The sequence below is a fragment of the Schistocerca americana genome, unplaced genomic scaffold, assembly GCF_021461395.2.
Source record: "Schistocerca americana isolate TAMUIC-IGC-003095 unplaced genomic scaffold, iqSchAmer2.1 HiC_scaffold_487, whole genome shotgun sequence".
NCBI classification, from domain to species: Eukaryota; Metazoa; Arthropoda; class Insecta; order Orthoptera; family Acrididae; genus Schistocerca; species Schistocerca americana.
In genome coordinates this window covers 642-70,190 of record NW_025726222.1, presented here as the reverse complement: position 1 = coordinate 70,190, position 69,549 = coordinate 642, and the positions used below count along the sequence as shown (strand labels likewise).

Below are 69,549 nucleotides of genomic sequence, written 5' to 3'. Positions count from 1 at the left end.
GAGAGGACAGCTCAACTTGAGAAGACAGCTCAACTTGAGAGGACAGCACTACTTGAGAGGAAAGCACTACTTGAGAGGAAAGCACAACTTGCGAGGACAGCACAGGTTGCGAGGACAGCACAGCTTGCGAGGACAACACAGCTTGTGAGGATGGCACGGCTTGAAAGGACAGGACAGCTTGCGAGGACAGTTCAGCTTGCGAGGACAGCACAGCTTGTGAGGACAGGAAAGCTTGCGAGGATGGCACAGCTTGCGAGGACATCACAGCTTGCGAGGACAATTCAACTTGAGAGGACAGCTCAACTTGAGACGACAGCTCAACTTGAGAGGACAGCTCAGCTTGAGAAGACAGCTCAACTTGAGGGGACAGCTCAAATTGAGAGGACAGCTTAACTTGAGAAGACAGCTCAACTTGAGAGGACAGCACTACTTGAGAGCAAAGCACTACTTGAGAGGAAAGCACAACTTGCGAGGACAGCACAGCTTGTGAGGACAGCACGGTTTGCGAGGACAGCACGGCTTGCGAGGACAGCACGGCCGGCGAGGACAGCATGGCTTGCGAAGACAGCATGGCTTGCAAGGAAAGCAGGGCTTGCGAGGACAGCACAGCTTGCGAGGACAGCACAGCTTGTGAGGACAGCACAGCTTGCGAGGACAGCTCAACTTGAGAGGACAGCTCAACTTGAGAGGACAGCTCAACTTGAGAGGACAGCTCAATTAGAGAGGACAGCTCAGCTTGATAGGACAGCTCAACTTGAGCGGACAGCTCAACTTGAGAGGACAGCTCAACTTGAGAAGACAGCTCAACTTGAGAGGACAGCACTACTTGAGAGGAAAGCACTACTTGAGAGGAAAGCACAACTTGCGAGGACAGCACAGCTTGTGAGGACAACACGGCTTGCGAGGGCAGCACGGCTTGCTATGACAGCATAGCTTGCGAGGACAGCACAGGTTGCGAGGACAGCACAACATTCAAGGACAGCACAGCCTGCGAGGACTGCACAGCTTGCGAGGACAGCATAGCTTACGAGGACAGCACAGCTTGCGAGGACAGCACAGGTTGCAAGGACAGAACAGCTTGCGAGGACAGCACAGCTTGCAAGGACAGCACAGGTTGCGAGGACAGCACAGCTTGCCAGGACAGCACAGCTTGCGAGGACGGCACAGCTTGCGAGGACAGCACAACTTGCGAGGACATCACAGCTTGCGAGGACAGTTCAACTTCAGAGGACAGTTCAACGTGAGAGGACAGCTCAAATTGAGAGGACAGCTCAGCTTGAGAGGACAGCTCAACTTTAGAGGACAGCTCAGCTTGAGAGGACAACTCAACTTGAGGGGACAGCTCAACTTGAGAGGACAGTTCAACTTGAGAAGACAGCTCAAATTGAGAGGACAGCACTACTTGAGAGGAAAGCACTACTTGAGAGGAAAGCACAACTTGCGAGGACAGCAAAGCTTGCGAGGACAGCACAGCTTGCGAGGACAGCATGGGTTGCGAGAACAGCACAGCTTGTGAGGACAGCACAGCTTGCGAGGACAGCACAGCTTGCAAGGACAGCTCAACTTGAGAGGACAGCTCAACTTCAGAGGACAGCTCAACTTGAAACGACAGCTCATCTTGAGAGGACAGCTCAACTTGAGAGGACAGCTCAACTTGAGAGGACAGCTCAACTTAAGAGGACAGCTCAACTTGAGCGGACAGCTCAACTTGAGAGGACAGCTCAACTTGAGAAGACAGCTCAACTTGAGAGGACAGCACTACTTGAGAGGAAAGCACTACTTGAGAGGAAAGCACAACTTGCGAGGACAGCACAGCTTGTGAGGACAACACGGCTTGCGAGGGCAGCACGGCTTGCTATGACAGCATAGCTTGCGAGGACAGCACAGGTTGCGAGGACAGCACAACATTCAAGGACAGCACAGCTTGCGAGGACTGCACAGCTTGCGAGGACAGCATAGCTTACGAGGACAGCACAGCTTGCGAGGACAGCACAGGTTGCAAGGACAGCACAGCTTGCGAGGACAGCACAGCTTGCAAGGACAGCACAGGTTGCGAGGACAGCACAGCTTGCCAGGACAGCACAGCTTGCGAGGACGGCACAGCTTGCGAGGACAGCACAGCTTGCGAGGACATCACAGCTAGCGAGGACAGTTCAACTTCAGAGGACAGTTCAACGTGAGAGGACAGCTCAAATTGAGAGGACAGCTCAGCTTCAGAGGACAGCTCAACTTGAGCGGACAAGTCACCTTGAGAGGACAGTTCAACTTGAGAAGACAGCTCAACTTGAGTGGACAGCACTACTTGAGAGGAAAGCACTACTTGAGAGGAAAGCACAAATTGGGAGGACAGCAAAGCTTGCGAGGGCTGCACAGCTTGTGAGGACAGCAAGGCTTGCGAGGACAGCAAGGCTTGCGAGGACAGCACGGCTTGCAAGGACAGCACAACTTGCGAGGACAGCACAGCTTGCGAGGACAGCACAGCTTGCGAGGACAGCACCGCTTGTGAGGACAGCACAGCTTGCGAGGACGGCACAGCTTGTGAGGACATCACAGCTTGCGAGGACAGTTCAACTTGAGAGGACAGTTCAACTTGAGAGGACAGCTCAACTTTAGAGGACAGCTCAGCTTGAGAGGACAACTCAACTTGAGGGGACAGCTCAACTTGAGAGGACAGTTCAACTTGAGAAGACAGCTCAAATTGAGAGGACAGCACTACTTGAGAGGAAAGCACTACTTGAGAGGAAAGCACTACTTGCGAGGACAGCAAAGCTTGGGAGGACAGCACAGCTTGCGAGGACAGCATGGGTTGCGAGAACAGCACAGCTTGTGAGGACAGCACAGCTTGCGAGGACAGCACAGCTTGCAAGGACAGCTCAACTTGAGAGGACAGCTCAACTTCAGAGGACAGCTCAACTTGAAACGACAGCTCATCTTGAGAGGACAGCTCAACTTGAGAGGACAGCTCAACTTGAAAGGACAGCTCAACTTAAGAGGACAGGTTAACTTGAGAGGACAGCTCAACTTGAGAGGACAGCTCAACTTGAGAGGGCAGCTGAACTTGAGAGGGCAGCTCAACTTGAGGCGACAGCACAGCTTGCGAGGACAGCACAGCTTGCGAGGACAGCACATTTTGCGAGGACAGCACAGTTTGCGAGGACAGCACAGCTTGCGAGGACAGCACAGCTTGCGAGGAGAGAACGGCTTGAGAGGACAGCACAGGTTGCGAGGACAGCACAGGTTGCAAGGACAGCACAGCTTCCAAGGACAGCAAAGCTTGCGAGGACGGCACAGCTTGGGAGGACAGCACAGCTTGCGAGGACAGCACCGCTTGCGACGACAGCACAGCTTGCGAGGACAGCACAGCTTGCGAGGACAGCACAGCTTGCGAGGACAGCACAGCTTGCGAGGACAGCTCAGATTGAGAGGACAGCTCAACTTGAGAGGACAGCTCAACTTGAGCAGACTGCTCAACTTGAGAGGAAATCTCAACTTGAGAGGACAGCTCAATTTGAGAGAACAGCTCAACTTGAGAGGACAGCTGCACTTGAGAGGACTGCACAACTTGAGAAGACAGCACAATTTGCGAGGACAGCAAAGCTTGCTAGGACAGCAAAGTTTGCGAGGGCAGAACAGCTTGCGAGGACAGCACGGCTTCTCAGTACAGCACGGCTAGCGAGGACAGCACGACTTGCGATGACAGCAGAGGTTGGGAGGTCAGCTCAGCTTGCGTGGACAGCAGAGCTTGCGAGGACAGCACAGCTTGCGAGGACGACACGGCTTGCGAGGACAGCACGGCTTGCGAGGACAGCACAGCTTGCGAGGACAGCACGGCTTGCGAGGACAGCACAGCTTGCGAGGACAGCACAGCTTGCGAGGACAGCTCAACTTGAGAGGACAGCTCAACTTGAGAGGACAGCTCAATTTGAGAGGACAGCTCAACTTGAGAGTACAGCTCAACTTGACAGCTCAATTTGAGAGCACAGGTCAACTTGAGAGGACAGCTCAACTTGAGAGGACAGCTCAACTTGAGAGGGCAGCTGAACTTGAGAGGGGAGCTCAACTTGAGACGACAGCACAGCTTGCGTGGACAGCACAGCTTGCGAGGACAGCACAGCTTGCGAGGACAGCACAGCTTGCGAGGACAGCACAGCTTGCGAGGACAGCACAGCTTGCGAGGACAGCACAGCTTCCGAGGACAGCACAGCTTGCGAGGAGAGAACGGCTTGTTAGGACAGTACAGGTTGCGAGGACAGCACAGGTTGCGAGGACAGCACAGCTTCCAAGGACAGCACAGCTTGCGAGGACAGCACAGCTTGTGAGGGCAGCACAGCTTGCGAGGACAGCACAGCTTGCGAGGACAGCACAGCTTGCGAGGACAGCACAGCTTGCGAGGACAGCACAGCTTGCGAGGACAGCACGGCTTGCGAGGAAAGCACAGGTTGCGAAGACAGCTCAGCTTGAGAGGACAGCTCAACTTGGGAGGACAGCTCAACTTGAGCGGACAGCTCAAGTAGAGAGGACAGCTCAACTTGAGAGGACAGCTCAACTTGAGAGGACAGCTCAACTTGAGAGGACAGCTCAACTTGCGAGGACAGCTCGAGAGGACAGCTCATCTTGAGAGGACAGATCTACTTGAGAGGACAGCTCTACTTGAGAGGACAGCTCAACTTGAGAGGACAGCACAACTTGAGAGGACAGCACAGCTTCCGAGGACAGCAAAGCTTGCGAGGAAAGCAAAGCTTGCGAGGACAGCACGGCTTGCGATGACAGCACGGCTTGCAAAGACAGCACGGCTTCCGATAACAGCACAGCTTGCGAGAACAGCACGGCTTGCGAGGACAGCACAGCTTGCGAGGACGGCTCAGCTTGCGAGGAAAGCACAGCTTGCGAGGACAGCACGGCTTGCGAGGACAGTTCAACTTGAGAGGACAGTTCAACTTGAGAGGACAGCTCAGCTTGAGAGGACAGCTCAACTTGAGCAGACAGCTCAACTTGAGTGGACAGCTCAACTTGAGAAGACAGCTCAACTTGAGGGGACAGCTCAACTTGACAGCTCAATTTGAGAGCACAGCTCAACTTGATAGGACAGCTCAACGTCACAGCTCAACTTGAGAGGACAGCTCAACTTCAGAGGACAGCTCAACTTGAGAGGACAGCTCAACTTGAGAGGACAGCTCAACTTGAGAGGGGAACTGAACTTGAGAGGGCAGCTCAATTTGAGACAACAGCACAGCTTGCGAGGACAGCACAGCTTGCGAGGAGAGCACAGCTTGCGAGGACAGCACAGCTTGCGAGGACAGCACAGCTTGCGAGGACAGCACAGCTTGCGAGGAGAGAACGGCTTGTGAGGACAGCACAGGTTGCGAGGACAGCACAGGTTGCGAGGACAGAACAGCTTCCAAGGACAGCACAGCTTGCGAGGACAGCATAGCTTGCGAGGACAGCACAGTTTGCGAGGACAGCACAGCTTGCGAGGACAGCACAGCTTGCGAGGACAGCACAGCTTGTGAGGACAGCACAGCTTGCGAGGACAGCACAGCTTGCAAAGACAGCACAGCTTGCGAGGAAAGCGCAGGTTGCGAGGACCCCTCAGCTTGAGCGGACTGCTCAACTTGAGAGGAAAGCTCAACTTGAGAGGACAGCTCAACTTGAGCGAACAGCTCAACTTGAGGGGACAGCTCAAATTGAGAGGACAGCTTAACTTGAGAAGACAGCTCAACTTGAGAGGACAGCACTACTTGAGAGCAAAGCACTACTTGAGAGGAAAGCACAACTTGCGAGGACAGCACAGCTTGTGAGGACAGCACGGTTTGCGAGGACAGCACGGCTTGCGAGGACAGCATGGCCGGCGAGGACAGCATGGCTTGCGAAGACAGCATGGCTTGCGAGGAAAGCAGGGCTTGCGAGGACAGCACAGCTTGCGAGGACAGCACAGCTTGTGAGGACAGCACAGCTTGCGAGGACAGCTCAACTTGAGAGGACAGCTCAACTTGAGAGGACAGCTCAACTTGAGAGGACAGCTCAATTAGAGAGGACAGCTCAGCTTGAGAGGACAGCTCAACTTGAGCGGACAGCTCAACTTGAGAGGACAGCTCAACTTGAGAAGACAGCTCAACTTGAGAGGACAGCACTACTTGAGAGGAAAGCACTACTTGAGAGGAAAGCACAACTTGCGAGGACAGCACAGGTTGCGAGGACAGCACAGCTTGCGAGGACAGCACAGCTTGTGAGGATGGCACGGCTTGAAAGGACAGGACAGCTTGCGAGGACAGTTCAGCTTGCGAGGACAGCACAGCTTGTGAGGACAGGAAAGCTTGCGAGGATGGCACAGCTTGCGAGGACATCACAGCTTGCGAGGACAATTCAACTTGAGAGGACAGCTCAACTTGAGACGAAAGCTCAACTTGAGAGGACAGCTCAGCTTGAGAGGACAGCTCAACTTGAGGGGACAGCTCAAATTGAGAGGACAGCTTAACTTGAGAAGACAGCTCAACTTGAGAGGACAGCACTACTTGAGAGCAAAGCACTACTTGAGAGGAAAGCACAACTTGCGAGGACAGCACAGCTTGTGAGGACAGCACGGTTTGCGAGGACAGCACGGCTTGCGAGGACAGCACGGCCGGCGAGGACAGCATGGCTTGCGAAGACAGCACGGCTTGCGAGGAAAGCAGGGCTTGCGAGGACAGCACAGCTTGCGAGGACAGCACAGCTTGTGAGGACAGCACAGCTTGCGAGGACAGCTCAACTTGAGAGGACAGCTCAACTTGAGAGGACAGCTCAACTTGAGAGGACAGCTCAATTAGAGAGGACAGCTCAGCTTGATAGGACAGCTCAACTTGAGCGGACAGCTCAACTTGAGAGGACAGCTCAACTTGAGAAGACAGCTCAACTTGAGAGGACAGCACTACTTGAGAGGAAAGCACTACTTGAGAGGAAAGCACTACTTGCGACGACAGCACAGCTTGTGAGGACAACACGGCTTGCGAGGGCAGCACGGCTTGCTATGACAGCATAGCTTGCGAGGACAGCACAGGTTGCGAGGACAGCACAACATTCAAGGACAGCACAGCTTGCGAGGACTGCACAGCTTGCGAGGACAGCATAGCTTACGAGGACAGCACAGCTTGCGAGGACAGCACAGGTTGCAAGGACAGCACAGCTTGCGAGGACAGCACAGCTTGCAAGGACAGCACAGGTTGCGAGGACAGCACAGCTTGCCAGGACAGCACAGCTTGCGAGGACGGCACAGCTTGCGAGGACAGCACAACTTGCGAGGACATCACAGCATGCGAGGACAGTTCCTCTTCAGAGGACAGTTCAACGTGAGAGGACAGCTCAAATTGAGAGGACAGCTCAGCTTGAGAGGACAGCTCAAATTTAGAGGACAGCTCAGCTTGAGAGGACAACTCAACTTGAGGGGACAGCTCAACTTGAGAGGACAGTTCAACTTGAGAAGACAGCTCAAATTGAGAGGACAGCACTACTTGAGAGGAAAGCACTACTTGAGAGGAAAGCACAACTTGCGAGGACAGCAAAGCTTGCGAGGACAGCACAGCTTGCGAGGACAGCATGGGTTGCGAGAACAGCACAGCTTGTGAGGACAGCACAGCTTGCGAGGACAGCACAGCTTGCAAGGACAGCTCAACTTGAGAGGACAGCTCAACTTCAGAGGACAGCTCAACTTGAAACGACAGCTCATCTTTAGAGGACAGCTCAACTTGAGAGGACAGCTCAACTTGAGAGGACAGCTCAACTTAAGAGGACAGCTCAACTTGAGCGGACAGCTCAACTTGAGAGGACAGCTCAACTTGAGAAGACAGCTCAACTTGAGAGGACAGCACTTATTGAGAGGAAAGCACTACTTGAGAGGAAAGCACAACTTGCGAGGACAGCACAGCTTGTGAGGACAACACGGCTTGCGAGGGCAGCACGGCTTGCTATGACAGCATAGCTTGCGAGGACAGCACAGGTTGCGAGGACAGCACAACATTCAAGGACAGCACAGCTTGCGAGGACTGCACAGCTTGCGAGGACAGCATAGCTTACGAGGACAGCACAGCTTGCGAGGACAGCACAGGTTGCAAGGACAGCACAGCTTGCGAGGACAGCACAGCTTGCAAGGACAGCACAGGTTGCGAGGACAGCACAGCTTGCCAGGACAGCACAGCTTGCGAGGACGGCACAGCTTGCGAGGACAGCACAGCTTGCGAGGACATCACAGCTTGCGAGGACAGTTCAAATTCAGAGGACAGTTCAACGTGAGAGGACAGCTCAAATTGAGAGGACAGCTCAGCTTGAGAGGACAGCTCAACTTGAGCGGACAAGTCACCTTGAGAGGACAGTTCAACTTGAGAAGACAGCTCAACTTGAGTGGACAGCACTACTTGAGAGGAAAGCACTACTTGAGAGGAAAGCACAAATTGGGAGGACAGCAAAGCTTGCGAGGACAGCACAGCTTGTGAGGACAGCAAGGCTTGCGAGGACAGCAAGGCTTGCGAGGACAGCACGGCTTGCAAGGACAGCACAACTTGCGAGGACAGCACAGCTTGCGAGGACAGCACAGCTTGCGAGGACAGCACCGCTTGTGAGGACAGCACAGCTTGCGAGGACGGCACAGCTTGTGAGGACATCACAGCTTGCGAGGACAGTTCAACTTGAGAGGACAGTTCAACTTGAGAGGACAGCTCAACTTTAGAGGACAGCTCAGCTTGAGAGGACAACTCAACTTGAGGGGACAGCTCAACTTGAGAGGACAGTTCAACTTGAGAAGACAGCTCAAATTGAGAGGACAGCACTACTTGAGAGGAAAGCACTACTTGAGAGGAAAGTACAACTTGCGAGGACAGCAAAGCTTGCGAGGACAGCACAGCTTGCGAGGACAGCATGGGTTGCGAGAACAGCACAGCTTGTGAGGACAGCACAGCTTGCGAGGACAGCACAGCTTGCAAGGACAGCTCAACTTGAGAGGACAGCTCAACTTCAGAGGACAGCTCAACTTGAAACGACAGCTCATCTTGAGAGGACAGCTCAACTTGAGAGGACAGCTCAACTTGAGAGGACAGCTCAACTTGGGAGGACAGCTCAACTTGAGAGGACAGCTCATCTTGAGAAGACAGCTCAACTTGAGAGGACAGCACAACGTGAGAGGACAGCTCAACTTGAGAGGACAGCTCAACTTGGGAGGACAGCTCAACTTGAGAGGACAGCTCATCTTGAGAAGACAGCTCAACTTGAGAGGACAGCACTACTTGAGAGGTAAGCACAACTTGCGAGGACAGCAAAGCTTGCGAGGACAGAACAGCTTGCGAGGATAGCACGGCTTGCGAGGACAGCACGGCTTGCGAGGACAGCATAGCTTGCGAGGACAGCACAGGTTTCGAGGACAGCACAGCTTTCGAGGACAGCACAGCTTGCGAGGACTGCACAGCTTGCGAGGACAGCACAGCTTGCGAGCACAGCACAGCTTGCGAGGACAGCACAGGTTGCGAGGACAGCACAGCTTGCGAGGACGGCACAGCTTGCGAGGACGGCACAGCTTGCGAGGACTGCACAGCTTGCGAGCACATCACAGCTTGCGAGGACAGTTCAACTTGAGAAGACAGTTCATCTTCAGAGGACAGCTCAACTTGAGAGGCAGCTCAGCTTGAGAGGACAGCTCAACTTGAGCGGACAGCTCAACTTGAGAGGACAGCTCAACTTGAGCGGACAGCTCAACTTGAGAGGACAGCTCAACTTGAGAAGACAGCTCAACTTGAGAGGACAGCACTACTTGAGAGGAAAGCACTACTTGAGAGGAAAGCACAACTTGCGAGGACAGCACAGCTTGTGAGGACAGCACGGCTTGCGAGGGCAGCACGGCTTGCTATGACAGCATAGCTTGCGAGGACAGCACAGGTTGCGAGGACAGCACAACTTTCAAGGACAGCACAGCTTGCGAGGACTGCACGGCTTGCGAGGACAGCATAGCTTACGAGGACAGCACAGCTTGCGAGGACAGCACAGGTTGCAAGGACAGCACAGCTTGCGAGGACAGCACAGCTTGCAAGGACAGCACAGGTTGCGAGGACAGCACAGCTTGCGAGGACAGCACAGCTTGCGAGGACGGCACAGCTTGCGAGGACAGCACAGCTTGCGAGGACATCACAGCTTGCGAGGACAGTTTAACTTCAGAGGACAGTTCAACGTGAGAGGACAGCTCAAATTGAGAGGACAGCTCAGCTTGAGAGGACAGCTCAACTTGAGTGGACAAGTCAACTTGAGAGGACAGTTCAACTTGAGAAGACAGCTCAACTTGAGTGGACAGCACTACTTGAGAGGAAAGCACTACTTGAGAGGAAAGCACAAATTGGGAGGACAGCAAAGCTTGCGAGGACAGCACAGCTTGTGAGGAAAGCAAGGCTTGCGAGGACAGCAAGGCTTGCGAGGACAGCACGGCTTGCGAGGACAGCATGGCTTGCGAGGACAGCATGGCCTGCGAGGACAGCACGGCTTGCGAGGACAGCACGGCTTGCCAGGACAGCGCGGCTTGCAAGGACAGCACAGCTCGCGAGGACAGCACAGCTTGCGAGGACAGCACAGCTTGCGAGGACAGCACAGCTTGTGAGGACAGCACAGCTTGCGAGGACGGCACAGCTTGTGAGGACATCACAGCTTGCGAGGACAGTTCAACTTGAGAGGACAGCTCAACTTGAGAGGACAGCTCAACTTTAGAGGACAGCACAGCTTGAGAGGACAACTCAACTTGAGGGGACAGCTCAACTTGAGAGGACAGTTCAACTTGAGAAGACAGCTCAAATTGAGAGGACAGCACTACTTGAGAGGAAAGCACTACTTGAGAGGAAAGCACAACTTGCGAGGACAGCAAAGCTTGCGAGGACAGCACAGCTTGCGAGGACAACATGGGTTTCGAGAACAGTGCGGCTTGCAATGACAGCACGGCTTGCGAGGACAGCACGGCCTGCGAGGAAAGCACGGCTTGCGAGGACAGCACGGCTTGCAAGGACAGCACGGTTTGCGAGGACAGCACAGCTTGTGAGGACAGCACAGCTTGCGAGGACAGCACACCTTGCAAGGACAGCTCAACGAGAGGACAGCTCAACTTCAGAGGACAGCTCAACTTGAGAATACAGCTCAAATTAAGAGGTCAGCTCAACTTAAGAGGACAGCTCAACTTGAAACGACAGCTCATCTTGAGAGGACAGCTCAACTTGAGAGGACAGCTCAACTTGAGAGGACAGCTCAACTTAAGAGGACAGGTTAACTTGAGAGGACAGCTCAACTTGAGAGGACAGCTCAACTTGAGAGGACACCTCAACTTGAGAGGATAGCTCAACTTGAGAGGACAGCACAACTTGAGAGGACAGCTCAACTTGAGAGGACAGCTCAACTTGGGAGGACAGCTCAACTTGAGAGGACAGCTCATCTTGAGAAGACAGCTCAACTTGAGAGGACAGCACTACTTGAGAGGTAAGCACAACTTGCGAGGACAGCAAAGCTTGCGAGGACAGAACAGCTTGCGAGGACAGCACGGCTTGCGAGGACAGCACGGCTTGCGAGGACAGCATAGCTTGTGAGGACAGCACAGGTTTCGAGGACACCACAGCTTTCGAGGACAGCACAGCTTGCGAGGACTGCACAGCTTGCGAGGACAGTACAGCTTGCGAGGACAGCACAGCTTGCGAGGACAGCACAGGTTGCGAGGACAGCACAGCTTGCGAGGACGGCACAGCTTGCGAGGACGGCACAGCTTGCGAGGACTGCACAGCTTGCGAGGACATGACAGCTTGCGAGGACAGTTCAACTTGAGAAGACAGTTCATCTTCAGAGGACAGCTCAACTTGAGAGGCAGCTCAGCTTGAGAGGACAGCTCAACTTGAGCGGACAGCTCAACTTGAGAGGACAGCTCAACTTTAGAAGACAGCTCAACTTGAGAGAAAAGCACTACTTGAGAGGAAAGCACAACTTGCGAGGATAGCAAAGCTTGCGAAGACAGCACAGCTTGCGAGGACAGCATGGCTTGCGAGGACAGCTCGGCTTGCGAGGACAGCATGGCTTGCGAGGACAGCACGGACTGCGAGGACAGCACGGCTTGCGAGGACAGCACGGCTTGCGAGGAAAGCACGGCTTGCGAGGAAAGCACGGCTTACGTGGACAGCACAGCTTGCGAGGACAGCAGAGCTTGCGAGGACAGCTCAACTTGAGAGGACAGCTCAACTTGAGAGGACAGCTCAACTTGAGAGGACATCTCAACTTAAGAGAACAGCTCAACTTGAGAGGACAGCTCCACGTGAGACGACAGCTCAACTAGAGAGGACAGCTCAACTAGAGAGGACAGCTCAACTTGAGAGGACAGCTCAACTTGAGAGAACAGCTCAACTTGAGAGAACAGCTCAACTTGAGAGGACAGCTCAACTTGAGAGGACAGCTCAACTTGAGAGGACAGCTCCACGTGAGACGACAGCTCAACTTGAGAGGACACCTCAACTAGAGAGGACAGCACAACTTGAGAGGACAGCACAACTTGCGAGGACAGCACAACTTGGGCGGACAGCAAAGCTTGCGCGAACAGCAGAGCTTGCGCCGACAGCAAAGCTTGCGAGGACAGCACGGCTTGTGAGCACAGCACGGATTGCGACGACAGCACGGCTTGCGAGGATGGCACATCTTGCGAGGACAGCACGGCTTTTGAGGACAGCACGGCATCCGAGGACAGCACAGTTTGCGAGGACAGCACAGCTTTCAAGGACAGCACAGCTTGCGAGGACAGCACAGCTTGCGAGGACAGCTCATGTAGAGAGGACAGCTCAAGTTGAGAGGACAGCTCAACTTGAAGGACAGCTGAACTTGAGAGGACAGCCTTACTTGAGAGGACACCTCAACTTGAGAGGACAGCTCAACTTGAGAGGACAGCTCAACTTGACAGCTGAACTTGAGAGGAGAGCTCAACTTGAGAGGACAGATCAACTTGAGAGGACAATTCAACGAGAGGACAGCTCAACTTGAGAGGTCAGCTGAACTTACGAGGGCAGCTCAACTTGAGACGACAGCAGAGCTAGCGAGGACAGCACAGCTTGCGAGGACAACACAGCATGCAAGGACAGCACAGCTTGCGATGACAGCAAAGCTTGCGAGGACAGCACGGCTTGCGAGGACAGCACGACTTGCGAGGACAGCTTGGCTTGCGCGGACAGCATGGCTTGCGAGGACAGCCGGCTTGCGAGGACAGCACAACTTGCGAGGACAGCATGGCTTGCGAGGACAGCACGGCTTGTGAGGACAGCACGGCTTGCGAGGAGAGCACGGCTTGCGAGGACACCACAGATTGCGAGGATAGCACGGCTTGCGAGGACAGCACAGCTTGCGAGGACAGCACGGCTTGCGAGGACAGCAAGGCTTGCGAGGAGAGCACAGCTTGCGCGGACAGTACAGCTTTCGAGGACGGCAGAGCTTGCGAGGACAGCTCAACTTGAGAGGACAGCTCAACTTGAGAGGACAGTTTAACTTGACAGCTCAACTTGAGAGGACTGCTCAACTTGAGAGGACAGATCAACTTGAAAGGACAACTCAACTTGAGAGGACAGCGCAACTTGGGAGGGCAGCTGAACTTAAGAGGGCAGCTCAACTTGAGACGACAGCAGAGCTAGCGACGACAGCACAGCTTGCGAGGACAACACAGCATGCAAGGAGAGCACAGCAAAGCTTACAAGGACAGCATGGCTTGCGAGGACAGCACGGCTTGCAAGGACAGCACGCCTTGCGAGGACAGAATGGCTTGCAAGGACAGCACGGCTAGTGAGGAGAGAACGGCTTGCGAGGACAGCACAGGTTGCAAGGACAGCACAGATTGCGAGGACAGCAAAGCTTCCGAGAACAGCACAGCTTGCGAGGACAGCACAGTTTGCGAGAACAGCACAGCTTGCCAGGACAGGACAGCTTGCAAGGACAGCACAGCTTGCGAGCACAGCACAACTTGCGAGGAAAGCACAGCTTGTGAGGACAGCACAGCTTTCAAGGACAGCACAGCTTGCGAGGACAGCACAGCTTGCGAGGACAGCACGGCTTGCGAGGACAGCTGAGACAGCTCAACTTTCGAGGACAGCACAACTTGAGAGGACACCTCAACTTGAGAGGACAGCTCAACTTCAGAGGATAGCTCCGGTTGAGAGGACTGCTCAACTTGAGAAGACAGCTCAACTTGAGAGGACAGCACAGCTTGCGAGGACAGCACAGCTCTTGAGGACAGCACAGCTTGCGAGGACAGCACAGCTTGCGAGGACAGCACGGCTTGTGAGGACAGCTGAACTTGAGAGGGCAGGTCAACTTGAGACGACAGCACAGCTTGCGAGGACAGCACAGCTTGCGAAGACTGCACAGCTTGCGAGGACAGCACAGCTTGCAAGGACAGCAAAGCTTGCAAGGAAAGTACGGCTTGCGAAGACAGCATGGCTTGCGAGGGCAGCATTGCTTGTGAGGACGGCACGGCTTGCGAGGAGAGAACGGCTTGGGAGGACAGCACAGGTTGCGAGGACAGCACAGGTTGCGAGGACAGCACAGCTTCCAAGGACAGCACAGCTTGCGAGGACTGCAAAGCTTGCGAGGACAGCACAGTTTGCGAGGACAGCACAGCTTGCGAGGACAGCACAGCTTGCGAGGAAGGCACAGCTTGCGAGGACAGCACAGCTTGCGAGGACAGCACAGCTTGCGAGGAAAGCACTGGTTGCGAGGACTGCTCAGCTTGAGAGGACAGTTCAACTTGAGAAGACAGCTCAACTTGAGAGGACAGCTCAACTTGAGAGGACAGCTCAACTTGAGAGGACAGCTCAAGTTGTGAGGACAGCTCAACTTGAGAGGACAGCTCAACTTGAGAGGACAGCTCAACTTGAGAGGACAGCTCAACTTGAGAGGACAGCTCAACTTGAGAGGACAGCTCAGCTTGAGAGGACAGCTCAACTTGAGCAGACAGCTCAACTTGAGTGGACAGCTCAACTTGAGAAGACAGATCAACTTGAGGGGACAGCACTACTTAAGAGGAAAGCACTACTTGAGAGGAAAGCACAACTTGCGAGGACAGCAAAGCTGGCGAGGACAGCACAGCTTGCAAGGACAGCACGGCTTGCGAGGACAGCACGGCTTGCGAGGATAGCACGGCTTGCGAGCACAGCACGGCTTGTAAGGACAGCACAGCTTGCGAGGACCACACGGCTTGCGAGGACAGCACGGCTTGAGAGGACAGCACAGCTTGCGAAGACAGCACAGCTTGCGAGGACAGCTCAATTTTAGAGGACAGCTCAACTTGAGAGGACAGCTCAACTTGAGAGGAAAGCTCAACTTGACAGCTCAACTTGAGAGGACAGCTCAACTTCAGAGGACAGCTCAACTTGAGACGACAGCTCAACTTGAGATGGCAGCTGAACTTGAGAGGGCAGCTCAACTTGAGACGACAGCACAGCTTGCGAGGACAGCACAGCTTGCGAGGACAGCACAGCTTGCGACGACAGCACAGCTTGCGAGGACAGCACAGCTTGCGAGGACAGCACAGCTTGCGAGGGCAACAGAGCTTGCGAGGAAAGCAGAGGTTGCGAGGACAGCTCAGCTTGAGATAACAGCTAAACTTGAGAGGACCGTTCAACTTGAGCGGACTGTACGACTTGAGAAGATAGCACAACTTGCGAGGACAGCAAAGCTTGCGAGAACAGCAAAGCTTGCGAGGACAGCAAAGCGTGAGAGGTCAGCACGGCTTCTGAGGACAGCATGGCTAGCGAGGACCTCACGGCTTGCGAGGACAGCAGAGGTTGGGAGGACAGCTTAGCTTGCGATGACAGCACAGCTTGCGAGGACAGCTCAACCTGAGAGGACTGCTCAACTTGAGAGGACAGCTCAACTTGAGAGGACAGCACAACTTGTGAGGACAGCACATCTAGAGAGGACTGCTCATCGAGAGAGGACAGCTCAACTTGAGAGGACAGCTCAACTTGAGAGGACAGCTCAACTTGAGAGGACAGCTCATCTTGATACGACAGCTCAACTTGAGAGGACAGCTCAACTTGAGAGGACAGCTCAACTTGAGAGGACAGCACAACTTGAGAGGACAGCACAGCTTCCGAGGACAGGAAAGCTTGCCAGGAAAGCAAAGCTTGCGAGGACAGCACGGATTGCGATGACAGCACGGCTTGCGAAGACAGCACGGCTTCCGATGACAGCATAGCTTGCGAGAACAGCACGGCTTGCGAGAACAGCACAGATTGTGAGGACGGGTCAGCTTGCGAGGAAAGCACAGCTTGCGAGGACAGCACAGCTTGCGAGGAAAGCACAGCTTGCGAAGGGCAGCACAGTTTTCGAGGACAGCACAGCTTGCGAGGACAGCACAGCTTGCAAGGACAGCACAGCTTGCGAGGACAGTTCAACTTGAGAGGACAGCTCAACATGAGAGGACAGCTCAGCTTGAGAGGACAGCTCAACTTGAGCAGACAGCTCAACTTGAGTGGACAGCTCAACTTGAGAAGACAGCTCAACTTGAGGGGACTGCACTACTTAAGAGGAAAGCACTACTTGAGAGGAAAGCACAACTTGCGAGGACAGCAAAGCTGACGAGGACAGCACAGCTTGCAAGGACAGCACGGCATGCGAGGACAGCACGGCTTGCAAGGACAGCACAGCTTGTGAGGACAGCACAGCTTGCGAGGACAGCACAGCTTGCAAGGACAGCACAGCTTGCGAGGACAGCACAGCTTGCGAGGACAGCACAGCTTGCGAGGAATGCACAGGTTGCGAGGACAGCTCAGCTTGAGAGGACAGCTCAACTTGAGAGGACAGCTCAACTTGAGCGGACTGCTCAACTTGAGAGGAAAGCTCAACTTGAGAGGACAGCTCAACTTCAGAGGACAGCCCAACTTGAGAGGACAGCTCAACTTGAGAGGACAGCTCAACTTGAGAGGGCAGCTGAACTTGAGAGGGCAGCTCAACTTGAGGCGACAGCACAGCTTGCGAGGACAGCACAGCTTGCGAGGACAGCACATTTTGCAAGGACAGCACAGTTTGCGAGGACAGCACAGCTTGCGAGGACAGCACAGCTTGCGAGGAGAGAACGGCTTGCGAGGACAGCACAGGTTGCGAGGACAGCACAGGTTGCAAGGACAGCACAGCTTCCAAGGACAGCAAAGCTTGCGAGGACAGCACAGCTTGTGAGGACAGCACAGCTTGCGAGGACAGCGCAGCTTGCGAGGACAGCACAGCTTGCGAGGACAGCACAGCTTGCGAGGACAGCACAGCTTGCGAGGACAGCACAGCTTGCGAGGACAGCTCAGATTGAGAGGACAGCTCAACTTGAGAGGACAGCTCAACTTGAGCAGACTGCTCAACTTGAGAGGAAAGCTCAACTTGAGAGGACAGCTCAATTTGAGAGAACAGCTCAACTTGAGAGGACAGCTCCACTTGAGAGGACTGCACAACTTGAGAAGACAGCACAATTTGCGAGGACAGCAAAGCTTGCTAGGACAGCAAAGTTTGCGAGGGCAGAACAGCTTGCGAGGACAGTACGGCTTCTGAGTACAGCACGGCTAGCGAGGACAGCACGACTTGCGATGACAGCAGAGGTTGGGAGGACAGCTCAGCTTGCGTGGACAGCAGAGCTTGCGAGGACAGCACAGCTTGCGAGGACGGCACGGCTTGCGAGGACAGCACGGCTTGCGAGGACAGCACAGCTTGCGAGGACAGCACGGCTTGCGAGGACAGCACAGCTTGCGAGGACAGCACAGCTTGCGAGCACAGCTCAACTTGAGAGGACAGCTCAACTTGAGAGGACAGCTCAATTTGAGAGGACAGCTCAACTTGAGAGTACAGCTCAACTTGACAGCTCAATTTGAGAGCACAGGTGAACTTGAGAGGACAGCTCAACTTGAGAGGACAGCTCAACTTGAGAGGGCAGCTGAACTTGAGAGGGCAGCTCAACTTGAGACGACAGCACAGCTTGCGAGGACAGCACAGCTTGCGAGGACAGCACAGCTTGCGAGGACAGCACAGCTTGCGAGGACAGCACAGCTTGCGAGGACAGCACAGCTTGCGAGGACAGCACAGCTTGCGAGGAGAGAACGGCTTGCTAGGACAGTACAGGTTGCAAGGACAGCACAGGTTGCAAGGACAGCACAGCTTCCAAGGACAGCACAGCTTGCGAGGACAGCACAGCTTGCGAGGGCAGCACAGCTTGCGAGGACAGCACAGCTTGCGAGGACAGCACAGCTTGCGAGGACAGCACAGCTTGCGAGGACAGCACAGCTTGCGAGGACAGCACGGCTTGCGAGGAAAGCACAGGTTGCGAAGACAGCTCAGCTTGAGAGGACAGCTCAACTTGGGAGGACAGCTCAACTTGAGCGGACTGCTCAACTTGAGAGGAAAGCTCAACTTGAGAGGACAGCTCAACTTGAGAGAACAGCTCAACTTGAGAGGACAGCTCAACTTGAGAGGACTGCACAACTTGAGAAGACAGCACAATTTGCGAAGACAGCTAAACTTGCTATGTCAGCAATGTTTGCGAGGACAGCACAGCTTGCGAGGACAGCACGGCATCTGAGGACAGCATGGCTAGCGAGGACAGCACGTCTTGCGAGGGCAGCAGAGGTTGGGAGGACAGCTCAGCTTGCGTGGACAGCACAGCTTGCGAGGACAGCACAGCTTGCGAGGACAGCACTGCTTGCGAGGACAGCACAGCTTGCAGGGACAGCACAGCTTGCGAGGACAGCACAGCTTGCGAGGACATTACAGCTTGTGAGGACAGCTCAACTTGAGAGGACAGCTCAACTTCAGAGGACAACTCAACATGAGGGGACAGTTCAACTTGAGAGGACTGCCAACTTGAGAAGACAGCACAACTTGCGAGGACAGAAAAGCTTGCGAGAACAGCAAAGCTTGCGAGGACAGCAAAGCATGCGAGGACAGCATGGCTTCTGAGGACAGCACGGCTAGCGAGGACAGCACGGCTTGCGAGCACAGCAGAGGCTGGAAGGACAGTTTAGCTTGCAAGGACAGCACACCTTGCGAGAACAGCTTAACTTGAGAGAGCTGCTCAACTTGAGAGGACAGCTCAACTTGAGAAGACAGCTTTACTTGAGAGGACAGCTCAACCTGAGGACAGCTCAACTTGAGAGGACAGCTCAAATTGAGAGGACAGCTCATCTAGAGAGGACAGGTCATCTAGAGAGGACAGCTCAACTTGAGAAGAGAGCTCAACTTGAGAGGACAGCTCAACTTGAGAGGTCAGCTCAACTTGAGAGGACAGGTCAACTTGAGAGGACAGCTCAAGTAGAGAGGGCAGCTCAACTTGAGAGGACAGCTCAACTTGAGAGGACAGCTCAACTTGAGAGGACAGCTCAACTTGCGAGGACAGCTCGAGAGGACAGCTCATCTTGAAAGGACAGATCTACTTGAGAGGACAGCTCTACTTGAGAGGACAGCTCAACTTGAGAGGACAGCACAACTTGAGAGGACAGCACAGCTTCCGAGGACAGCAAAGCTTGCGAGGAAAGCAAAGCTTGCGAGGACAGCATGGCTTGCGATGACAGCACGGCTTGCAAAGACAGCACGGCTTTCGATAACAGCACAGCTTGCGAGAACAGCATGGCTTGCGAGGACAGCACAGCTTGCGAGGATGGCTCAGCTTGCGAGGAAAGCACAGCTTGCGAGGACAGCACGGCTTGCGAGGACAGTTCAACTTGAGAGGACAGCTCAACTTGAGAGGACAGCTCAGCTTGAGAGGACAGCTCAACTTGAGCAGACAGCTCAACTTGAGTGGACAGCTCAACTTGAGAAGACAGCTCAACTTGAGGGGACAGCTCAACTTGAGAGGACAGCTCAACTTGAGAGGACAGCTCAACTTGAGAGGACAGCTCAACTTGAGAGGACAGCTCAACGTCACAGCTCAACTTGAGAGGACAGCTCAACTTGGGAGGACAGCTCAAATTAAGAGGTCAGTTCAACTTAAGAGGACAGCTCAACTTGAAACGACAGCTCATCTTGAGAGGACAGCTCAACTTGAGAGGACAGCTCAACTTGAGAGGACAGCTCAACTTGAGAGGACAGCTCAACTTAAGAGGACAGGTTAACTTGAGAGGACAGCTCAACTTGAGAGGACAGCTCAACTTGAGAGGACAGCTCAACTTGAGAGGATAGCTCAACTTGAGAGGACAGCACAACTTGAGAGGACAGCTCAACTTGAGAGGACAGCTCAACTTGGGAGGACAGCTCAACTTGAGAGGACAGCTCATCTTGAGAAGACAGCTCAACTTGAGAGGACAGCACTACTTGAGAGGTAAGCACAACTTGCGAGGACAGCAAAGCTTGCGAGGACAGAACAGCTTGCGAGGACAGCACGGCTTGCGAGGACAGCACGGCTTGCGAGGACAGCATAGCTTGTGAGGACAGCACAGGTTTCGAGGACAGCACAGCTTTCGAGGACAGCACAGCTTGCGAGGACTGCACAGCTTGCGAGGACAGCACAGCTTGCGAGGACAGCACAGCTTGCGAGGACAGCACAGGTTGCGAGGACAGCACAGCTTGCGAGGACGGCACAGCTTGCGAGGACGGCACAGCTTGCGAGGACTGCACAGCTTGCGAGGACATCACAGCTTGCGAGGACAGTTCAACTTGAGAAGACAGTTCATCTTCAGAGGACAGCTCAACTTGAGAGGCAGCTCAGCTTGAGAGGACAGCTCAACTTGAGAAGACAGCTCAACTTGAGAGGAAAGCACTACTTGAGAGGAAAGCACAACTTGCGAGGATAGCAAAGCTTGCGTAGACAGCACAGCTTGCGAGGACAGCATGGCTTGCGAGGACAGCTCGGCTTGCGAGGACAGCATGGCTTGCGAGGACAGCACGGACTGCGAGGACAGCACGGCTTGCGAGGACAGCATGGCTTGCGAGGAAAGCACGGCTTGCGAGGAAAGCACGGCTTACGTGGACAGCACAGCTTGCGAGGACAGTTCAACTTGAGAAGACAGTTCATCTTCAGAGGACAGCTCAACTTGAGAGGCAGCTCAGCTTGAGAGGACAGCTCAACTTGAGAAGACAGCTCAACTTGAGAGGAAAGCACTACTTGAGAGGAAAGCACAACTTGCGAGGATAGCAAAGCTTGCGTAGACAGCACAGCTTGCGAGGACAGCAGAGCTTGCGAGGACAGCTCAACTTGAGAGGACAGCTCAACTTGAGAGGACAGCTCAACTTGAGAGGACATCTCAACTGAAGAGAACAGCTCAACTTGAGAGTACAGCTCCACGTGAGACGACAGCTCAACTAGAGAGGACAGCTCAACTAGAGAGGACAGCTCAACTTGAGAGGACAGCTCAACTTGAGAGAACAGCTCAACTTGAGAGAACAGCTCAACTTGAGAGGACAGCTCAACTTGAGAGGACAGCTCAAATTGAGAGGACAGCTCCACGTGAGACGACAGCTCAACTTGAGAGGACACCTCAACTTGAGAGGACAGCACAACTTGAGAGGACAGCACAACTTGCGAGGACAGCACAACTTGGGCGGACAGCAAAGCTTGCGTGAACAGCAGAGCTTGCGCCGACAGCAAAGCTTGCGAGGACAGCACGGCTTGTGAGCACAGCACGGATTGCGACGACAGCACGGCTTGCGAGGATGGCACGGCTTGCGAGGACAGCACGGCTTTTGAGGACAGCACGGCATCCGAGGACAGCACAGTTTGCGAGGACAGCACAGCTTTCAAGGACAGCACAGCTTGCGAGGACAGCACAGCTTGCGAGGACAGCACGGCTTGCGAAGACAGCTCAACTTGAAAGGACAGCTCTACTTGAGAGGACAGCTCAACTTGAGAAGGACAGCTCAACTTGAGAGGACAGCTCATGTAGAGAGGACAGCTCAAGTTGAGAGGACAGCTCAACTTGAAGGACAGCTGAACTTGAGAGGACAGCCTTACTTGAGAGGACACCTCAACTTGAGAGGACAGCTCAACTTGAGAGGACAGCTCAACTTGACAGCTGAACTTGAGAGGAGAGCTCAACTTGAGAGGACAGATCAACTTGAGAGGACAATTCAACGAGAGGACAGCTCAACTTGAGAGGTCAGCTGAACTTACGAGGGCAGCTCAACTTGAGACGACAGCAGAGCTAGCGAGGACAGCACAGCTTGCGAGGACAACACAGCATGCAAGGACAGCACAGCTTGCGATGACAGCAAAGCTTGCGAGGACAGCACGGCTTGCGAGGACAGCACGACTTGCGAGGACAGCTTGGCTTGCGCGGACAGCATGGCTTGCGAGGACAGCACGGCTTGCGAGGACAGCACGGCTTGCGAGGACAGCATGGCTTGCGAAGACAGCACGGTTTGTGAGGACAGCACGGCTTGCAAGGAGAGCACAGCTTGCGAGGACACCACAGATTGCGAGGATAGCACGGCTTGCGAGGACAGCACAGCTTAAGAGGACAGCACGGCTTGCGAGGACAGCAAGGCTTGCGAGGAGAGCACAGCTTGCGCGGACAGCACAGCTTTCGAGGACGGCAGAGCTTGCGAGGACAGCTTAACTTGAGAGGACAGCTCAACTTGAGAGGACAGTTTAACTTGACAGCTGAACTTGAGAGGACTGCTCAACTTGAGAGGACAGATCAACTTGAAAGGACAACTCAACTTGAGAGGACAGCGCAACTTGGGAGGACAGCTGAACTTAAGAGGGCAGCTCAACTTGAGACGACAGCAGAGCTAGCGACGACAGCACAGCTTGCGAGGACAACACAACATGCAAGGAGAGCACAGCTTGCGATGACAGCAAAGCTTACGAGGACAGCATGGCTTGCGAGGACAGCACGGCTTGCAAGGACAGCACGGCTTGCGAGGACAGAATGGCTTGCAAGGACAGCACGGCTAGTGAGGAGAGAACGGCTTGCGAGGACAGCACAGGTTGCGAGGACAGCACAGGTTGCGAGGACAGCACAGCTTCCGAGAACAGCACAGCTTGCGAGGACAGCACAGTTTGCGAGAACAGCACAGCTTGCCAGGACAGGACAGCTTGCAAGGACAGCACAGCTTGCGAGCACAGCACAACTTGCGAGGACAGCACAGCTTGCGAGGACAGCACAGCTTTCAAGGACAGCACAGCTTGCGAGGACAGCACAGCTTGCGAGGACAGCACGGCTTGCGAGGACAGCTGAACTTGAGAGGACAGCTCAACTTTCGAGGACAGCACAACTTGAGAGGACACCTCAACTTGAGAGGACAGCTCAACTTCAGAGGATAGCTCCGGTTGAGAGGACTGCTCAACTTGAGAAGACAGCTCAACTTGAGAGGACAGCACAGCTTGCGAGGACAGCACAGCTCTTGAGGACAGCACAGCTTGCGAGGACAGCACAGCTTGCAAGGACAGCACGGCTTGTGAGGACAGCTGAACTTGAGAGGACAGCTCAACTTGAGAGGACAGCACAACGTGAGAGGTCACCTCAACTTGAGAGGACAGCTCAACTTCAGAGGATAGCTCCGGTTGAGAGGACAGCTCAACTAGAGAGGACAGCTCAACTAGCAAGGACAGCACAACTTGAGAGGACAGCTCAACTTTCGAGGATAGCTGAACTTGAGAGGACAACTCAACTTGAGAGGACAGTTCAACTTGAGGTGACAGCTCAACTTGAGAGGGCAGCTGAACTTGAGAGGGCAGGTCAACTTGAGACGACAGCACAGCTTGCGAGGACAGCACAGCTTGCGAAGACTGCACAGCTTGCGAGGACAGCACAGCTTGCAAGGACAGCAAAGCTTGCAAGGAAAGTACGGCTTGCGAAGACAGCATGGCTTGCGAGGACAGCATTGCTTGTGAGGACGGCACGGCTTGCGAGGAGAGAACGGCTTGCGAGGACAGCACAGATTGCGAGGACAGCACAGGTTGCGAGGACAGCACCGCTTCCAAGGACAGCACAGCTTGCGAGGACTGCAAAGCTTGCGAGGACAGCACAGTTTGCGAGGACAGCACAGCTTGCGAGGACAGCACAGCTTGCGAGGAAGCCACAGCTTGCGAGGACAGCACAGCTTGCGAGGACAGCACAGCTTGCGAGGAAAGCACTGGTTGCGAGGGCTGCTCAGCTTGAGAGGACAGTTCAACTTGAGAAGACAGCTCAACTTGAGAGGACAGCTCAACTTGAGAGGACAGCTCAACTTGAGAGGACAGCTCAAGTTGTGAGGACAGCTCAACTTGAGAGGACAGCTCAACTTGAGAGGACAGCTCAACTTGAGAGGACAGCTCAACTTGAGAGGACAATTCAACTTGCGAGGACAGCTCATCTAGAGCGGACAGCTCATCGAGAGGGGACAGCTCAACTTGAGAGAACAGCACAGCTTGCAAAGACAGCACAGCTTGCCAGGACAGCTCAGCTTGAGAGGACAGCTCAACTTGAGAGGACAGCTCAACTACAGAGGACAGCTCAACTTGAGAGGACAGCTCAACTTGAGAGGACAGCTCACCTTGAGAGGACAGCTCAACTTGACAGGACAGCTCAACTTGCGAGGACAGCTCAACTTGAGAGGACAGCTCATCTTGAGAGGACAGCTCAACTGGAGAGGACTGCTCAACTTGAGAGGACAGCTCAACTTGATAGGACAGCCCAACTTGAGAGGACAGTACAGCTTCCGAGGACAGCAAAGCTAGCGAGGAAAGCAAAGCCTGCGAGGACAGCACAGCTTGTGACGACAGCACGGCTTGCGAAGACAGCACGGCTTCCGATGACAGCATAGCTTGCGAGAACAGCACACCTTGCGAGGACAGCACAGCTTGCGAGGAAAGCAAAGCTTGCGAGGGCAGCTCAGGTTGCGAGGACAGCACACCTTGCGAGGACAGCACAGCTTGCAAGGACACCACAGCTTGCGAGGACAGCACAGCTAGCGAGGACAGCACAGCTTGCGAGGACAGCACAGCTTGCGAGGACGGCACAGCTTGTGAGGACATCACAGCTTGCGAGACAGTTCAACTTGAGAGGACAGCTCAACTTGAGAGGACAGCTCAGCTTGAGAGGACAGCTCAACTTGAGCAGACAGCTCAACTTGAGTGGACAGCTCAACTTGAGAAGACAGATCAACTTGAGGGGACAGCACTACTTAAGAGGAAAGCACTACTTGAGAGGAAAGCACAACTTGCGAGGACAGCAAAGCTGGCGAGGACAGCACAGCTTGCGAGGACAGCACAGCTAGCGAGGACAGCACAGCTTGCAAGGACAGCACGGCTTGCAAGGACAGCACGGCTTGCGAGGATAGCACGGCTTGCGAGGACAGCACGGCTTGTAAGGACAGCACAGCTTGCGAGGACCGCACGGCTTGCGAGGACAGCACGGCTTGCGAGGACAGCACAGCTTGCGAAGACAGCACATCTTGCGAGGACAGCTCAATTTGAGAGGACAGCTCAACTTGAGAGGACAGCTCAACTTGAGAGGAAAGCTCAATTTGACAGCTGAACTTGAGAGGACAGCTCAACTTCAGAGGACAGCTCAACTTGAGACGACAGCTCAACTTGAGATGGCAGCTGAACTTGAGAGGGCAGCTCAACTTGAGACGACAGCACAGCTTGCGAGGACAGCACAGCTTGCGAGGACAGCAAAGCTTGCGACGACAGCACAGCTTGCGAGGACAGCACAGCTTGCGAGGACAGCACAGCTTGCGAGGGCAACAGAGCTTGCGCGGAAAGCAGAGGTTGCGAGGACAGCTCAGCTTGAGATAACAGCTAAACTTGAGAGGACAGTTCAACTTGAGCGGACTGTACGACTTGAGAAGATAGCACAACTTGCGAGGACAGCAAAGCTTGCGAGAACAGCAAAGCTTGCTAGGACAGCAAAGCGTGAGAGGACAGCACGGCTTCTGAGGACAGCACGGCTAGCGAGGACAGCACGGCTTGCGAGGACAGCAGAGGTTGGGAGGACAGCTTAGCTTGCGATGACAGCACAGCTTGCGAGGACAGCTCAAACTGAGAGGACTGCTCAACTTGAGAGGACAGCTCAACTTGAGAGGACAGCACAACTTGTGAGGACAGCACATCTAGAGAGGACTGCTCATCGAGAGAGGACAGCTCAACTTGAGAGGACAGCTCAACTTGAGAGGACAGCTCAACTTGAGAGGACAGCTCATCTTGAGAGGACAGCTCAACTTGAGAGGACAGCTCAACTTGAGAGGACAGCTCAACTTGAGAGGACAGCACAACTTGAGAGGACAGCACAGCTTCCGAGGACAGCAAAGCTTGCCAGGAAAGCAAAGCTTGCGAGGACAGCACGGATTGCGATGACAGCACGGCTTGCGAAGACAGCACGGCTTCCGATGACAGCATAGCTTGCGAGAACAGCACGGCTTGCGAGGACAGCACAGATTGTGAGGACGGGTCAGCTTGCGAGGAAAGCACAGCTTGCGAGGACAGCACAGCTTGCGAGGAAAGCACAGCTTACGAAGGGCAGCACAGTTTGCGAGGACAGCACAGCTTGCGAGGACAGCAGAGCTTGCAAGGACAGCACAGCTTGCGAGGACAGCACAGCTAACGAGGACAGCACAGCTTGCGAGGACAGCACAGCTTGTGAGGACGGCACAGCTTGCGAGGACATCACAGCTTGCGAGGACAGTTCAACTTGAGAGGACAGCTCAACTTGAGAGGACAGCTCAGCTTGAGAGGACAGCTCAACTTGAGCAGACAGCTCAACTTGAGTGGACAGCTCAACTTGAGAAGACAGCTCAACTTGAGGGGACTGCACTACTTAAGAGGAAAGCACTACTTGGGAGGAAAGCACAACTTGCGAGGACAGCAAAGCTGACGAGGACAGCAGAGCTTGCAAGGACAGCACGGCATGCGAGGACAGCACGGCTTGCAAGGACAGCACAGCTTGCGAAGACAGCACAGCTTGCGAGGACAGCACAGCTTGCGAGGACAGCACAGCTTGCGAGGAAAGCACAGCTTGCGAGGACAGCACAGCTTGCGAGGAATGCACAGGTTGCGAGGACAGCTCAGCTTGAGAGGACAGCTCAACTTGACAGGACAGCTCAACTTGAGCGGACTGCTCAACTTGAGAGGAAAGCTCAACTTGAGAGGACAGCTCAACTTCAGAGGACAGCTCAACTTGAGAGGACAGCTCAACTTGAGAGGACAGCTCAACTTGAGAGGGCAGCTGAACTTGAGAGGGCAGCTCAACTTGAGGCGACAGCACAGCTTGCGAGGACAGCACAGCTTGCGAGGACAGCACATTTTGCGAGGACAGCACAGTTTGCGAGGACAGCACAGCTTGCGAGGACAGCACAGCTTGCGAGGAGAGAACGGCTTGCGAGGACAGCACAGGTTGCGAGGACAGCACAGGTTGCAAGGACAGCACAGCTTCCAAGGACAGCAAAGCTTGCGAGGACGGCACAGCTTGTGAGGACAGCACAGCTTGCGAGGACAGCACCGCTGGGAGGACAGCACAGCTTGCGAGGACAGCACAGCTTGCGAGGACAGCACAGCTTGCGAGGACAGCACAGCTTGCGAGGACAGCTCAGATTGAGAGGACAGCTCAACTTGAGAGGAGAGCTCAACTTGAGCAGACTGCTCAACTTGAGAGGAAAGCTCAACTTGAGAGGACAGCTCAATTTGAGAGAACAGCTCAACTTGAGAGGACAGCTGCACTTGAGAGGACTGCACAACTTGAGAAGACAGCACAATTTGCGAGGACAGCAAAGCTTGCTAGGACAGCAAAGTTTGCGAGGGCAGAACAGCTTGCGAGGACAGCACGGCTTCTCAGTACAGCACGGCTAGCGAGGACAGCACGACTTGCGATGACAGCAGAGGTTGGGAGGTCAGCTCAGCTTGCGTGGACAGCAGAGCTTGCGAGGACAGCACAGCTTGCGAGGACGACATGGCTTGCGAGGACAGCACGGCTTGCGAGGACAGCACAGCTTGCGAGGACAGCACGGCTTGCGAGGACAGCACAGCTTGCGAGGACAGCACAGCTTGCGAGGACAGCTCAACTTGAGAGGACAGCTCAACTTGAGAGGACAGCTCAATTTGAGAGGACAGCTCAACTTGAGAGTACAGCTCAACTTGACAGCTCAATTTGAGACCACAGGTCAACTTGAGAGGACAGCTCAACTTGAGAGGACAGCTCAACTTGAGAGGGCAGCTGAACTTGAGAGGGGAGCTCAACTTGAGACGACAGCACAGCTTGCGTGGACAGCACAGCTTGCGAGGACAGCACAGCTTGCGAGGACAGCACAGCTTGCGAGGACAGCACAGCTTGCGAGGACAGCACAGCTTCCGAGGACAGCACAGCTTGCGAGGAGAGAACGGCTTGTTAGGACAGTACAGGTTGCGAGGACAGCACAGGTTGCGAGGACAGCACAGCTTCCAAGGACAGCACAGCTTGCGAGGACAGCACAGCTTGCGAGGACAGCACAGCTTGCGAGGACAGCACAGCTTGCGAGGACAGCACAGCTTGCGAGGACAGCACAGCTTGCGAGGACAGCACGGCTTGCGAGGAAAGCACAGGTTGCGAAGACAGCTCAGCTTGAGAGGACAGCTCAACTTGGGAGGACAGCTCAACTTGAGCGGACAGCTCAAGTAGAGAGGACAGCTCAACTTGAGAGGACAGCTCAACTTGAGAGGACAGCTCATCTTGAGAGGACAGCTCAACTTGCGAGGACAGCTCGAGAGGACAGCTCATCTTGAGAGGACAGATCTACTTGAGAGGACAGCTCTACTTGAGACGACAGCTCAACTTGAGAGGACAGCACAACTTGAGAGGACAGCACAGCTTCCGAGGACAGCAAAGCTTGCGAGGAAAGCAAAGCCTGCGAGGACAGCACGGCTTGCGATGACAGCACGGCTTGCAAAGACAGCACGGCTTCCGATAACAGCACAGCTTGCGAGAACAGCACGGCTTGCGAGGACAGCACAGCTTGCGAGGACGGCTCAGCTTGCGAGGAAAGCACAGCTTGCGAGGACAGCACGGCTTGCGAGGACAGTTCAACTTGAGAGGACAGTTCAACTTGAGAGGACAGCTCAGCTTGAGAGGACAGCTCAACTTGAGCAGACAGCTCAACTTGAGTGGACAGCTCAACTTGAGAAGACAGCTCAATTTGAGGGGACAGCTCAACTTGACAGCTCAATTTGAGAGCACAGCTCAACTTGATAGGACAGCTCAACGTCACAGCTCAACTTGAGAGGACAGCTCAACTTCAGAGGACAGCTCAACTTGAGAGGACAGCTCAACTTGAGAGGACAGCTCAACTTGAGAGGGGAACTGAACTTGAGAGGGCAGCTCAATTTGAGACGACAGCACAGCTTGCGAGGACAGCACAGCTTGCGAGGAGAGCACAGCTTGCGAGGACAGCACAGCTTGCGAGGACAGCACAGCTTGCGAGGACAGCACAGCTTGCGAGGAGAGAACGGCTTGTGAGGACAGCACAGGTTGCGAGGACAGCACAGGTTGCGAGGACAGCACAGCTTCCAAGGACAGCACAGCTTGCGAGGACAGCATAGCTTGCGAGGACAGCGCAGTTTGCGAGGACAGCACAGCTTGCGAGGACAGCACAGCTTGCGAGGACAGCACAGCTTGTGAGGACAGCACAGCTTGCGAGGACAGCACAGCTTCCAAAGACAGCACAGCTTGCGAGGAAAGCGCAGGTTGCGAGGACCCCTCAGCTTGAGCGGACTGCTCAACTTGAGAGGAAAGCTCAACTTGAGAGGACAGCTCAACTTGAGAGAACAGCTCAACTTGAGGGGACAGCTCAAATTGAGAGGACAGCTTAACTTGAGAAGACAGCTCAACTTGAGAGGACAGCACTACTTGAGAGCAAAGAACTACTTGAGAGGAAAGCACAACTTGCGAGGACAGCACAGCTTGTGAGGACAGCACATTTTGCGAGGACAGCACAGTTTGCGAGGACAGCACAGCTTGCGAGGACAGCACAGCTTGCGAGGACAGCACATTTTGCGAGGACAGCACAGTTTGCGAGGACAGCACAGCTTGCGAGGACAGCACAGCTTGCGAGGAGAGAACGGCTTGCGAGGACAGCACAGGTTGCGAGGACAGCACAGGTTGCAAGGACAGCACAGCTTCCAAGGACAGCAAAGCTTGCGAGGACGGCACAGCTTGGGAGGACAGCACAGCTTGCGAGGACAGCACCGCTTGCGACGACAGCACAGCTTGCGAGGACAGCACAGCTTGCGAGGACAGCACAGCTTGCGAGGACAGCACAGCTTGCGAGGACAGCTCAGATTGAGAGGACAGCTCAACTTGAGAGGACAGCTCAACTTGAGCAGACTGCTCAACTTGAGAGGAAATCTCAACTTGAGAGGACAGCTCAATTTGAGAGAACAGCTCAACTTGAGAGGACAGCTGCACTTGAGAGGACTGCACAACTTGAGAAGACAGCACAATTTGCGAGGACAGCAAAGCTTGCTAGGACAGCAAAGTTTGCGAGGGCAGAACAGCTTGCGAGGACAGCACGGCTTCTCAGTACAGCACGGCTAGCGAGGACAGCACGACTTGCGATGACAGCAGAGGTTGGGAGGTCAGCTCAGCTTGCGTGGACAGCAGAGCTTGCGAGGACAGCACAGCTTGCGAGGACGACACGGCTTGCGAGGACAGCACGGCTTGCGAGGACAGCACAGCTTGCGAGGACAGCACGGCTTGCGAGGACAGCACAGCTTGCGAGGACAGCACAGCTTGCGAGGACAGCTCAACTTGAGAGGACAGCTCAACTTGAGAGGACAGCTCAATTTGAGAGGACAGCTCAACTTGAGAGTACAGCTCAACTTGACAGCTCAATTTGAGAGCACAGGTCAACTTGAGAGGACAGCTCAACTTGAGAGGACAGCTCAACTTGAGAGGGCAGCTGAACTTGAGAGGGGAGCTCAACTTGAGACGACAGCACAGCTTGCGTGGACAGCACAGCTTGCGAGGACAGCACAGCTTGCGAGGACAGCACAGCTTGCGAGGACAGCACAGCTTGCGAGGACAGCACAGCTTGCGAGGACAGCACAGCTTCCGAGGACAGCACAGCTTGCGAGGAGAGAACGGCTTGTTAGGACAGTACAGGTTGCGAGGACAGCACAGGTTGCGAGGACAGCACAGCTTCCAAGGACAGCACAGCTTGCGAGGACAGCACAGCTTGCGAGGGCAGCACAGCTTGCGAGGACAGCACAGCTTGCGAGGACAGCACAGCTTGCGAGGACAGCACAGCTCGCGAGGACAGCACAGCTTGCGAGGACAGCACGGCTTGCGAGGAAAGCACAGGTTGAGAAGACAGCTCAGCTTGAGAGGACAGCTCAACTTGGGAGGACAGCTCAACTTGAGCGGACAGCTCAAGTAGAGAGGACAGCTCAACTTGAGAGGACAGCTCAACTTGAGAGGACAGCTCAACTTGAGAGGACAGCTCAACTTGCGAGGACAGCTCGAGAGGACAGCTCATCTTGAGAGGACAGATCTACTTGAGAGGACAGCTCTACTTGAGAGGACAGCTCAACTTGAGAGGACAGCACAACTTGAGAGGACAGCACAGCTTCCGAGGACAGCAAAGCTTGCGAGGAAAGCAAAGCTTGCGAGGACAGCACGGCTTGCGATGACAGCACGGCTTGCAAAGACAGCACGGCTTCCGATAACAGCACAGCTTGCGAGAACAGCACGGCTTGCGAGGACAGCACAGTTTGCGAGGACGGCTCAGCTTGCGAGGAAAGCACAGCTTGCGAGGACAGCACGGCTTGCGAGGACAGTTCAACTTGAGAGGACAGTTCAACTTGAGAGGACAGCTCAGCTTGAGAGGACAGCTCAACTTGAGCAGACAGCTCAACTTGAGTGGACAGCTCAACTTGAGAAGACAGCTCAACTTGAGGGGACAGCTCAACTTGACAGCTCAATTTGAGAGCACAGCTCAACTTGATAGGACAGCTCAACGTCACAGCTCAACTTGAGAGGACAGCTCAACTTCAGAGGACAGCTCAACTTGAGAGGACAGCTCAACTTGAGAGGACAGCTCAACTTGAGAGGGGAACTGAACTTGAGAGGGCAGCTCAATTTGAGACAACAGCACAGCTTGCGAGGACAGCACAGCTTGCGAGGAGAGCACAGCTTGCGAGGACAGCACAGCTTGCGAGGACAGCACAGCTTGCGAGGACAGCACAGCATGCGAGGAGAGAACGGCTTGTGAGGACAGCACAGGTTGCGAGGACAGCACAGGTTGCGAGGACAGAACAGCTTCCAAGGACAGCACAGCTTGCGAGGACAGCATAGCTTGCGAGGACAGCACAGTTTGCGAGGACAGCACAGCTTGCGAGGACAGCACAGCTTGCGAGGACAGCACAGCTTGTGAGGACAGCACAGCTTGCGAGGACAGCACAGCTTGCAAAGACAGCACAGCTTGCGAGGAAAGCGCAGGTTGCGAGGACCCCTCAGCTTGAGCGGACTGCTCAACTTGAGAGGAAAGCTCAACTTGAGAGGACAGCTCAACTTGAGCGAACAGCTCAACTTGAGGGGACAGCTCAAATTGAGAGGACAGCTTAACTTGAGAAGACAGCTCAACTTGAGAGGACAGCACTACTTGAGAGCAAAGCACTACTTGAGAGGAAAGCACAACTTGCGAGGACAGCAAAGCTGGCGAGGACAGCACAGCTTGCGAGGACAGCACAGCTAGCGAGGACAGCACAGCTTGCAAGGACAGCACGGCTTGCAAGGACAGCACGGCTTGCGAGGATAGCACGGCTTGCGAGGACAGCACGGCTTGTAAGGACAGCACAGCTTGCGAGGACCGCACGGCTTGCGAGGACAGCACGGCTTGCGAGGACAGCACAGCTTGCGAAGACAGCACATCTTGCGAGGACAGCTCAATTTGAGAGGACAGCTCAACTTGAGAGGACAGCTCAACTTGAGAGGAAAGCTCAATTTGACAGCTCAACTTGAGAGGACAGCTCAACTTCAGAGGACAGCTCAACTTGAGACGACAGCTCAACTTGAGATGGCAGCTGAACTTGAGAGGGCAGCTCAACTTGAGACGACAGCACAGCTTGCGAGGTCAGCACAGCTTGCGAGGACAGCAAAGCTTGCGACGACAGCACAGCTTGCGAGGACAGCACAGCTTGCGAGGACAGCACAGCTTGCGAGGGCAACAGAGCTTGCGCGGAAAGCAGAGGTTGCGAGGACAGCTCAGCTTGAGATAACAGCTAAACTTGAGAGGACAGTTCAACTTGAGCGGACTGTACGACTTGAGAAGATAGCACAACTTGCGAGGACAGCAAAGCTTGCGAGAACAGCAAAGCTTGCTAGGACAGCAAAGCGTGAGAGGACAGCACGGCTTCTGAGGACAGCACGGCTAGCGAGGACAGCACGGCTTGCGAGGACAGCAGAGGTTGGGAGGACAGCTTAGCTTGCGATGACAGCACAGCTTGCGAGGACAGCTCAAACTGAGAGGACTGCTCAACTTGAGAGGACAGCTCAACTTGAGAGGACAGCACAACTTGTGAGGACAGCATATCTAGAGAGGACTGCTCATCGAGAGAGGACAGCTCAACTTGAGAGGACAGCTCAACTTGAGAGGACAGCTCAACTTGAGAGGACAGCTCATCTTGAGAGGACAGCTCAACTTGAGAGGACAGCTCAACTTGAGAGGACAGCTCAACTTGAGAGGACAGCACAACTTGAGAGGACAGCACAGCTTCCGAGGACAGCAAAGCTTGCCAGGAAAGCAAAGCTTGCGAGGACAGCACGGATTGCGATGACAGCACGGCTTGCGAAGACAGCACGGCTTCCGATGACAGCATAGCTTGCGAGAACAGCACGGCTTGCGAGGACAGCACAGATTGTGAGGACGGGTCAGCTTGCGAGGAAAGCACAGCTTGCGAGGACAGCACAGCTTGCGAGGAAAGCACAGCTTACGAAGGGCAGCACAGTTTGCGAGGACAGCACAGCTTGCGAGGACAGCAGAGCTTGCAAGGACAGCACAGCTTGCGAGGACAGCACAGCTAACGAGGACAGCACAGCTTGCGAGGACAGCACAGCTTGTGAGGACGGCACAGCTTGCGAGGACATCACAGCTTGCGAGGACAGTTCAACTTGAGAGGACAGCTCAACTTGAGAGGACAGCTCAGCTTGAGAGGACAGCTCAACTTGAGCAGACAGCTCAACTTGAGTGGACAGCTCAACTTGAGAAGACAGCTCAACTTGAGGGGACTGCACTACTTAAGAGGAAAGCACTACTTGGGAGGAAAGCACAACTTGCGAGGACAGCAAAGCTGACGAGGACAGCAGAGCTTGCAAGGACAGCACGGCATGCGAGGACAGCACGGCTTGCACGGACAGCACAGCTTGCGAAGACAGCACAGCTTGCGAGGACAGCACAGCTTGCGAGGACAGCACAGCTTGCGAGGAAAGCACAGCTTGCGAGGACAGCACAGCTTGCGAGGAATGCACAGGTTGCGAGGACAGCTCAGCTTGAGAGGACAGCTCAACTTGACAGGACAGCTCAACTTGAGCGGACTGCTCAACTTGAGAGGAAAGCTCAACTTGAGAGGACAGCTCAACTTCAGAGGACAGCTCAACTTGAGAGGACAGCTCAACTTGAGAGGACAGCTCAACTTGAGAGGGCAGCTGAACTTGAGAGGGCAGCTCAACTTGAGGCGACAGCACAGCTTGCGAGGACAGCACAGCTTGCGAGGACAGCACATTTTGCGAGGACAGCACAGTTTGCGAGGACAGCACAGCTTGCGAGGACAGCACAGCTTGCGAGGAGAGAACGGCTTGCGAGGACAGCACAGGTTGCGAGGACAGCACAGGTTGCAAGGACAGCACAGCTTCCAAGGACAGCAAAGCTTGCGAGGACGGCCCAGCTTGTGAGGACAGCACAGCTTGCGAGGACAGCACCGCTGGGAGGACAGCACAGCTTGCGAGGACAGCACAGCTTGCGAGGACAGCACAGCTTGCGAGGACAGCACAGCTTGCGAGGACAGCTCAGATTGAGAGGACAGCTCAACTTGAGAGGAGAGCTCAACTTGAGCAGACTGCTCAACTTGAGAGGAAAGCTCAACTTGAGAGGACAGCTCAATTTGAGAGAACAGCTCAACTTGAGAGGACAGCTGCACTTGAGAGGACTGCACAACTTGAGAAGACAGCACAATTTGCGAGGACAGCAAAGCTTGCTAGGACAGCAAAGTTTGCGAGGGCAGAACAGCTTGCGAGGACAGCACGGCTTCTCAGTACAGCACGGCTAGCGAGGACAGCACGACTTGCGATGACAGCAGAGGTTGGGAGGTCAGCTCAGCTTGCGTGGACAGCAGAGCTTGCGAGGACAGCACAGCTTGCGAGGACGACATGGCTTGCGAGGACAGCACGGCTTGCGAGGACAGCACAGCTTGCGAGGACAGCACGGCTTGCGAGGACAGCACAGCTTGCGAGGACAGCACAGCTTGCGAGGACAGCTCAACTTGAGAGGACAGCTCAACTTGAGAGGACAGCTCAATTTGAGAGGACAGCTCAACTTGAGAGTACAGCTCAACTTGACAGCTCAATTTGAGACCACAGGTCAACTTGAGAGGACAGCTCAACTTGAGAGGACAGCTCAACTTGAGAGGGCAGCTGAACTTGAGAGGGGAGCTCAACTTGAGACGACAGCACAGCTTGCGTGGACAGCACAGCTTGCGAGGACAGCACAGCTTGCGAGGACAGCACAGCTTGCGAGGACAGCACAGCTTGCGAGGACAGCACAGCTTCCGAGGACAACACAGCTTGCGAGGAGAGAACGGCTTGTTAGGACAGTACAGGTTGCGAGGACAGCACAGGTTGCGAGGACAGCACAGCTTCCAAGGACAGCACAGCTTGCGAGGACAGCACAGCTTGCGAGGACAGCACAGCTTGCGAGGACAGCACAGCTTGCGAGGACAGCACAGCTTGCGAGGACAGCACAGCTTGCGAGGACAGCACGGCTTGCGAGGAAAGCACAGGTTGCGAAGACAGCTCAGCTTGAGAGGACAGCTCAACTTGGGAGGACAGCTCAACTTGAGCGGACAGCTCAAGTAGAGAGGACAGCTCAACTTGAGAGGACAGCTCAACTTGAGAGGACAGCTCATCTTGAGAGGACAGCTCAACTTGCGAGGACAGCTCGAGAGGACAGCTCATCTTGAGAGGACAGATCTACTTGAGAGGACAGCTCTACTTGAGACGACAGCTCAACTTGAGAGGACAGCACAACTTGAGAGGACAGCACAGCTTCCGAGGACAGCAAAGCTTGCGAGGAAAGCAAAGCCTGCGAGGACAGCACGGCTTGCGATGACAGCACGGCTTGCAAAGACAGCACGGCTTCCGATAACAGCACAGCTTGCGAGAACAGCACGGCTTGCGAGGACAGCACAGCTTGCGAGGACGGCTCAGCTTGCGAGGAAAGCACAGCTTGCGAGGACAGCACGGCTTGCGAGGACAGTTCAACTTGAGAGGACAGTTCAACTTGAGAGGACAGCTCAGCTTGAGAGGACAGCTCAACTTGAGCAGACAGCTCAACTTGAGTGGACAGCTCAACTTGAGAAGACAGCTCAATTTGAGGGGACAGCTCAACTTGACAGCTCAATTTGAGAGCACAGCTCAACTTGATAGGACAGCTCAACGTCACAGCTCAACTTGAGAGGACAGCTCAACTTCAGAGGACAGCTCAACTTGAGAGGACAGCTCAACTTGAGAGGACAGCTCAACTTGAGAGGGGAACTGAACTTGAGAGGGCAGCTCAATTTGAGACGACAGCACAGCTTGCGAGGACAGCACAGCTTGCGAGGAGAGCACAGCTTGCGAGGACAGCACAGCTTGCGAGGACAGCACAGCTTGCGAGGACAGCACAGCTTGCGAGGAGAGAACGGCTTGTGAGGACAGCACAGGTTGCGAGGACAGCACAGGTTGCGAGGACAGCACAGCTTCCAAGGACAGCACAGCTTGCGAGGACAGCATAGCTTGCGAGGACAGCGCAGTTTGCGAGGACAGCACAGCTTGCGAGGACAGCACAGCTTGCGAGGACAGCACAGCTTGTGAGGACAGCACAGCTTGCGAGGACAGCACAGCTACCAAAGACAGCACAGCTTGCGAGGAAAGCGCAGGTTGCGAGGACCCCTCAGCTTGAGCGGACTGCTCAACTTGAGAGGAAAGCTCAACTTGAGAGGACAGCTCAACTTGAGAGAACAGCTCAACTTGAGGGGACAGCTCAAATTGAGAGGACAGCTTAACTTGAGAAGACAGCTCAACTTGAGAGGACAGCACTACTTGAGAGCAAAGAACTACTTGAGAGGAAAGCACAACTTGCGAGGACAGCACAGCTTGTGAGGACAGCACGGTTTGCGAGGACAGCACGGCTTGCGAGGACAGCACGGACGGCGAGGACAGCATGGCTTGCGAAGACAGCACGGCTTGCGAGGAAAGCAGGGCTTGCGAGGACAGCACAGCTTGCGAGGACAGCACAGCTTGTGAGGACAGCACAGCTTGCGAGGACAGCTCAACTTGAGAGGACAGCTCAACTTGAGAGGACAGCTCAACTTGAGAGGACAGCTCAATTAGAGAGGACAGCTCAGCTTGAGAGGACAGCTCAACTTGAGCGGACAGCTCAACTTGAGAGGACAGCTCAACTTGAGAAGACAGCTCAACTTGAGAGGACAGCACTACTTGAGAGGAAAGCACTACTTGAGAGGAAAGCACAACTTGCGAGGACAGCACAGGTTGCGAGGACAGCACAGCTTGCGAGGACAACACAGCTTGTGAGGATGGCACGGCTTGAAAGGACAGGACAGCTTGCGAGGACAGTTCAGCTTGCGAGGACAGCACAGCTTGTGAGGACAGGAAAGCTTGCGAGGATGGCACAGCTTGCGAGGACATCACAGCTTGCGAGGACAATTCAACTTGAGAGGACAGCTCAACTTGAGACGACAGCTCAACTTGAGAGGACAGCTCAGCTTGAGAAGACAGCTCAACTTGAGGGGACAGCTCAAATTGAGAGGACAGCTTAACTTGAGAAGACAGCTCAACTTGAGAGGACAGCACTACTTGAGAGCAAAGCACTACTTGAGAGGAAAGCACAACTTGCGAGGACAGCACAGCTTGTGAGGACAGCACGGTTTGCGAGGACAGCACGGCTTGCGAGGACAGCACGGCCGGCGAGGACAGCATGGCTTGCGAAGACAGCATGGCTTGCAAGGAAAGCAGGGCTTGCGAGGACAGCACAGCTTGCGAGGACAGCACAGCTTGTGAGGACAGCACAGCTTGCGAGGACAGCTCAACTTGAGAGGACAGCTCAACTTGAGAGGACAGCTCAACTTGAGAGGACAGCTCAATTAGAGAGGACAGCTCAGCTTGATAGGACAGCTCAACTTGAGCGGACAGCTCAACTTGAGAGGACAGCTCAACTTGAGAAGACAGCTCAACTTGAGAGGACAGCACTACTTGAGAGGAAAGCACTACTTGAGAGGAAAGCACAACTTGCGAGGACAGCACAGCTTGTGAGGACAACACGGCTTGCGAGGGCAGCACGGCTTGCTATGACAGCATAGCTTGCGAGGACAGCACAGGTTGCGAGGACAGCACAACATTCAAGGACAGCACAGCCTGCGAGGACTGCACAGCTTGCGAGGACAGCATAGCTTACGAGGACAGCACAGCTTGCGAGGACAGCACAGGTTGCAAGGACAGAACAGCTTGCGAGGACAGCACAGCTTGCAAGGACAGCACAGGTTGCGAGGACAGCACAGCTTGCCAGGACAGCACAGCTTGCGAGGACGGCACAGCTTGCGAGGACAGCACAGCTTGCGAGGACATCACAGCTAGCGAGGACAGTTCAACTTCAGAGGACAGTTCAACGTGAGAGGACAGCTCAAATTGAGAGGACAGCTCAGCTTCAGAGGACAGCTCAACTTGAGCGGACAAGTCACCTTGAGAGGACAGTTCAACTTGAGAAGACAGCTCAACTTGAGTGGACAGCACTACTTGAGAGGAAAGCACTACTTGAGAGGAAAGCACAAATTGGGAGGACAGCAAAGCTTGCGAGGGCTGCACAGCTTGTGAGGACAGCAAGGCTTGCGAGGACAGCAAGGCTTGCGAGGACAGCACGGCTTGCAAGGACAGCACAACTTGCGAGGACAGCACAGCTTGCGAGGACAGCACAGCTTGCGAGGACAGCACCGCTTGTGAGGACAGCACAGCTTGCGAGGACGGCACAGCTTGTGAGGACATCACAGCTTGCGAGGACAGTTCAACTTGAGAGGACAGTTCAACTTGAGAGGACAGCTCAACTTTAGAGGACAGCTCAGCTTGAGAGGACAACTCAACTTGAGGGGACAGCTCAACTTGAGAGGACAGTTCAACTTGAGAAGACAGCTCAAATTGAGAGGACAGCACTACTTGAGAGGAAAGCACTACTTGAGAGGAAAGCACTACTTGCGAGGACAGCAAAGCTTGGGAGGACAGCACAGCTTGCGAGGACAGCATGGGTTGCGAGAACAGCACAGCTTGTGAGGACAGCACAGCTTGCGAGGACAGCACAGCTTGCAAGGACAGCTCAACTTGAGAGGACAGCTCAACTTCAGAGGACAGCTCAACTTGAAACGACAGCTCATCTTGAGAGGACAGCTCAACTTGAGAGGACAGCTCAACTTGAAAGGACAGCTCAACTTAAGAGGACAGGTTAACTTGAGAGGACAGCTCAACTTGAGAGGACAGCTCAACTTGAGAGGGCAGCTGAACTTGAGAGGGCAGCTCAACTTGAGGCGACAGCACAGCTTGCGAGGACAGCACAGCTTGCGAGGACAGCACATTTTGCGAGGACAGCACAGTTTGCGAGGACAGCACAGCTTGCGAGGACAGCACAGCTTGCGAGGAGAGAACGGCTTGAGAGGACAGCACAGGTTGCGAGGACAGCACAGGTTGCAAGGACAGCACAGCTTCCAAGGACAGCAAAGCTTGCGAGGACGGCACAGCTTGGGAGGACAGCACAGCTTGCGAGGACAGCACCGCTTGCGACGACAGCACAGCTTGCGAGGACAGCACAGCTTGCGAGGACAGCACAGCTTGCGAGGACAGCACAGCTTGCGAGGACAGCTCAGATTGAGAGGACAGCTCAACTTGAGAGGACAGCTCAACTTGAGCAGACTGCTCAACTTGAGAGGAAATCTCAACTTGAGAGGACAGCTCAATTTGAGAGAACAGCTCAACTTGAGAGGACAGCTGCACTTGAGAGGACTGCACAACTTGAGAAGACAGCACAATTTGCGAGGACAGCAAAGCTTGCTAGGACAGCAAAGTTTGCGAGGGCAGAACAGCTTGCGAGGACAGCACGGCTTCTCAGTACAGCACGGCTAGCGAGGACAGCACGACTTGCGATGACAGCAGAGGTTGGGAGGTCAGCTCAGCTTGCGTGGACAGCAGAGCTTGCGAGGACAGCACAGCTTGCGAGGACGACACGGCTTGCGAGGACAGCACGGCTTGCGAGGACAGCACAGCTTGCGAGGACAGCACGGCTTGCGAGGACAGCACAGCTTGCGAGGACAGCACAGCTTGCGAGGACAGCTCAACTTGAGAGGACAGCTCAACTTGAGAGGACAGCTCAATTTGAGAGGACAGCTCAACTTGAGAGTACAGCTCAACTTGACAGCTCAATTTGAGAGCACAGGTCAACTTGAGAGGACAGCTCAACTTGAGAGGACAGCTCAACTTGAGAGGGCAGCTGAACTTGAGAGGGGAGCTCAACTTGAGACGACAGCACAGCTTGCGTGGACAGCACAGCTTGCGAGGACAGCACAGCTTGCGAGGACAGCACAGCTTGCGAGGACAGCACAGCTTGCGAGGACAGCACAGCTTGCGAGGACAGCACAGCTTCCGAGGACAGCACAGCTTGCGAGGAGAGAACGGCTTGTTAGGACAGTACAGGTTGCGAGGACAGCACAGGTTGCGAGGACAGCACAGCTTCCAAGGACAGCACAGCTTGCGAGGACAGCACAGCTTGTGAGGGCAGCACAGCTTGCGAGGACAGCACAGCTTGCGAGGACAGCACAGCTTGCGAGGACAGCACAGCTTGCGAGGACAGCACAGCTTGCGAGGACAGCACGGCTTGCGAGGAAAGCACAGGTTGCGAAGACAGCTCAGCTTGAGAGGACAGCTCAACTTGGGAGGACAGCTCAACTTGAGCGGACAGCTCAAGTAGAGAGGACAGCTCAACTTGAGAGGACAGCTCAACTTGAGAGGACAGCTCAACTTGAGAGGACAGCTCAACTTGCGAGGACAGCTCGAGAGGACAGCTCATCTTGAGAGGACAGATCTACTTGAGAGGACAGCTCTACTTGAGAGGACAGCTCAACTTGAGAGGACAGCACAACTTGAGAGGACAGCACAGCTTCCGAGGACAGCAAAGCTTGCGAGGAAAGCAAAGCTTGCGAGGACAGCACGGCTTGCGATGACAGCACGGCTTGCAAAGACAGCACGGCTTCCGATAACAGCACAGCTTGCGAGAACAGCACGGCTTGCGAGGACAGCACAGCTTGCGAGGACGGCTCAGCTTGCGAGGAAAGCACAGCTTGCGAGGACAGCACGGCTTGCGAGGACAGTTCAACTTGAGAGGACAGTTCAACTTGAGAGGACAGCTCAGCTTGAGAGGACAGCTCAACTTGAGCAGACAGCTCAACTTGAGTGGACAGCTCAACTTGAGAAGACAGCTCAACTTGAGGGGACAGCTCAACTTGACAGCTCAATTTGAGAGCACAGCTCAACTTGATAGGACAGCTCAACGTCACAGCTCAACTTGAGAGGACAGCTCAACTTCAGAGGACAGCTCAACTTGAGAGGACAGCTCAACTTGAGAGGACAGCTCAACTTGAGAGGGGAACTGAACTTGAGAGGGCAGCTCAATTTGAGACAACAGCACAGCTTGCGAGGACAGCACAGCTTGCGAGGAGAGCACAGCTTGCGAGGACAGCACAGCTTGCGAGGACAGCACAGCTTGCGAGGACAGCACAGCTTGCGAGGAGAGAACGGCTTGTGAGGACAGCACAGGTTGCGAGGACAGCACAGGTTGCGAGGACAGAACAGCTTCCAAGGACAGCACAGCTTGCGAGGACAGCATAGCTTGCGAGGACAGCACAGTTTGCGAGGACAGCACAGCTTGCGAGGACAGCACAGCTTGCGAGGACAGCACAGCTTGTGAGGACAGCACAGCTTGCGAGGACAGCACAGCTTGCAAAGACAGCACAGCTTGCGAGGAAAGCGCAGGTTGCGAGGACCCCTCAGCTTGAGCGGACTGCTCAACTTGAGAGGAAAGCTCAACTTGAGAGGACAGCTCAACTTGAGCGAACAGCTCAACTTGAGGGGACAGCTCAAATTGAGAGGACAGCTTAACTTGAGAAGACAGCTCAACTTGAGAGGACAGCACTACTTGAGAGCAAAGCACTACTTGAGAGGAAAGCACAACTTGCGAGGACAGCACAGCTTGTGAGGACAGCACGGTTTGCGAGGACAGCACGGCTTGCGAGGACAGCACGGCCGGCGAGGACAGCATGGCTTGCGAAGACAGCATGGCTTGCGAGGAAAGCAGGGCTTGCGAGGACAGCACAGCTTGCGAGGACAGCACAGCTTGTGAGGACAGCACAGCTTGCGAGGACAGCTCAACTTGAGAGGACAGCTCAACTTGAGAGGACAGCTCAACTTGAGAGGACAGCTCAATTAGAGAGGACAGCTCAGCTTGAGAGGACAGCTCAACTTGAGCGGACAGCTCAACTTGAGAGGACAGCTCAACTTGAGAAGACAGCTCAACTTGAGAGGACAGCACTACTTGAGAGGAAAGCACTACTTGAGAGGAAAGCACAACTTGCGAGGACAGCACAGGTTGCGAGGACAGCACAGCTTGCGAGGACAGCACAGCTTGTGAGGATGGCACGGCTTGAAAGGACAGGACAGCTTGCGAGGACAGTTCAGCTTGCGAGGACAGCACAGCTTGTGAGGACAGGAAAGCTTGCGAGGATGGCACAGCTTGCGAGGACATCACAGCTTGCGAGGACAATTCAACTTGAGAGGACAGCTCAACTTGAGACGAAAGCTCAACTTGAGAGGACAGCTCAGCTTGAGAGGACAGCTCAACTTGAGGGGACAGCTCAAATTGAGAGGACAGCTTAACTTGAGAAGACAGCTCAACTTGAGAGGACAGCACTACTTGAGAGCAAAGCACTACTTGAGAGGAAAGCACAACTTGCGAGGACAGCACAGCTTGTGAGGACAGCACGGTTTGCGAGGACAGCACGGCTTGCGAGGACAGCACGGCCGGCGAGGACAGCATGGCTTGCGAAGACAGCACGGCTTGCGAGGAAAGCAGGGCTTGCGAGGACAGCACAGCTTGCGAGGACAGCACAGCTTGTGAGGACAGCACAGCTTGCGAGGACAGCTCAACTTGAGAGGACAGCTCAACTTGAGAGGACAGCTCAACTTGAGAGGACAGCTCAATTAGAGAGGACAGCTCAGCTTGATAGGACAGCTCAACTTGAGCGGACAGCTCAACTTGAGAGGACAGCTCAACTTGAGAAGACAGCTCAACTTGAGAGGACAGCACTACTTGAGAGGAAAGCACTACTTGAGAGGAAAGCACTACTTGCGACGACAGCACAGCTTGTGAGGACAACACGGCTTGCGAGGGCAGCACGGCTTGCTATGACAGCATAGCTTGCGAGGACAGCACAGGTTGCGAGGACAGCACAACATTCAAGGACAGCACAGCTTGCGAGGACTGCACAGCTTGCGAGGACAGCATAGCTTACGAGGACAGCACAGCTTGCGAGGACAGCACAGGTTGCAAGGACAGCACAGCTTGCGAGGACAGCACAGCTTGCAAGGACAGCACAGGTTGCGAGGACAGCACAGCTTGCCAGGACAGCACAGCTTGCGAGGACGGCACAGCTTGCGAGGACAGCACAACTTGCGAGGACATCACAGCATGCGAGGACAGTTCCTCTTCAGAGGACAGTTCAACGTGAGAGGACAGCTCAAATTGAGAGGACAGCTCAGCTTGAGAGGACAGCTCAAATTTAGAGGACAGCTCAGCTTGAGAGGACAACTCAACTTGAGGGGACAGCTCAACTTGAGAGGACAGTTCAACTTGAGAAGACAGCTCAAATTGAGAGGACAGCACTACTTGAGAGGAAAGCACTACTTGAGAGGAAAGCACAACTTGCGAGGACAGCAAAGCTTGCGAGGACAGCACAGCTTGCGAGGACAGCATGGGTTGCGAGAACAGCACAGCTTGTGAGGACAGCACAGCTTGCGAGGACAGCACAGCTTGCAAGGACAGCTCAACTTGAGAGGACAGCTCAACTTCAGAGGACAGCTCAACTTGAAACGACAGCTCATCTTTAGAGGACAGCTCAACTTGAGAGGACAGCTCAACTTGAGAGGACAGCTCAACTTAAGAGGACAGCTCAACTTGAGCGGACAGCTCAACTTGAGAGGACAGCTCAACTTGAGAAGACAGCTCAACTTGAGAGGACAGCACTTATTGAGAGGAAAGCACTACTTGAGAGGAAAGCACAACTTGCGAGGACAGCACAGCTTGTGAGGACAACACGGCTTGCGAGGGCAGCACGGCTTGCTATGACAGCATAGCTTGCGAGGACAGCACAGGTTGCGAGGACAGCACAACATTCAAGGACAGCACAGCTTGCGAGGACTGCACAGCTTGCGAGGACAGCATAGCTTACGAGGACAGCACAGCTTGCGAGGACAGCACAGGTTGCAAGGACAGCACAGCTTGCGAGGACAGCACAGCTTGCAAGGACAGCACAGGTTGCGAGGACAGCACAGCTTGCCAGGACAGCACAGCTTGCGAGGACGGCACAGCTTGCGAGGACAGCACAGCTTGCGAGGACATCACAGCTTGCGAGGACAGTTCAAATTCAGAGGACAGTTCAACGTGAGAGGACAGCTCAAATTGAGAGGACAGCTCAGCTTGAGAGGACAGCTCAACTTGAGCGGACAAGTCACCTTGAGAGGACAGTTCAACTTGAGAAGACAGCTCAACTTGAGTGGACAGCACTACTTGAGAGGAAAGCACTACTTGAGAGGAAAGCACAAATTGGGAGGACAGCAAAGCTTGCGAGGACAGCACAGCTTGTGAGGACAGCAAGGCTTGCGAGGACAGCAAGGCTTGCGAGGACAGCACGGCTTGCAAGGACAGCACAACTTGCGAGGACAGCACAGCTTGCGAGGACAGCACAGCTTGCGAGGACAGCACCGCTTGTGAGGACAGCACAGCTTGCGAGGACGGCACAGCTTGTGAGGACATCACAGCTTGCGAGGACAGTTCAACTTGAGAGGACAGTTCAACTTGAGAGGACAGCTCAACTTTAGAGGACAGCTCAGCTTGAGAGGACAACTCAACTTGAGGGGACAGCTCAACTTGAGAGGACAGTTCAACTTGAGAAGACAGCTCAAATTGAGAGGACAGCACTACTTGAGAGGAAAGCACTACTTGAGAGGAAAGTACAACTTGCGAGGACAGCAAAGCTTGCGAGGACAGCACAGCTTGCGAGGACAGCATGGGTTGCGAGAACAGCACAGCTTGTGAGGACAGCACAGCTTGCGAGGACAGCACAGCTTGCAAGGACAGCTCAACTTGAGAGGACAGCTCAACTTCAGAGGACAGCTCAACTTGAAACGACAGCTCATCTTGAGAGGACAGCTCAACTTGAGAGGACAGCTCAACTTGAGAGGACAGCTCAACTTGGGAGGACAGCTCAACTTGAGAGGACAGCTCATCTTGAGAAGACAGCTCAACTTGAGAGGACAGCACAACGTGAGAGGACAGCTCAACTTGAGAGGACAGCTCAACTTGGGAGGACAGCTCAACTTGAGAGGACAGCTCATCTTGAGAAGACAGCTCAACTTGAGAGGACAGCACTACTTGAGAGGTAAGCACAACTTGCGAGGACAGCAAAGCTTGCGAGGACAGAACAGCTTGCGAGGATAGCACGGCTTGCGAGGACAGCACGGCTTGCGAGGACAGCATAGCTTGCGAGGACAGCACAGGTTTCGAGGACAGCACAGCTTTCGAGGACAGCACAGCTTGCGAGGACTGCACAGCTTGCGAGGACAGCACAGCTTGCGAGCACAGCACAGCTTGCGAGGACAGCACAGGTTGCGAGGACAGCACAGCTTGCGAGGACGGCACAGCTTGCGAGGACGGCACAGCTTGCGAGGACTGCACAGCTTGCGAGCACATCACAGCTTGCGAGGACAGTTCAACTTGAGAAGACAGTTCATCTTCAGAGGACAGCTCAACTTGAGAGGCAGCTCAGCTTGAGAGGACAGCTCAACTTGAGCGGACAGCTCAACTTGAGAGGACAGCTCAACTTGAGCGGACAGCTCAACTTGAGAGGACAGCTCAACTTGAGAAGACAGCTCAACTTGAGAGGACAGCACTACTTGAGAGGAAAGCACTACTTGAGAGGAAAGCACAACTTGCGAGGACAGCACAGCTTGTGAGGACAGCACGGCTTGCGAGGGCAGCACGGCTTGCTATGACAGCATAGCTTGCGAGGACAGCACAGGTTGCGAGGACAGCACAACTTTCAAGGACAGCACAGCTTGCGAGGACTGCACGGCTTGCGAGGACAGCATAGCTTACGAGGACAGCACAGCTTGCGAGGACAGCACAGGTTGCAAGGACAGCACAGCTTGCGAGGACAGCACAGCTTGCAAGGACAGCACAGGTTGCGAGGACAGCACAGCTTGCGAGGACAGCACAGCTTGCGAGGACGGCACAGCTTGCGAGGACAGCACAGCTTGCGAGGACATCACAGCTTGCGAGGACAGTTTAACTTCAGAGGACAGTTCAACGTGAGAGGACAGCTCAAATTGAGAGGACAGCTCAGCTTGAGAGGACAGCTCAACTTGAGTGGACAAGTCAACTTGAGAGGACAGTTCAACTTGAGAAGACAGCTCAACTTGAGTGGACAGCACTACTTGAGAGGAAAGCACTACTTGAGAGGAAAGCACAAATTGGGAGGACAGCAAAGCTTGCGAGGACAGCACAGCTTGTGAGGAAAGCAAGGCTTGCGAGGACAGCAAGGCTTGCGAGGACAGCACGGCTTGCGAGGACAGCATGGCTTGCGAGGACAGCATGGCCTGCGAGGACAGCACGGCTTGCGAGGACAGCACGGCTTGCCAGGACAGCGCGGCTTGCAAGGACAGCACAGCTCGCGAGGACAGCACAGCTTGCGAGGACAGCACAGCTTGCGAGGACAGCACAGCTTGTGAGGACAGCACAGCTTGCGAGGACGGCACAGCTTGTGAGGACATCACAGCTTGCGAGGACAGTTCAACTTGAGAGGACAGCTCAACTTGAGAGGACAGCTCAACTTTAGAGGACAGCACAGCTTGAGAGGACAACTCAACTTGAGGGGACAGCTCAACTTGAGAGGACAGTTCAACTTGAGAAGACAGCTCAAATTGAGAGGACAGCACTACTTGAGAGGAAAGCACTACTTGAGAGGAAAGCACAACTTGCGAGGACAGCAAAGCTTGCGAGGACAGCACAGCTTGCGAGGACAACATGGGTTTCGAGAACAGTGCGGCTTGCAATGACAGCACGGCTTGCGAGGACAGCACGGCCTGCGAGGAAAGCACGGCTTGCGAGGACAGCACGGCTTGCAAGGACAGCACGGTTTGCGAGGACAGCACAGCTTGTGAGGACAGCACAGCTTGCGAGGACAGCACACCTTGCAAGGACAGCTCAACGAGAGGACAGCTCAACTTCAGAGGACAGCTCAACTTGAGAATACAGCTCAAATTAAGAGGTCAGCTCAACTTAAGAGGACAGCTCAACTTGAAACGACAGCTCATCTTGAGAGGACAGCTCAACTTGAGAGGACAGCTCAACTTGAGAGGACAGCTCAACTTAAGAGGACAGGTTAACTTGAGAGGACAGCTCAACTTGAGAGGACAGCTCAACTTGAGAGGACACCTCAACTTGAGAGGATAGCTCAACTTGAGAGGACAGCACAACTTGAGAGGACAGCTCAACTTGAGAGGACAGCTCAACTTGGGAGGACAGCTCAACTTGAGAGGACAGCTCATCTTGAGAAGACAGCTCAACTTGAGAGGACAGCACTACTTGAGAGGTAAGCACAACTTGCGAGGACAGCAAAGCTTGCGAGGACAGAACAGCTTGCGAGGACAGCACGGCTTGCGAGGACAGCACGGCTTGCGAGGACAGCATAGCTTGTGAGGACAGCACAGGTTTCGAGGACACCACAGCTTTCGAGGACAGCACAGCTTGCGAGGACTGCACAGCTTGCGAGGACAGTACAGCTTGCGAGGACAGCACAGCTTGCGAGGACAGCACAGGTTGCGAGGACAGCACAGCTTGCGAGGACGGCACAGCTTGCGAGGACGGCACAGCTTGCGAGGACTGCACAGCTTGCGAGGACATGACAGCTTGCGAGGACAGTTCAACTTGAGAAGACAGTTCATCTTCAGAGGACAGCTCAACTTGAGAGGCAGCTCAGCTTGAGAGGACAGCTCAACTTGAGCGGACAGCTCAACTTGAGAGGACAGCTCAACTTTAGAAGACAGCTCAACTTGAGAGAAAAGCACTACTTGAGAGGAAAGCACAACTTGCGAGGATAGCAAAGCTTGCGAAGACAGCACAGCTTGCGAGGACAGCATGGCTTGCGAGGACAGCTCGGCTTGCGAGGACAGCATGGCTTGCGAGGACAGCACGGACTGCGAGGACAGCACGGCTTGCGAGGACAGCACGGCTTGCGAGGAAAGCACGGCTTGCGAGGAAAGCACGGCTTACGTGGACAGCACAGCTTGCGAGGACAGCAGAGCTTGCGAGGACAGCTCAACTTGAGAGGACAGCTCAACTTGAGAGGACAGCTCAACTTGAGAGGACATCTCAACTTAAGAGAACAGCTCAACTTGAGAGGACAGCTCCACGTGAGACGACAGCTCAACTAGAGAGGACAGCTCAACTAGAGAGGACAGCTCAACTTGAGAGGACAGCTCAACTTGAGAGAACAGCTCCACTTGAGAGAACAGCTCAACTTGAGAGGACAGCTCAACTTGAGAGGACAGCTCAACTTGAGAGGACAGCTCCACGTGAGACGACAGCTCAACTTGAGAGGACACCTCAACTAGAGAGGACAGCACAACTTGAGAGGACAGCACAACTTGCGAGGACAGCACAACTTGGGCGGACAGCAAAGCTTGCGCGAACAGCAGAGCTTGCGCCGACAGCAAAGCTTGCGAGGACAGCACGGCTTGTGAGCACAGCACGGATTGCGACGACAGCACGGCTTGCGAGGATGGCACATCTTGCGAGGACAGCACGGCTTTTGAGGACAGCACGGCATCCGAGGACAGCACAGTTTGCGAGGACAGCACAGCTTTCAAGGACAGCACAGCTTGCGAGGACAGCACAGCTTGCGAGGACAGCTCATGTAGAGAGGACAGCTCAAGTTGAGAGGACAGCTCAACTTGAAGGACAGCTGAACTTGAGAGGACAGCCTTACTTGAGAGGACACCTCAACTTGAGAGGACAGCTCAACTTGAGAGGACAGCTCAACTTGACAGCTGAACTTGAGAGGAGAGCTCAACTTGAGAGGACAGATCAACTTGAGAGGACAATTCAACGAGAGGACAGCTCAACTTGAGAGGTCAGCTGAACTTACGAGGGCAGCTCAACTTGAGACGACAGCAGAGCTAGCGAGGACAGCACAGCTTGCGAGGACAACACAGCATGCAAGGACAGCACAGCTTGCGATGACAGCAAAGCTTGCGAGGACAGCACGGCTTGCGAGGACAGCACGACTTGCGAGGACAGCTTGGCTTGCGCGGACAGCATGGCTTGCGAGGACAGCCGGCTTGCGAGGACAGCACAACTTGCGAGGACAGCATGGCTTGCGAGGACAGCACGGCTTGTGAGGACAGCACGGCTTGCGAGGAGAGCACGGCTTGCGAGGACACCACAGATTGCGAGGATAGCACGGCTTGCGAGGACAGCACAGCTTGCGAGGACAGCACGGCTTGCGAGGACAGCAAGGCTTGCGAGGAGAGCACAGCTTGCGCGGACAGTACAGCTTTCGAGGACGGCAGAGCTTGCGAGGACAGCTCAACTTGAGAGGACAGCTCAACTTGAGAGGACAGTTTAACTTGACAGCTCAACTTGAGAGGACTGCTCAACTTGAGAGGACAGATCAACTTGAAAGGACAACTCAACTTGAGAGGACAGCGCAACTTGGGAGGGCAGCTGAACTTAAGAGGGCAGCTCAACTTGAGACGACAGCAGAGCTAGCGACGACAGCACAGCTTGCGAGGACAACACAGCATGCAAGGAGAGCACAGCAAAGCTTACAAGGACAGCATGGCTTGCGAGGACAGCACGGCTTGCAAGGACAGCACGCCTTGCGAGGACAGAATGGCTTGCAAGGACAGCACGGCTAGTGAGGAGAGAACGGCTTGCGAGGACAGCACAGGTTGCAAGGACAGCACAGATTGCGAGGACAGCAAAGCTTCCGAGAACAGCACAGCTTGCGAGGACAGCACAGTTTGCGAGAACAGCACAGCTTGCCAGGACAGGACAGCTTGCAAGGACAGCACAGCTTGCGAGCACAGCACAACTTGCGAGGAAAGCACAGCTTGTGAGGACAGCACAGCTTTCAAGGACAGCACAGCTTGCGAGGACAGCACAGCTTGCGAGGACAGCACGGCTTGCGAGGACAGCTGAGACAGCTCAACTTTCGAGGACAGCACAACTTGAGAGGACACCTCAACTTGAGAGGACAGCTCAACTTCAGAGGATAGCTCCGGTTGAGAGGACTGCTCAACTTGAGAAGACAGCTCAACTTGAGAGGACAGCACAGCTTGCGAGGACAGCACAGCTCTTGAGGACAGCACAGCTTGCGAGGACAGCACAGCTTGCGAGGACAGCACGGCTTGTGAGGACAGCTGAACTTGAGAGGGCAGGTCAACTTGAGACGACAGCACAGCTTGCGAGGACAGCACAGCTTGCGAAGACTGCACAGCTTGCGAGGACAGCACAGCTTGCAAGGACAGCAAAGCTTGCAAGGAAAGTACGGCTTGCGAAGACAGCATGGCTTGCGAGGGCAGCATTGCTTGTGAGGACGGCACGGCTTGCGAGGAGAGAACGGCTTGGGAGGACAGCACAGGTTGCGAGGACAGCACAGGTTGCGAGGACAGCACAGCTTCCAAGGACAGCACAGCTTGCGAGGACTGCAAAGCTTGCGAGGACAGCACAGTTTGCGAGGACAGCACAGCTTGCGAGGACAGCACAGCTTGCGAGGAAGGCACAGCTTGCGAGGACAGCACAGCTTGCGAGGACAGCACAGCTTGCGAGGAAAGCACTGGTTGCGAGGACTGCTCAGCTTGAGAGGACAGTTCAACTTGAGAAGACAGCTCAACTTGAGAGGACAGCTCAACTTGAGAGGACAGCTCAACTTGAGAGGACAGCTCAAGTTGTGAGGACAGCTCAACTTGAGAGGACAGCTCAACTTGAGAGGACAGCTCAACTTGAGAGGACAGCTCAACTTGAGAGGACAGCTCAACTTGAGAGGACAGCTCAGCTTGAGAGGACAGCTCAACTTGAGCAGACAGCTCAACTTGAGTGGACAGCTCAACTTGAGAAGACAGATCAACTTGAGGGGACAGCACTACTTAAGAGGAAAGCACTACTTGAGAGGAAAGCACAACTTGCGAGGACAGCAAAGCTGGCGAGGACAGCACAGCTTGCAAGGACAGCACGGCTTGCGAGGACAGCACGGCTTGCGAGGATAGCACGGCTTGCGAGCACAGCACGGCTTGTAAGGACAGCACAGCTTGCGAGGACCACACGGCTTGCGAGGACAGCACGGCTTGAGAGGACAGCACAGCTTGCGAAGACAGCACAGCTTGCGAGGACAGCTCAATTTTAGAGGACAGCTCAACTTGAGAGGACAGCTCAACTTGAGAGGAAAGCTCAACTTGACAGCTCAACTTGAGAGGACAGCTCAACTTCAGAGGACAGCTCAACTTGAGACGACAGCTCAACTTGAGATGGCAGCTGAACTTGAGAGGGCAGCTCAACTTGAGACGACAGCACAGCTTGCGAGGACAGCACAGCTTGCGAGGACAGCACAGCTTGCGACGACAGCACAGCTTGCGAGGACAGCACAGCTTGCGAGGACAGCACAGCTTGCGAGGGCAACAGAGCTTGCGAGGAAAGCAGAGGTTGCGAGGACAGCTCAGCTTGAGATAACAGCTAAACTTGAGAGGACCGTTCAACTTGAGCGGACTGTACGACTTGAGAAGATAGCACAACTTGCGAGGACAGCAAAGCTTGCGAGAACAGCAAAGCTTGCGAGGACAGCAAAGCGTGAGAGGTCAGCACGGCTTCTGAGGACAGCATGGCTAGCGAGGACCTCACGGCTTGCGAGGACAGCAGAGGTTGGGAGGACAGCTTAGCTTGCGATGACAGCACAGCTTGCGAGGACAGCTCAACCTGAGAGGACTGCTCAACTTGAGAGGACAGCTCAACTTGAGAGGACAGCACAACTTGTGAGGACAGCACATCTAGAGAGGACTGCTCATCGAGAGAGGACAGCTCAACTTGAGAGGACAGCTCAACTTGAGAGGACAGCTCAACTTGAGAGGACAGCTCATCTTGATACGACAGCTCAACTTGAGAGGACAGCTCAACTTGAGAGGACAGCTCAACTTGAGAGGACAGCACAACTTGAGAGGACAGCACAGCTTCCGAGGACAGGAAAGCTTGCCAGGAAAGCAAAGCTTGCGAGGACAGCACGGATTGCGATGACAGCACGGCTTGCGAAGACAGCACGGCTTCCGATGACAGCATAGCTTGCGAGAACAGCACGGCTTGCGAGAACAGCACAGATTGTGAGGACGGGTCAGCTTGCGAGGAAAGCACAGCTTGCGAGGACAGCACAGCTTGCGAGGAAAGCACAGCTTGCGAAGGGCAGCACAGTTTTCGAGGACAGCACAGCTTGCGAGGACAGCACAGCTTGCAAGGACAGCACAGCTTGCGAGGACAGTTCAACTTGAGAGGACAGCTCAACATGAGAGGACAGCTCAGCTTGAGAGGACAGCTCAACTTGAGCAGACAGCTCAACTTGAGTGGACAGCTCAACTTGAGAAGACAGCTCAACTTGAGGGGACTGCACTACTTAAGAGGAAAGCACTACTTGAGAGGAAAGCACAACTTGCGAGGACAGCAAAGCTGACGAGGACAGCACAGCTTGCAAGGACAGCACGGCATGCGAGGACAGCACGGCTTGCAAGGACAGCACAGCTTGTGAGGACAGCACAGCTTGCGAGGACAGCACAGCTTGCAAGGACAGCACAGCTTGCGAGGACAGCACAGCTTGCGAGGACAGCACAGCTTGCGAGGAATGCACAGGTTGCGAGGACAGCTCAGCTTGAGAGGACAGCTCAACTTGAGAGGACAGCTCAACTTGAGCGGACTGCTCAACTTGAGAGGAAAGCTCAACTTGAGAGGACAGCTCAACTTCAGAGGACAGCCCAACTTGAGAGGACAGCTCAACTTGAGAGGACAGCTCAACTTGAGAGGGCAGCTGAACTTGAGAGGGCAGCTCAACTTGAGGCGACAGCACAGCTTGCGAGGACAGCACAGCTTGCGAGGACAGCACATTTTGCAAGGACAGCACAGTTTGCGAGGACAGCACAGCTTGCGAGGACAGCACAGCTTGCGAGGAGAGAACGGCTTGCGAGGACAGCACAGGTTGCGAGGACAGCACAGGTTGCAAGGACAGCACAGCTTCCAAGGACAGCAAAGCTTGCGAGGACAGCACAGCTTGTGAGGACAGCACAGCTTGCGAGGACAGCGCAGCTTGCGAGGACAGCACAGCTTGCGAGGACAGCACAGCTTGCGAGGACAGCACAGCTTGCGAGGACAGCACAGCTTGCGAGGACAGCTCAGATTGAGAGGACAGCTCAACTTGAGAGGACAGCTCAACTTGAGCAGACTGCTCAACTTGAGAGGAAAGCTCAACTTGAGAGGACAGCTCAATTTGAGAGAACAGCTCAACTTGAGAGGACAGCTCCACTTGAGAGGACTGCACAACTTGAGAAGACAGCACAATTTGCGAGGACAGCAAAGCTTGCTAGGACAGCAAAGTTTGCGAGGGCAGAACAGCTTGCGAGGACAGTACGGCTTCTGAGTACAGCACGGCTAGCGAGGACAGCACGACTTGCGATGACAGCAGAGGTTGGGAGGACAGCTCAGCTTGCGTGGACAGCAGAGCTTGCGAGGACAGCACAGCTTGCGAGGACGGCACGGCTTGCGAGGACAGCACGGCTTGCGAGGACAGCACAGCTTGCGAGGACAGCACGGCTTGCGAGGACAGCACAGCTTGCGAGGACAGCACAGCTTGCGAGCACAGCTCAACTTGAGAGGACAGCTCAACTTGAGAGGACAGCTCAATTTGAGAGGACAGCTCAACTTGAGAGTACAGCTCAACTTGACAGCTCAATTTGAGAGCACAGGTGAACTTGAGAGGACAGCTCAACTTGAGAGGACAGCTCAACTTGAGAGGGCAGCTGAACTTGAGAGGGCAGCTCAACTTGAGACGACAGCACAGCTTGCGAGGACAGCACAGCTTGCGAGGACAGCACAGCTTGCGAGGACAGCACAGCTTGCGAGGACAGCACAGCTTGCGAGGACAGCACAGCTTGCGAGGACAGCACAGCTTGCGAGGAGAGAACGGCTTGCTAGGACAGTACAGGTTGCAAGGACAGCACAGGTTGCAAGGACAGCACAGCTTCCAAGGACAGCACAGCTTGCGAGGACAGCACAGCTTGCGAGGGCAGCACAGCTTGCGAGGACAGCACAGCTTGCGAGGACAGCACAGCTTGCGAGGACAGCACAGCTTGCGAGGACAGCACAGCTTGCGAGGACAGCACGGCTTGCGAGGAAAGCACAGGTTGCGAAGACAGCTCAGCTTGAGAGGACAGCTCAACTTGGGAGGACAGCTCAACTTGAGCGGACTGCTCAACTTGAGAGGAAAGCTCAACTTGAGAGGACAGCTCAACTTGAGAGAACAGCTCAACTTGAGAGGACAGCTCAACTTGAGAGGACTGCACAACTTGAGAAGACAGCACAATTTGCGAAGACAGCTAAACTTGCTATGTCAGCAATGTTTGCGAGGACAGCACAGCTTGCGAGGACAGCACGGCATCTGAGGACAGCATGGCTAGCGAGGACAGCACGTCTTGCGAGGGCAGCAGAGGTTGGGAGGACAGCTCAGCTTGCGTGGACAGCACAGCTTGCGAGGACAGCACAGCTTGCGAGGACAGCACTGCTTGCGAGGACAGCACAGCTTGCAGGGACAGCACAGCTTGCGAGGACAGCACAGCTTGCGAGGACATTACAGCTTGTGAGGACAGCTCAACTTGAGAGGACAGCTCAACTTCAGAGGACAACTCAACATGAGGGGACAGTTCAACTTGAGAGGACTGCCAACTTGAGAAGACAGCACAACTTGCGAGGACAGAAAAGCTTGCGAGAACAGCAAAGCTTGCGAGGACAGCAAAGCATGCGAGGACAGCATGGCTTCTGAGGACAGCACGGCTAGCGAGGACAGCACGGCTTGCGAGCACAGCAGAGGCTGGAAGGACAGTTTAGCTTGCAAGGACAGCACACCTTGCGAGAACAGCTTAACTTGAGAGAGCTGCTCAACTTGAGAGGACAGCTCAACTTGAGAAGACAGCTTTACTTGAGAGGACAGCTCAACCTGAGGACAGCTCAACTTGAGAGGACAGCTCAAATTGAGAGGACAGCTCATCTAGAGAGGACAGGTCATCTAGAGAGGACAGCTCAACTTGAGAAGAGAGCTCAACTTGAGAGGACAGCTCAACTTGAGAGGTCAGCTCAACTTGAGAGGACAGGTCAACTTGAGAGGACAGCTCAAGTAGAGAGGGCAGCTCAACTTGAGAGGACAGCTCAACTTGAGAGGACAGCTCAACTTGAGAGGACAGCTCAACTTGCGAGGACAGCTCGAGAGGACAGCTCATCTTGAAAGGACAGATCTACTTGAGAGGACAGCTCTACTTGAGAGGACAGCTCAACTTGAGAGGACAGCACAACTTGAGAGGACAGCACAGCTTCCGAGGACAGCAAAGCTTGCGAGGAAAGCAAAGCTTGCGAGGACAGCATGGCTTGCGATGACAGCACGGCTTGCAAAGACAGCACGGCTTTCGATAACAGCACAGCTTGCGAGAACAGCATGGCTTGCGAGGACAGCACAGCTTGCGAGGATGGCTCAGCTTGCGAGGAAAGCACAGCTTGCGAGGACAGCACGGCTTGCGAGGACAGTTCAACTTGAGAGGACAGCTCAACTTGAGAGGACAGCTCAGCTTGAGAGGACAGCTCAACTTGAGCAGACAGCTCAACTTGAGTGGACAGCTCAACTTGAGAAGACAGCTCAACTTGAGGGGACAGCTCAACTTGAGAGGACAGCTCAACTTGAGAGGACAGCTCAACTTGAGAGGACAGCTCAACTTGAGAGGACAGCTCAACGTCACAGCTCAACTTGAGAGGACAGCTCAACTTGGGAGGACAGCTCAACTTGAGAGGACTGCTCAACTTGAGAGGACAGCTCAACTTGAGAGGGGAACTGAACTTGAGAGGGCAGCTCAACTTGAGACGACAGCACAGCTTGCGAGGACAGCACAGCTTGCGAGGACACCACAGCTTGCGAGGACAGCACAGCTTGCGAGGACAGCACAGCTTGCGAGGACAGCACAGCTTGCGAGGAGAGAACGGCTTGTGAGGACAGCACAGGTTGCGAGGACAGCACAGGTTGCGAGGACAGCACAGCTTCCAAGGACAGCACAGCTTGCGAGGACAGCATAGCTTTCGAGGACAGCACAGTTTGCGAGGACAGCACAGCTTGCGAGGACAGCACAGCTTGCGAGGACAGCACAGCTTGCGAGGACAGCACAGCTTGCGAGGACAGCACAGCTTGCAAAGACAGCACAGCTTGCGAGGAAAGCACAGGTTGCGAGGACCCCTCAGCTTGAGCGGACTGCTCAACTTGAGAGGAAAGCTCAACTTGAGAAGACAGCTGAACTTGAGAGAACAGCTCAACTTGAGAGGACAGCTCAACTTGAGAGGACTGCACAACTTGAGAAGACAGCACAATTTGCGAGGACAGCAAAGCTTGCTAGGACAGCAAAGTTTGCGAGGACAGCACAGCTTGCGAGGACAGCACGGCTTCTGAGGACAGCACGGCTAGCGAGGACGGCACGACTTGCGAGGACAGCAGAGGTTGGGAGGACAGCTCAGCTTGCGAGGACAGCACGGCTTGTGAGGACAGCACAGCTTGTGAGGACAGCACAGCTTGTGAGGACAGCACTGCTTGTGAGGACAGCACAGCTTGCAGGGACAGCACAGATTGCGAGGACAGCACAGCTTGCGAGGACATTACAGCTTGTGAGGACAGCTCAACTTGAGAGGACAACTCAACATGAGAGGACAGCTCGACTTGAGAGGACTGCACAACTTGAGAAGACAGCACACCTTGAGAAGACAGCAAAGCTTGCGAGAACAGCAAAGCTTGCGAGGACAGCAAAGCTTACGAGGACAGCATGGCTTCTGACGACAGCACGGCTAGCGAGGACAGCACGGCTTGCGAGGACAACAGAGGTTGGGAGGACAGTTTAGCTTGCAAGGACAGCACAGCTTGCGAGGACAGTTTAACTTGAGAGGACTGCTCAAGTTGAGAGGACAGCTCAACTTGAGAAGACAGCTTTACTTGAGAGGACAGCTCAACCTGAGAGGACAGCTCGAGAGGACAGCTCAACTTGTGAGGACAGCTCATCTAGAGTGGACAGCTCTACTTGAGAAGAGAGCTCAACTTGAGAGGACAGCTCAACTTGAGAGGTCAGCTCAACTTGAGCGGTCAGCTCAACTTGAGAGTAAGTTCAACTTGAGAGGACAGCTCAACTTGAGAGGACAGCACAGCTTGTGAGGATAGCACAGCTTGCGAGGACAGCACAGTTTGCGAGTACAGCACAGCTTGCGAGGACAGCACAGCTTGCGAGGACAGCACAGCTTGCGAGGACAGCACAGCTTGCGAGGACAGCACAGCTTGCGAGGACGGCACAGCTTGCGAGGACAGCACAGCTTGCGAGGACAGCTCTACTTGAGAGGACAGCCCAACTTGAGAGGACAGCTCAACTTAAGAAGACAGCTTTACCTGAGAGGACAGCTCAACCTGAGAGGACAGCTCAATTTGAGAGGACAGCTCAACTTGAGAGGACAGCTCAATTTGAGAGGACAGCTCAACTTGAGAGGACAGCTCATCTAGAGAGGACAGCTCAACTTGAGAGGACAGCTCAACTTGAGAGGACAGCTCAACTTGAGAGGACAGCTCAACTTGCGAGGACAGCACAGCTTGTGAGGATAGCTCTACTTGAGAGGACAGCTCAACTTGAGAAGACAGCTCAACTTAAGAAGGCAGCTTTACTTGAGAGGACAGCTCAACCTGAGAGGACAGCTCAATTTGAGAGGACAGCTCAACTTGAGAGGACAGCTCATCTAGAGAGGACAGCTCAACTTAAGAAGTCATCTTTACTTGAGAGTACAGCTCAACTTGAGAGGACAGCACAGCTTGCGAGGACAGCACAGCTTGTGAGGACAGCTCTACTTGAGAGGACAGCTCAACTTGAGAGGACAGCTCAACTTGCGAGGACAGCTCTACTTGAGAGGACAGCTCAACTTGAGAGGACAGCTCAACTTAAGAAGACAGCTTTACTTGAGAGGACAGCTCAACCTGAGAGGACAGCTCAATGTGAGAGGACAGCTCAACTTGAGAGGACAGCACAACTTGAGAGGACAGCACAACTTGCGAGGACAGCACAACTTGCGAGGACAGCACAGCTTGCGAGGACAGCAAAGCTCGCAAGGACAGCACAGCTTGCGAGGACAGCATGGCTTGCGAGGACAGCACGGCTTGCGAGGACGGCACCGCTTGCGAGGTCTGCATGGCTTGCGAGGACAGCACGGCTTGCGAAGCAGCACAGGTTGTGAGGACAGCCCAGCTTGCGAGGACAGCACAGCTTGCGAGGACTTCACAGTTTGCGAGGACAGTACAGCTAGCGCGGACAGCACAGCTTGGAAGGACAGCAGAGCTTGCGAGGACAGCTCAACTTGAGAGGACTGCTCAACTGGAGAGGACAGCTCAACTTGAGAGGACAGCACAACTTGAAAGGACAGCACAACTTGAGAGGACAGCTCAACTTGAGAGGACAGCTCAACATGAGAGGACAGCTCAACTTGAGAGGACAGCTCAACTTGAGAGGACAGCTCAACTTGAGAGGACAGCACTACTTGAGAGGACAGCTCAACTTGCGAGGACAGCACAGCTTGCGAGGACAGCACAGCTTCCGAGGACAGCACAGGTTGCGAGGACAGCACAGCTTGCGAGGACAGCAAAGCTTGCGAGGACAGCACGGCTTCTGAGGACAGCACGGCTAGCGAGGACAGCACGGCTTGCGAGGACAACAGAGGTTGGGAGGACAGTTTAGCTTGCAAGGACAGCACAGCTTGCGAGGACAGCTTAACTTGAGAGGACTGCTCAAGTTGAGAGGACAGCTCAACTTGAGAAGACAGCTTTACTTGAGAGGACAGCTCAAACTGAGAGGACAGCTCGAGAGGACAGCTCAACTTGTGAGGACAGCTCATCTAGAGTGGACAGCTCAACTTGAGAAGAGAGCTCATTTTGAGAGGACAGCTCAACTTGAGAGGTCAGCTCAACTTGAGAGGACAGCTCAACTTGAGAGGACAGCTCAAGTAGAGAGGACAGCTCAAGTTGAGAGGATAGCTCAACTTGAGAGGACAGCTCAATTTGAGAGGACAGCTCAACTTGAGAGGACAGCTCATCTAGAGAGGACAGCTCAACTTGAGAGGACAGCTCAACTTGAGAGGACGGCTCAACTTGCGAGGACAGCACAGCTTGTGAGGACAGCTCTACTTGAGAGGACAGCTCAACTTGAGAAGACAGCTCAACTTAAGAAGGCAGCTTTACTTGAGAGGACAGCTCAACCTGAGAGGACAGCTCAATTTGAGAGGACAGCTCAACTTGAGAGGACAGCACATCTAGAGAGGACAGCTCAACTTAAGAAGACATCTTTACTTGAGAGGACAGCTCAACTTGAGAGGACAGCACAGCTTGCGAGGACAGCACAGCTTGTGAGGACAGCTCTACTTGAGAGGACAGCTCAACTTGAGAGGACAGCTCAACTTGCGAGGACAGCTCTACTTGAGAGGACAGCTCAACTTGAGAGGACAGCTCAACTTAAGAAGACAGCTTTACTTGAGAGGATAGCTCAACCTGAGAGGACAGCTCAATTTGAGAGGACAGCTCAACTTGAGAGGACAGCACAACTTGAGAGGACAGCACAACTTGCGAGGACAGCACAACTTGCGAGGACAGCACAGCTTGCGAGGACAGCAAAGCTCGCAAGGACAGCACAGCTTGCGAGGACAGCATGACAGCATGGCTTGCGAGGACATCACGGCTTGCGAGGACGGCACCGCTTGCGAGGTCTGCATGGCTTGCGAGGACAGCACGGCTTACGAAGCAGCACAGGTTGTGAGGACAACACAGCTTGCGAGGACAGCACAGCTTGCGAGGACAGTACAGCTTGCGCGGACAGCACAGCTTGGAAGGACAGCAGAGCTTGCGAGGACAGCTCAACTTGAGAGGACTGCTCAACTGGAGAGGACTGCTCAACTGGAGAGGACAGCTCAACTTGAGAGGACAGCTCAACTTGAGAGGACTGCTCAACTGGAGAGGACTGCTCAACTTGAGAGGACAGCTCAACTTGAGAGGACAGCTCAACTTGAGAGGACAGCACTACTTGAGAGGACAGCTCAACTTGCTAGGACAGCACAGCTTGCGAGGACAGCACAGGTTGCGAGGACAGCACAGGTTGCGAGGACAGCACAGCTTGCGAGGACAGCACAGCTTGCGAGGACATCACAGCTTGCGAGGACAGTACAGCTTGCGTGGACAGCACAGCTTGGAAGGACAGCAGAGCTTGCGAGGACAGCTCAACTTGAGAGGACTGCTCAACTGGAGAGGACAGCTCAACTTGAGAGGACAGCTCAACTTGAGAGGACAGCACAACTTGAGAGGACAGCACAACTTGAGAGGACAGCTCAACTTGAGAGGACAGCTCAACTTGAGAGGACAGCTCAACTTGAGAGGACTGCTCAACTGGAGAGGACAGCTCAACTTGAGAGGATAGCTCAACTAGAGAGGACAGCTCAAGAGGACAGCACACCTTGAGAGGACAGCACAACTTGCAAGGGTAGTAGACCATGTGTTTAACCTTGTAGTGCCATACCTATTGTACATTCAGTAACTGTTTCATTTGCAGCAACCTTTCTGCATACAGTAACACTTGCAAGTACAGATATACTGATATGAATAGGAAGGATTTCACGTTTAGCAGTTTTCGCTGATAGAACATGAATAGTGTGTGCTGCAACTCTTGCATGTACAGTATCTCAAATGTGCAGAGTAAGTTTTGCGTAAGCAGTCACTCCTCCATGCAAGCTATCTCTTGCAAGTTCAGTAACAGATGCTTTTGCAGCGGAGTTGTGTGTATTAACCACAGAACTTGAATAGACTGCTTTGCATGCTGTAATGCGGAAAAAAAGAGATGGGGAGGAGAAAAAGCAGTTTGTAGAAAGAAGGGAGGGAGGGAGGGAGGGAGGGAGTGTATGAGGAAAGTATGTTTGAGAGAGTTGAAGAGGATAGTAATATGGGTAAGGATGAGAGGAGGAGAAGGAAGCCATGGTGAGAAGAGGGAGGATGTATCGGGCAAAGAGGAAACGACGGAGAGAAATGAGGAAGGATCGAAAGAAACAGGTAATATAAGTGTAAAGTGAATGGAGGAGGATAGAGAAAAATATATATAAATATATAAATACATAGTGTGTAGATGGTATGTTTACTACATTTGAGAACACACGAAAACGCTGTACAGGCAGTGAACTGGAGACTCAAAAGGTGAAAACAAGCACTAAGTCTGAGGTGAGGCAAGAAGGAAGAACTTCCACAACAGTAGGCGCTACTGAATAATAAAGTGGGGAAACCAAAGTGTAGAATGGTAGTCGAGCCACATGGTGGCTGGAATAAAAGACACTCGTCGGTGTGGCGGCTAATATCAGTCATGCTGTCTGTCAAGACAACAACAGGAATGTACAGATCAAACAGGTGCATCGAAATTCCTGACAACTGGAGCATTACAATAATCAGTACCATAAGCTGTGCTGTGTGGCGCCAATTAACAAGTTGTCAGAAGAGAATCGAAGGCAAGATATCCTCCGTAATACAGTAGATGCGAAACAGACGTACCAGTACTGCTAGACATGCCTAATGCCGCATAAATCAACGCTGCAACTTGTGCCGCCCATTCACATAACATAGTGTTACAGATGAAGTGCCTGCCGAAAACGTGGAGGGATTTCTATAGACTGTAACAACAAAAAAAAAAAGGAAAGTGTGAAGAGCGTGGGACACAGGGCAGCCGACACATTGTACGCCAAGGACGGAATGCGCCGGAAAGCGCGGTCCAGTATTGCGATAGGGGAAGTGGGGGGGGGGGTTAAGGGGCACAAAATGCGGCCCGTCATTCGTAGGAATTCGCAGCTCGCAGCCGATATGCCGTGGTGCGATTCCAAGGATGAGCTAGCTTCCCGACTTAGCAGGCAAAACAGAAATTTACAGATCAAACACACACACAAAAATCGCAGTCAATTGGAGTGCATAAAAATAACTAAACAACAATCAGTGATGTGAGGCAGCAGTCAGAAAGTTTCCAGGAGAGAATTAAGAACAGGAAATCCGATAAGAGTGCGGCGTGTCAGGCGGGGGTGAAGCGCCCCTAATATAATTGGTGGCGACCAAGTGCACACTGCCGCCTGTGCCGCCCACCTGCTTGGGGGCTGGGGTGTCTGATGGCGGCTTGGCAGCATGCATTTTGTTCCCCCCCCAGGCCGCCCGACTTAGCAAGCGACTTTGCAATGCGACTCCGCTGCGCTCCGCTTGGTCCCAGTTCAGTTATAAGGCGGCCACTCCGACCAAGTGACAGCGAGAGGTCCGCGTACACTAAGCCGTGCGCGGAATATCTAATGCGTCAACGAATCAAACGACACGTCACCTACATTACATAAACTCGCGCTAAAGCTACTTTTTCGTCTGATGTACTTGCAAATTAAACACTTTCCGTTACTCTCCTTTCATTCCACTGTGGGAACTAGTATTTTTTTACGTCGCCAAACGGTCCTATATCAAAGCAAACTACACTTACTGGGCCAGGCGGCGCGGCGCGTCTCTTCTCATCGTCTCAAAATACGCTGCATAAACGTCCCTAACTCCTCGATGCCCTCACTTCAAATCTTAAAACTTTGACACCGCCAAGAGACCACCGACCTCAGTACGTCATACAAATTTCACCTCGATACGACCTTACTGTCCCAGGCAAAAACGCACTCAAAGACGCAAATACAAACCGAAAAACGGATTACACAAACTCGCGCTAAAGCTACTTTTTCGTCTGATGTACTTGCAAATTAAACACTTTCCGTTACTCTCCTTTCATTCCACTGTGGAAACTAGTATTTTTTTACGTCGCCAAACGGTCCTATATCAAAGCAAACTACACTTACTGGGCCAGGCGGCGCGGCGCGTCTCTTCTCATCGTCTCAAAATACGCTGCATAAACGTCCCTAACTCCTCGATGCCCTCACTTCAAATCTTAAAACTTTGACACCGCCAAGAGACCACCGACCTCAGTACGTCATACAAATTTCACCTCGATACGACCTTACTGTCCCAGGCAAAAACGCACTCAAAGACGCAAATACAAACCGAAAAACGGATTACACAAACTCGCGCTAAAGCTACTTTTTCGTCTGATGTACTTGCAAATTAAACACTTTCCGTTACTCTCCTTTCATTCCACTGTGGAAACTAGTATTTTTTTACGTCGCCAAACGGTCCTATATCAAAGCAAACTACACTTACTGGGCCAGGCGGCGCGGCGCGTCTCTTCTCATCGTCTCAAAATACGCTGCATAAACGTCCCTAACTCCTCGATGCCCTCACTTCAAATCTTAAAACTTTGACACCGCCAAGAGACCACCGACCTCAGTACGTCATACAAATTTCACCTCGATACGACCTTACTGTCCCAGGCAAAAACGCACTCAAAGACGCAAATACAAACCGAAAAACGGATTACACAAACTCGCGCTAAAGCTACTTTTTCGTCTGATGTACTTGCAAATTAAACACTTTCCGTTACTCTCCTTTCATTCCACTGTGGAAACTAGTATTTTTTTACGTCGCCAAACGGTCCTATATCAAAGCAAACTACACTTACTGGGCCAGGCGGCGCGGCGCGTCTCTTCTCATCGTCTCAAAATACGCTGCATAAACGTCCCTAACTCCTCGATGCCCTCACTTCAAATCTTAAAACTTTGACACCGCCAAGAGACCACCGACCTCAGTACGTCATACAAATTTCACCTCGATACGACCTTACTGTCCCAGGCAAAAACGCACTCAAAGACGCAAATACAAACCGAAAAACGGATTACACAAACTCGCGCTAAAGCTACTTTTTCGTCTGATGTACTTGCAAATTAAACACTTTCCGTTACTCTCCTTTCATTCCACTGTGGAAACTAGTATTTTTTTACGTCGCCAAACGGTCCTATATCAAAGCAAACTACACTTACTGGGCCAGGCGGCGCGGCGCGTCTCTTCTCATCGTCTCAAAATACGCTGCATAAACGTCCCTAACTCCTCGATGCCCTCACTTCAAATCTTAAAACTTTGACACCGCCAAGAGACCACCGACCTCAGTACGTCATACAAATTTCACCTCGATACGACCTTACTGTCCCAGGCAAAAACGCACTCAAAGACGCAAATACAAACCGAAAAACGGATTACACAAACTCGCGCTAAAGCTACTTTTTCGTCTGATGTACTTGCAAATTAAACACTTTCCGTTACTCTCCTTTCATTCCACTGTGGAAACTAGTATTTTTTTACGTCGCCAAACGGTCCTATATCAAAGCAAACTACACTTACTGGGCCAGGCGGCGCGGCGCGTCTCTTCTCATCGTCTCAAAATACGCTGCATAAACGTCCCTAACTCCTCGATGCCCTCACTTCAAATCTTAAAACTTTGACACCGCCAAGAGACCACCGACCTCAGTACGTCATACAAATTTCACCTCGATACGACCTTACTGTCCCAGGCAAAAACGCACTCAAAGACGCAAATACAAACCGAAAAACGGATTACACAAACTCGCGCTAAAGCTACTTTTTCGTCTGATGTACTTGCAAATTAAACACTTTCCGTTACTCTCCTTTCATTCCACTGTGGAAACTAGTATTTTTTTACGTCGCCAAACGGTCCTATATCAAAGCAAACTACACTTACTGGGCCAGGCGGCGCGGCGCGTCTCTTCTCATCGTCTCAAAATACGCTGCATAAACGTCCCTAACTCCTCGATGCCCTCACTTCAAATCTTAAAACTTTGACACCGCCAAGAGACCACCGACCTCAGTACGTCATACAAATTTCACCTCGATACGACCTTACTGTCCCAGGCAAAAACGCACTCAAAGACGCAAATACAAACCGAAAAACGGATTACACAAACTCGCGCTAAAGCTACTTTTTCGTCTGATGTACTTGCAAATTAAACACTTTCCGTTACTCTCCTTTCATTCCACTGTGGAAACTAGTATTTTTTTACGTCGCCAAACGGTCCTATATCAAAGCAAACTACACTTACTGGGCCAGGCGGCGCGGCGCGTCTCTTCTCATCGTCTCAAAATACGCTGCATAAACGTCCCTAACTCCTCGATGCCCTCACTTCAAATCTTAAAACTTTGACACCGCCAAGAGACCACCGACCTCAGTACGTCATACAAATTTCACCTCGATACGACCTTACTGTCCCAGGCAAAAACGCACTCAAAGACGCAAATACAAACCGAAAAACGGATTACACAAACTCGCGCTAAAGCTACTTTTTCGTCTGATGTACTTGCAAATTAAACACTTTCCGTTACTCTCCTTTCATTCCACTGTGGAAACTAGTATTTTTTTACGTCGCCAAACGGTCCTATATCAAAGCAAACTACACTTACTGGGCCAGGCGGCGCGGCGCGTCTCTTCTCATCGTCTCAAAATACGCTGCATAAACGTCCCTAACTCCTCGATGCCCTCACTTCAAATCTTAAAACTTTGACACCGCCAAGAGACCACCGACCTCAGTACGTCATACAAATTTCACCTCGATACGACCTTACTGTCCCAGGCAAAAACGCACTCAAAGACGCAAATACAAACCGAAAAACGGATTACACAAACTCGCGCTAAAGCTACTTTTTCGTCTGATGTACTTGCAAATTAAACACTTTCCGTTACTCTCCTTTCATTCCACTGTGGAAACTAGTATTTTTTTACGTCGCCAAACGGTCCTATATCAAAGCAAACTACACTTACTGGGCCAGGCGGCGCGGCGCGTCTCTTCTCATCGTCTCAAAATACGCTGCATAAACGTCCCTAACTCCTCGATGCCCTCACTTCAAATCTTAAAACTTTGACACCGCCAAGAGACCACCGACCTCAGTACGTCATACAAATTTCACCTCGATACGACCTTACTGTCCCAGGCAAAAACGCACTCAAAGACGCAAATACAAACCGAAAAACGGATTACACAAACTCGCGCTAAAGCTACTTTTTCGTCTGATGTACTTGCAAATTAAACACTTTCCGTTACTCTCCTTTCATTCCACTGTGGAAACTAGTATTTTTTTACGTCGCCAAACGGTCCTATATCAAAGCAAACTACACTTACTGGGCCAGGCGGCGCGGCGCGTCTCTTCTCATCGTCTCAAAATACGCTGCATAAACGTCCCTAACTCCTCGATGCCCTCACTTCAAATCTTAAAACTTTGACACCGCCAAGAGACCACCGACCTCAGTACGTCATACAAATTTCACCTCGATACGACCTTACTGTCCCAGGCAAAAACGCACTCAAAGACGCAAATACAAACCGAAAAACGGATTACACAAACTCGCGCTAAAGCTACTTTTTCGTCTGATGTACTTGCAAATTAAACACTTTCCGTTACTCTCCTTTCATTCCACTGTGGAAACTAGTATTTTTTTACGTCGCCAAACGGTCCTATATCAAAGCAAACTACACTTACTGGGCCAGGCGGCGCGGCGCGTCTCTTCTCATCGTCTCAAAATACGCTGCATAAACGTCCCTAACTCCTCGATGCCCTCACTTCAAATCTTAAAACTTTGACACCGCCAAGAGACCACCGACCTCAGTACGTCATACAAATTTCACCTCGATACGACCTTACTGTCCCAGGCAAAAACGCACTCAAAGACGCAAATACAAACCGAAAAACGGATTACACAAACTCGCGCTAAAGCTACTTTTTCGTCTGATGTACTTGCAAATTAAACACTTTCCGTTACTCTCCTTTCATTCCACTGTGGAAACTAGTATTTTTTTACGTCGCCAAACGGTCCTATATCAAAGCAAACTACACTTACTGGGCCAGGCGGCGCGGCGCGTCTCTTCTCATCGTCTCAAAATACGCTGCATAAACGTCCCTAACTCCTCGATGCCCTCACTTCAAATCTTAAAACTTTGACACCGCCAAGAGACCACCGACCTCAGTACGTCATACAAATTTCACCTCGATACGACCTTACTGTCCCAGGCAAAAACGCACTCAAAGACGCAAATACAAACCGAAAAACGGATTACACAAACTCGCGCTAAAGCTACTTTTTCGTCTGATGTACTTGCAAATTAAACACTTTCCGTTACTCTCCTTTCATTCCACTGTGGAAACTAGTATTTTTTTACGTCGCCAAACGGTCCTATATCAAAGCAAACTACACTTACTGGGCCAGGCGGCGCGGCGCGTCTCTTCTCATCGTCTCAAAATACGCTGCATAAACGTCCCTAACTCCTCGATGCCCTCACTTCAAATCTTAAAACTTTGACACCGCCAAGAGACCACCGACCTCAGTACGTCATACAAATTTCACCTCGATACGACCTTACTGTCCCAGGCAAAAACGCACTCAAAGACGCAAATACAAACCGAAAAACGGATTACACAAACTCGCGCTAAAGCTACTTTTTCGTCTGATGTACTTGCAAATTAAACACTTTCCGTTACTCTCCTTTCATTCCACTGTGGAAACTAGTATTTTTTTACGTCGCCAAACGGTCCTATATCAAAGCAAACTACACTTACTGGGCCAGGCGGCGCGGCGCGTCTCTTCTCATCGTCTCAAAATACGCTGCATAAACGTCCCTAACTCCTCGATGCCCTCACTTCAAATCTTAAAACTTTGACACCGCCAAGAGACCACCGACCTCAGTACGTCATACAAATTTCACCTCGATACGACCTTACTGTCCCAGGCAAAAACGCACTCAAAGACGCAAATACAAACCGAAAAACGGATTACACAAACTCGCGCTAAAGCTACTTTTTCGTCTGATGTACTTGCAAATTAAACACTTTCCGTTACTCTCCTTTCATTCCACTGTGGAAACTAGTATTTTTTTACGTCGCCAAACGGTCCTATATCAAAGCAAACTACACTTACTGGGCCAGGCGGCGCGGCGCGTCTCTTCTCATCGTCTCAAAATACGCTGCATAAACGTCCCTAACTCCTCGATGCCCTCACTTCAAATCTTAAAACTTTGACACCGCCAAGAGACCACCGACCTCAGTACGTCATACAAATTTCACCTCGATACGACCTTACTGTCCCAGGCAAAAACGCACTCAAAGACGCAAATACAAACCGAAAAACGGATTACACAAACTCGCGCTAAAGCTACTTTTTCGTCTGATGTACTTGCAAATTAAACACTTTCCGTTACTCTCCTTTCATTCCACTGTGGAAACTAGTATTTTTTTACGTCGCCAAACGGTCCTATATCAAAGCAAACTACACTTACTGGGCCAGGCGGCGCGGCGCGTCTCTTCTCATCGTCTCAAAATACGCTGCATAAACGTCCCTAACTCCTCGATGCCCTCACTTCAAATCTTAAAACTTTGACACCGCCAAGAGACCACCGACCTCAGTACGTCATACAAATTTCACCTCGATACGACCTTACTGTCCCAGGCAAAAACGCACTCAAAGACGCAAATACAAACCGAAAAACGGATTACACAAACTCGCGCTAAAGCTACTTTTTCGTCTGATGTACTTGCAAATTAAACACTTTCCGTTACTCTCCTTTCATTCCACTGTGGAAACTAGTATTTTTTTACGTCGCCAAACGGTCCTATATCAAAGCAAACTACACTTACTGGGCCAGGCGGCGCGGCGCGTCTCTTCTCATCGTCTCAAAATACGCTGCATAAACGTCCCTAACTCCTCGATGCCCTCACTTCAAATCTTAAAACTTTGACACCGCCAAGAGACCACCGACCTCAGTACG

The 69,549-nt window shown here is 53.4% G+C and overlaps 5 protein-coding genes across 5 annotated transcripts; all 5 read left to right on the top strand.

Moving 5' to 3' along the window:
• The first annotated feature begins 13,244 nt into the window (after nucleotides 1-13,244).
• Nucleotides 13,245-18,942, top strand: LOC124585203. The gene is made up of 5 exons (XM_047131378.1): nucleotides 13,245-13,422; nucleotides 13,658-15,168; nucleotides 15,251-15,726; nucleotides 16,259-17,531; nucleotides 17,587-18,942. Exons 1-5 carry the CDS (start codon nucleotides 13,245-13,247, stop codon nucleotides 18,940-18,942), a joined length of 4,794 nt encoding a protein of 1,597 aa, XP_046987334.1.
• A 6,969-nt stretch (nucleotides 18,943-25,911) lies between these two features.
• LOC124585202 (repetin-like) lies at nucleotides 25,912-28,654 on the top strand. Its single transcript, XM_047131377.1, has 3 exons — nucleotides 25,912-26,264; nucleotides 26,356-27,730; nucleotides 27,773-28,654. The coding sequence occupies exons 1-3, from the start codon at nucleotides 25,912-25,914 to the stop codon at nucleotides 28,652-28,654; spliced, it is 2,610 nt and encodes an 869-aa protein (XP_046987333.1).
• Nucleotides 28,655-33,354: 4,700 nt separating this feature from the next.
• On the top strand, nucleotides 33,355-36,097 carry LOC124585201 (repetin-like). The gene is made up of 3 exons (XM_047131376.1): nucleotides 33,355-33,707; nucleotides 33,799-35,173; nucleotides 35,216-36,097. Exons 1-3 carry the CDS (start codon nucleotides 33,355-33,357, stop codon nucleotides 36,095-36,097), a joined length of 2,610 nt encoding a protein of 869 aa, XP_046987332.1.
• A 2,033-nt stretch (nucleotides 36,098-38,130) lies between these two features.
• LOC124585200 (collagen alpha-2(IV) chain-like) lies at nucleotides 38,131-41,243 on the top strand. Its single transcript, XM_047131375.1, has 4 exons — nucleotides 38,131-38,191; nucleotides 38,513-38,801; nucleotides 39,467-40,283; nucleotides 40,326-41,243. The coding sequence occupies exons 1-4, from the start codon at nucleotides 38,131-38,133 to the stop codon at nucleotides 41,241-41,243; spliced, it is 2,085 nt and encodes a 694-aa protein (XP_046987331.1).
• Nucleotides 41,244-49,869: 8,626 nt separating this feature from the next.
• LOC124585199 lies at nucleotides 49,870-60,504 on the top strand. Its single transcript, XM_047131374.1, has 12 exons — nucleotides 49,870-50,047; nucleotides 50,283-51,793; nucleotides 51,876-52,351; nucleotides 52,884-54,156; nucleotides 54,212-55,384; nucleotides 55,664-55,918; nucleotides 56,215-56,808; nucleotides 56,899-57,654; nucleotides 57,728-57,891; nucleotides 57,945-58,801; nucleotides 58,891-59,519; nucleotides 59,569-60,504. Exons 1-12 carry the CDS (start codon nucleotides 49,870-49,872, stop codon nucleotides 60,502-60,504), a joined length of 8,802 nt encoding a protein of 2,933 aa, XP_046987330.1.
• Nucleotides 60,505-69,549: the final 9,045 nt, after the last annotated feature.

Bases quoted from the DNA above. Each gene is read 5' to 3' on its own strand.
- LOC124585200 (XM_047131375.1), top strand. From the start codon at position 38,131: ATGGCTTGCAAGGAAAGCAGGGCTTGCGAGGACAGCACAGCTTGCGAG. The intron at 38,192-38,512 runs GTGAGGACAGCA...AGGACAGCACAG, and splicing joins TTGCGAGGACAGCACAGCTT to GTTGCGAGGACAGCACAACA. The intron at 38,802-39,466 runs GTGAGAGGACAG...AGGACAGCACAG, and splicing joins ACTTCAGAGGACAGTTCAAC to CTTGCGAGGACAGCACAGCT.
- LOC124585202 (XM_047131377.1), top strand. From the start codon at position 25,912: ATGACAGCACAGCTTGCGAGGACAGCTCAAACTGAGAGGACTGCTCAA. The intron at 26,265-26,355 runs GCTTGCGAAGAC...AGGACGGGTCAG, and splicing joins CGGATTGCGATGACAGCACG to CTTGCGAGGAAAGCACAGCT. The intron at 27,731-27,772 runs GTACAGCACGGC...TTGCGATGACAG, and splicing joins GAGGACAGCACGGCTTCTCA to CAGAGGTTGGGAGGTCAGCT.
- LOC124585201 (XM_047131376.1), top strand. From the start codon at position 33,355: ATGACAGCACAGCTTGCGAGGACAGCTCAAACTGAGAGGACTGCTCAA. The intron at 33,708-33,798 runs GCTTGCGAAGAC...AGGACGGGTCAG, and splicing joins CGGATTGCGATGACAGCACG to CTTGCGAGGAAAGCACAGCT. The intron at 35,174-35,215 runs GTACAGCACGGC...TTGCGATGACAG, and splicing joins GAGGACAGCACGGCTTCTCA to CAGAGGTTGGGAGGTCAGCT.
- LOC124585203 (XM_047131378.1), top strand. From the start codon at position 13,245: ATGGCTTGCGAGGACAGCACGGCTTGTGAGGACAGCACGGCTTGCGAG. The intron at 13,423-13,657 runs GTACAGCTTTCG...ACGACAGCACAG, and splicing joins GAGCACAGCTTGCGCGGACA to CTTGCGAGGACAACACAGCA. The intron at 15,727-16,258 runs GTCAGCACGGCT...AGGACGGGTCAG, and splicing joins AGGACAGCAAAGCGTGAGAG to CTTGCGAGGAAAGCACAGCT.
- LOC124585199 (XM_047131374.1), top strand. From the start codon at position 49,870: ATGGCTTGCGAGGACAGCACGGCTTGTGAGGACAGCACGGCTTGCGAG. The intron at 50,048-50,282 runs GTACAGCTTTCG...ACGACAGCACAG, and splicing joins GAGCACAGCTTGCGCGGACA to CTTGCGAGGACAACACAGCA. The intron at 59,520-59,568 runs GTTGGGAGGACA...TTGCGAGGACAG, and splicing joins GGCTTGCGAGGACAACAGAG to CTTAACTTGAGAGGACTGCT.